Here is a 72,089-nt window from a genome sequence, read left to right on the forward strand (position 1 = left end):
AGACAGCATAGGAGTAGGCCATGCAATGGATTAGAGAAACAGAAAAGGCAACAGATCACAGGAGGATGCGGCTAGAGAGGGTGTGTTGTTATAAGATGGGAGCTAATAGATCAGGTCTGTGGTCTCATGAAAACGATTTCATGGAAAGGGAGAGATCAATAATGTAAAACAGAGTGATGAGTGCAAGAATGAAACATACAGAAGGCAACATAGGAAGGGATCCAGATCACCAATAAAAGAGTTAGTCTTTGAAAGGCTCATGGACACTTTACATTTCTATACTATAAGGGAAGACAAAAATGGTCAAAAACAAGGCTGCTGAGTTGGTATGTTTAGCAATAGGTAGGTGAAAGAAAGAACAGCTACGCTTTCCCCTGAGATAACGCATAAATGACTAAATCTGGATTTCAATGCAGTGATGGAGAAGCACTGTAGTGAAGGGTTGCATTCTTTCTCTGGGCAGTGTGTTGGAGGTAGATGGTTGACAGAGTATCAGGTTTGAAATACTTACAGTAGGAAGTACACAGGAGAGCTATGGAGAATGTATAGGAATATTGGGTAACCATGGCTTTGGCACACATGGTTATAAGACATGAATTTTTATTGACACATTTCTGTACAGCTGTATGATTTTGCTTTGTTTTGTTTCATTTGCAGCAGTTTCCAAAAACCTAGGGCAAGAACAGAAACACGGGACAGTTAGAATGCTTTGTGGTTGGAGTTGTTTTAAGATAATTTGGGATAAAGACCATCCATAAAAGTTGTAGGTCACAAAAAGTTTTTAAAAGGTGGTTGAAATCATGAGTCACAGATCAAGTACAAAGAGATAAAAAATGAAAAGATATATAAGGACTAATTAATTGAGAAAAAACTTAAAGGTCAAGAGACTAAAGTCTTAATGAAGCCAGAAACTATATAAAGTGAGAAAAAGGGAATAACACAGTATGAGAAGACTGAGGATCAGAAATGTAACAATTAAGTTTAAGATTTTAGAGATAAGATCACATAAATGATCCTGTTTGATCAAGATTCAGTAGAGGAATAAAATAAAAGCTAAGACTAAATTTACATAGGTAATAATTTTATATAGCTGAAATAAAAAGCAAAATACAACTATATTTACTGTCTTGAACAAAGCTGGAATTTTTTAAAGTTAACAATTACTTTAATTCTCCTTTCTTTTCTTTTTTATGTTCCCTGTCTAAATTTATCACAAAAGTTCCCATTAAAAAAAACCCCAAAACTGAAAGTCCTTATTGTGGGCAACTACATCTCTCTGTACCTCAGTTGGATTTTCCTTCCCCCCCTGAATAAATTATTGGAGCACTTTGAAATCATCTACATGTCCAAGAATTGGAGAATATTCAGTTAAGGGCAAGTTCAAAAATGATACAACTCTTGGAAGGGTACACACTGGAAAAGCCTGTACCTTGAGAGTCTATGCTTGAGAATTTCTTGGAATTTCTAAACCATAGAATTTTGATCCTAGGGTAAAAAGGAATAATGTTAAGGAGACACACACACACACACACACACACACACACCTCCCCCCACACACACAGAAATATGGTAACTTCAGTCTTTTATTGAATATTGATGGGAGCGTATCTTTTGGATGGAATTGTCCATATCAGGAAAACAATGGTGGAAAGGATGTGTCTGAACAGTGAGTTCTATGGAAACCTAAAATCAATAGAGAAAATATTAGACAAAAATTATAATAAGATTACAAGTACTGGGAATATAAGGAAAATAAGGAACTCAGAATTAACAGAAATTCAAGATTTTAAATATTTGTGCTTGAGAATTTAAAAATGAGAGAAAATTAACCAAAATCTGAAATAGGTTGACCTGATATAAACTTAGCTGAACTTCCTCAAAAATAAACCATTAGAGGGACATCCCACGACTGGTGAAAAGAGGCAGCCGGATATTTTACTTAGAATATTTATTTCCCCCGGAAGCTCAATAGAGATGCCATCTTGAGGCTCACAGAGCAAAGTAGTCTAGTCGGTTCCCCTTAGATTATCAAGCTTTGAATTGTCAAGGGCAGTTTTAATCCAAGAAATGTCTACAGCAAATTTTGCAGATGAAACAAATGTTAGAAAAGAGAGTAACTTGCTTTAGAAGCAGTGTTCATGGATGCTAATCAACTCCGTAGCAAGAGGCAGCCCTGGTGTCACAGAAATGAAAGCTCTAGATAAAAATAGATAAGGGAGGCTGTCACTAGACAGAGCTCGCCATCAACACGGTAATGAGGTGGCCATAAACATGGTCAAAGGGGAAAGGACATTAAGAGATTCTGAGCATGGTAGACAGAGAACAAAAGCCCCAGCCATAAGACCTCTGACTGGAGCTGCCTGTACTATAAATTTGGAAATCTTGCAGAAGACAGCAATGTTGCAAATGGCACTTTGAGAAAAGATACAGTGTGAAAATATATGTCACTTGTCTCTACCCCTACCAGGAGAATTTCACTACTGAAAAAATATGACTTCTTGGTGAGGACTTGAGTTTCAGTTTAGTGGACTGTGGTCACCTGGCACTGACTGACTTCGTAGCAAGTTAAACACCAGTGATGTCTTCACACACGGCCTTTTCTCAAACTGAGTCTCTGTTTAGGTTTTTTATAATAGGGAAGGCAGACTTTGGGGGATAGATGTAGGGGTTGGGGCAGAAATAACCACTTCAAATTTTCACGTCTGGCTTGTTTTCTAAATTGGGTGTCTATGTTGTGCATGTATACTGTGATAACCTTTAATCTACTACTTGAATCTTAAAAAATGAGCAGCAGGAGACCTTTTAAATCCTGGGGTCTTTAAAGAACCCTTCCCATGTTTGTGGAAGACACACAGCCACTGAAAGAACCACATCCATCAATCTTACTCTAGCTGAGACAGAACAGGGAAGGTGTGTGTGTGGTGGGGGGTGGGCAATTTGGACCTTTAACTCCATCACTCATTTATTTATTTATTTTTAGTTTGTCTGAAGGAGACTGGCAGCATTACTATTTAGTTTACACTGCGAATGAACCTTCAACTCTTTGTATAGCACATTCCATCACTCTTTAAAATAATCAGGGCAATAACTAGAATTTGATGTTTGATACCTTTTCTTTTATACAACTTTGGATGTGAATTGCCAGGGAGTTTAATTCTCGGACAATGTTTCCATAGAACTGTATTATGAGGGAAGGTTTCTATTCCAATGTGTGGCATCTCTAGGTGGATAATTTGCATTATTGCAATGTTTTTTGTGATGTTATTTGATCTTTTTACACAACCTCTTAATGGACATGTTGGTCATTGTGTCTGGACGTGACTTGTAATGGAAAATGCAACACTGAATAAACTTTTGGCTTGCACCCTCTGTTCAATGTCCAAGCCATCTGCTACGAAAAAGATACACAGTTTTCCTGGGGTGCCTGGTGGATATAAAAAGAACCAGTTGGTGATACACTTCTATTTAGAGATGCCTACTAGCATCCCATTCCTGGTCCCTTTTTGCTCGATTACATCCTTTGACCAAGGCAGCAAGTTCAATCTGATTTGGAAGAATACACTGGATCTGGCTCACCAGTGCCTTCCCCTCTTTCCTCTTCTCAGTGAGTTTCCCTAAGGAAGTACAGAGTTTGCCACATTTTGTTTCTAATTCCAGAAATGTTTTTAGATAAAGTTCAGTCCTTATAAAGTGGCTAAACCTATCTTTTCCAGCAGTACCAGTGATGAGGTAAGTCGTTCTAACTCAGCCTGGCACTTAACTTTACAATCGAGCCTTGCCTACCAGCATACCACATTCTTCAGCATCAGCGCTGTCGGTGATAAAGTTGTTTTGTCCTCTCTGCGGTGCTATTTTCCATCAACTTTTCCATTGGCTCAGAACTCCAGTGAGGCCTGATCAAATCTCAAAAGCTCTTATCTTTAAAAACGCCAAGCCATTTTCTTTGCGTACATATTTTTAAATTGTTTTTAATTACAGTTCTCATTCAGTATTATTCAATATTAGTTACAGATGTACAAAAAAGTGGTTAGAAAGGCTATTGTGTTTTTTTGTCTACTGCTCTTGGATTCTTGAAAATTTTTTTATGGCTTTCAACCTCTGTTTCAATGATGTAATACATTTTTATTCAAATGTGAGTACGTTTTTTTTGAGACTTCCTTTTGATTCTGAGCATTTTCTATTTCTCTTCTGATTTTTTTTTCATTTTATTTGTTTTAGCCATTGCCTCTCATGGCAAAGATTTTCCTGAAATGCATGATAATTCTTAGTTCTCTGCTTATATTGAGGGACAAGCCTCTGAACACTGATTGGAAAAAAGGGTGCTGCTTTAATGCCGCTCTTCAGTATGTGGTGACTGGGTAGCTAATCAAGTCTTTGGATGGTGAGTCTCGGATGTCTGCATCATTTCTCTTGGGCCAATCATTTTCTGCAAATGTCAATACTCTAAACTCTTCCTTTGGGTTTATAAACCTGAACACTAGATATCAGGAGCTTAAAAGGGATAGAATACACGTATCACCATATTCGGAATCATGAGTGTTGCCTACACTCTGCCCTATGCAGGCCTATTGTTCCCAGGGTTCGATTTACCATAAGCTTCTAGGGTCTGTTCTTTCAGAAATGAATCTTCACTTCAATCCTTCCTCGGTGTAGGAAATATATAACAGCATGGCTCGGTGTGAGGAGGGAAGAATCCAACTCTTCTTTACTCAGACTTTCAATCACTTCTGCTTTATTGCCTTGTTCTCGTTCTACTTGTCTTGTCCTCAGCATCTCTGATGGACCCAGGGCCGAGTCTTGAAGTTCTGAAGTGAAAATCTGTTTGCTTCTTGTTGGCTTCCCTCACTCGAGAGATTAACCTTTGCTTTTCTCAACTGTGTTAAGTGAATCCTAGGCAGCTGACCTCTCTTTCCTAAATGGACACTTGTAAGTCTGTTATGGCATTCTCTCCCATTCTCTTTGTCCTTTTAAATCACTTTTTTATTTTTTTAACTTTCTAGAAGAGAAAATGGAGAAAATAACATTTGTTCAAACTCCCATGTTTAACTGAACATTTCCTTTGCTTACTAACAAATACTTCTAATAATAATTGTGATGGTGATCAAATGAAATAAGGTAACTTATAGCTTCTATTTATACATTTACTCATATGTTAGAAAGTTTCCCTGGGCAAAAGAAAGTTATATAAATTCTTTCATTGTTGTCATCTCCCAGATAGGAAAATAAATCTTAACAGGAAATTTTCCTAATGGGTGAAATCCTTTATAATACATAGCTCTGCACAAAGATTTCAGAACCTTTTCTGCATTCCTCTCAGACTCTTTTGTCTACTCATTGTTACTTTATTATGATAATTATCTGAAAGTATTGCAAGCTCTTGTTCAATTTTACATTTTTCAATGTCTAAGACAAGAACAATCTTTTCTGGTCCACCAACACAATCTCAGTGTCTAGCAAACACTTACTATACACATATTATACAGTATTTATTTGTTGAATAAATAGCCTATGTCTCTTCCATCTATTTACTGATTCATATAGCTCATTGAACCTTTTCAAAAAATTCTGCTTAATTAAAAATGTGATTGAGAAGGTTAAGCCAATGTACAATTTATAAACTGAATATTAAATTAGTTAATCAGAAGATGCTATTTCAACTGAGGTTTGCTGAAGTTCTTATGACAAGGCAGCACTGAGTAACTCTATAGACAGTTTAGATAAATGACAGTATTTGTATTTCATTTACATTTTCTGTACTGTGCTAGATGCTGTGCTCATCTGTGCCCTCTGGAAAGAGAAACAAAAGCTATAAGAACAGGGAACTGAGGGGCATCAAGCAATAATTCCTGACATTGGACATTTGCTTAGATGCATATAGATTGCAGCATCCAGTGGGCTCCTGAAATTCATCATCACAGTGTTTTTGAGTGATGCAGAAAGCACAGTCCTATGTCCACAGAAATTTAGATAGGTTCTAAATGTAGCACCATGGGTCATATGTGTTGCGCGTGGGTCTCCGGCCAGCAGTGACCACGGAACGCTGTGGAAGGCTCGCCAAAAAACACGCGAGAAACAAACAAACATGCACAGAGACAAACTAGTTTCTGTGGGGAAGTAGGGACGAAATGGCCACCCCCCTAGTGGGGAGGGCCCCGATTTACCGTCCATACCTGCTTTTATTGGGCTCATTTTGCATAATAATTCAGGTAAAGTACAGTACTTATCAGGGGGAAGTAAGGAACTATAGAAAACAAGGAACTCTGCTGGTCTATTTTGAGTCGGGGTCAAAGAGCTGTAAGACTTTGAGGAACCAACTTCCTCCTTGGACCCCTCTCATTCAACTGAGAGCATTCTAAACAAAGAAGGTTTCACAGTAATTTACATGTTCTTTCTTAGGCCTGATCACCCGGGGAATCTGCCCTTTTCAGCACAGAGCTGTACCACCCTGTCATTGTTTCAGGCTTAGGTGGAGCAAGGGAACTAAGGCAATAAGGAGATTTTCTCCCAGACGATGAGAACTCAGGCTATGTCAAAGCCGAGGAGCGAGGGTCCATCACCCCCTTTTGCTGCAGCCCCCCCAAATCCTTCTTTTGGGGGGCCTCCCAAAGTGATCGTGCCTGCCTTAGGTCGTTCCCCTCGTGGGGAATCTTACCCGTCTTTGGCTAACTGACCAAGCTTTTTGGGGTTCAGCTAGGAATAAAGCAGCAGAAGCAGCATTCCTGCCAGGGAGATAAGCTTTTGTCTCCTTGCTGGCTTACGGTTCCAAGGGTGTTCCCTTAGCCTTAGCCTAGGTGGGGGTTTCAGGTTCTGATACCAGTCAGGGTGGTTCCCAACACATATGCTCTTACATTTTTACTCTTAACATACAGTATGGTTTTTGAATACTTATTGGATATATATATATTTTTAAATTAACAGCACCACTTTTAGTTATGTTAAAACCAGCTGGATGTTTTAAGAATGACTTAGAACTGAGAGAAAACAGTCACAAAAAGACAACCTATTGTATGACTACATTTCTATGAAATGTCCAGAATAGGCAAATCCATTGCAGCGAGCAAATTAGTGGCTGCCCACAGGAGAGGGGGATGAGAACAGAGGGGAGGCAGAAGGACCGCTAGCTGATGTGGGTGGGTTTCTTTTCTGGGTGACACAAATGTTTTCAAATTAGATTGCCGTGATAGTTGTACAGCTCTGTAAATAGGCTAATATTCATCAGATTGTAACTATTATGTTGTGAACTTCATAGTATGTGAATTATATCTCAATAAAGATGTCTAAAGAAAGAGTGACTCACAGCTTAAATTTCTAATTATATTACTATACATCTATGTTTCCATTAAAGTAAAGAGTAATTGCTGCTGTGTGGCGTGTTGTTCCTTTAGTCATTGATCTGATGCTACTATTAATTAAAATGAATCCAGCAATGTATGATACTGTCAAGCATGTAATTGCTACTTCTCAGTCTATAATTGTTCTTAAAGTAAGAATAGATCATTTCTTTTATTTATTTAAATAAAGTTTATTAAAAATCCATTTACTAATTTATTTAGCTTATAAATTTTGGGGGTATACTGTTAGAGCTATTAAATATATTTTATTTAAGTTATTTTAAAAATTTACTTACATAAAAGTTATTAAATATACCTTTACTTAAATTATTTACAATTACTATTACTCATGTGAAATAACTAATTAAGACCTTATTTGCATTATTTTTCAATTTAATATCTAGTTACTAAATTTTATTCTTTCCTGCATATCAGGAAAATGATAAAGTATGAGTACGCTACCTACTATGTACCACACATAACAAGGACTGTCCAGATAAAAGTCCAACCATTGTTAATTTAATGAGAACAGTTTGTGCAACACCAGTGTAACCTGGCAGCCAAGGAGGGTCAACTGAATGAACATGGGTGAATAATGACAACTTCACTGTACTAGTCTGTGAGGGAGGTAGACACCACTGAATGAGCACATGTACTGGGTGGCTGTCAATCAATCAAAATGACTGAGTAAGTAGAGCAACGAATCTGCATCAGATTTTGTGTTGAGCTTGAACATTTCCCTATGGAAACTATTTGGAAGATTCAGAAGACCTCTGCTATGGCTACTGGTGATTGCCAGCTTCTTCACAACAACACACCCACTGAGGTATCACATCTTGCACAGAGATTTTTGGCGAAACATCAAATCACCCAGGTGACTCAGTCCCCCCTACAGTCCAGATTTGGTGTCCTGTGGCATCTGGCTTTTCCCCAAACTAAAATCATCTTTGAAAGAGAAGAGATTTCAGACCATCTATGAAATTCAGGAAAATATGACAGTGCAGCTGATGGTGATTGGGAGAACTGTGTGAGGTCCCAAGGTGCCTGCTTTGAATGGGACTGAGGCATCATTGTCCTGTGTACAATCTTTCTTGTATCTTGTATCTTCTTCAATAAATGTCTCTATCTTTCATATTATGTGGCTGGATATTTTCTGGACAAGCCTCATATTTTACATTATCTTGCTTCATTAAAATGTTGACTCCTTAAAGCAAAACTTTGCTTATTTATTTTTTACTTTTAATCATTTTTATTTTCAATTATAGTTGGCATACATTATTTTAGTAGTTTCTGCCTAATTATTATTTTCCCACACATAGAGCAGAGCATCACAAAACAAACTAAATGTATTTAAATTTTACTGGCTGACAATTTTATTCTTTTATGACAAATTTTACTAAGCACTGCAATTATTTTACTAGAGCGACTGAAAGAATGCCTATATTGTGTTTGAATTTTCTAAGGTATCTTCAGGTTTAAGTCACATTTAGGATGAACTCATCTTCAAGGTTTATTGCTGAGGCATCAACATCTTACTAAAATTAAATAGTGTTTGAAATGTTTTATAGGGGTTAAAAGAAATTATCAGATGCAAAAATTAACATTTATGTTCAGAAATACTTGAGTAAAACCCACAGGTTTACTTATCCCCACTCCTCCAGCCCCCACTCCAGGCAAACAAAGATCACTCACACCTCTGTCTCTGGCACGTCCATCATTCATATTCCATCAGGATACTGGAAAAGAGGAGAGGATAAAACAAAGTTAAGATAATTATCTAGTGCAACAAGGGAGAAGAGATGATAAACTGTCCACGTTAGCACATTTTTTGGTACTGATGTAAAATCTGCTAATCGTACTGCTTGATGCTGGGGACTCATGGGGGAAGGGTCTGACTTTGCTGCGAAGCAGTATTGCATAGTCTTAGGCAGAGCATAAACATGTTTTCCTATTCAGGAGCTTGTTGACTACAAAGTCCAAGTACAGTTCTGTGTTTTGTCAGCCTTTGGGATGCTTGATAAAGCAAACACTGGAGACGCCAAATGTTAAAAGGCCTCGCTACTCACAAAGGACAGCAAAGGTGGTAGCAGCCCTGACAAAGATGGTCGTAGTGAATGAGGTTTTCACAGCCAAGGAGAAGCCCATTCACAGCTGAATGTTATATTTTACTTGTCAGTGCCTCCACAGTCATTAGCCAATATTACTTTCCTTTTCCTTTTTCTCTTTTAAGTTTTTGTTTGGCTGCATACCATTCATGGTTGTATTATAATTTTCATAATTAACATTTTTCATTACATGTGGTGAGTGAGAAGGCATGCGTAATTTTTTAAAACATTGCCATACATAGGTTCTGCCAAACTTTCTTAGCTCTGCCACTCACTGAATTTCTGGAGACTTACAGATGCAGTAAAATAGCAGAGTTTTTCTTTCTCATTCATGTTAATGTTTTTCTCTGTTTTATTCCCACCCCTAATATTGTGATATTGATGAAATAATCAGATATCTATGTTTCACTTCAACAATTTCATTTTAATACCTTTATTAAAACTTACCTACAGTTTATCATATTAAATATTTACAAAATCCTCTAGTGATTTTCATGTTTTCCTTTCATTATTTTGTCAGCGCACCATAAGACACAGGTTGCATTTGAACTACCAGGACCACAATGCCTGAAGTATAAACAGATGCATAAAATCAAATACAGATCTTTACACAAACTACATTTTATGAACTTACCAATAATTTTACAGTTTTATTTTTATTGTTAAAACATTTTGTATCAACAAATAGTTATCTTGTAACACCAATAGACATGGGTATTTTAAAGTATGGCTTTTCCACTTGAGGTGGGGCATGGTGGTGGTCTTAAATACTACCCAGAGGACTCTCTTGTTTTGTCTTCCCTTTTCTGAAGACATTTTCTGGGGAAAAAAGAATGGAAAATGTTGTTTGGTGGGCAATTCTCCATAGTATATTCATATGTCTGTGACAGCCTTTGTTCAAGACTACATTTTCAATGATGTTTGTACATCAAAAAAAAAAAAAAACTTAGACAATATAAAACTTTGTTTTCAAAGCAAGTAAATTAGAAGAGCAGAAAGTAGAATTATTCCCTGACAGGGTAATAAAGATAATGCCTGATGCTGGACCAAAGCTTAGGTAGGTGTGTTTGAAGTCCCATTTATAAAACTGGGAGTTTACTAAGCTTAAGGTTCCTCAGTTATGCATGAACCCCCTTAGTACAGCACCTACCTGTGCCCATCTCTGAACACCCCCCCCATGGAATTTGTCACCCATACTGTCACAGTGTCATGATTAATAAAGTTGTTTGTCTCTGAGCCAGGAATCTCGTATCTTAGGAACATCTCTCATAACATTGCGGTAGCCTAACTTGCTAGCTTGCAAGTATGGTAAATTCATAGACGCTTCCTGAGAATTTTGGAGATTATTGGGAGGTGGTTGCTGAGAAAGGCCTGGCTTGTTTAAAGAGAAAAATAATAAGCCTTATGTGGCCAGGCTGGGGTTTGTAAGAATACTCCCCACAGTCCAGTAGCAAATGGTCTCAAGCTGTGGGCAGGGAGTGGTGGATGATAAGAACAACCATCTCAGTGCTAGATTTTAATAATGCTAAGAAGTGGAATATAAGATGATAACACACCACCCAGAGAGTCTTTTGTTTGTTCTCTACTTCTTGGGAAGAAAGAGAGTAAGTCAAGGAGTTCCAAAGTCGGTACACAGGGCTCTGGGTAAACTAAAAATTGTGGCTGCCTGAGTCATCTGTCTGCTTGACAAGAAAGTAAATGGGACTGACTTACTGATAGAAACCTCCCTTTCTATGTTTCCTGATCTCTTGTCTCCCTCTACTCCTAACTCAGCTCCTTCAAGACAAGAAAGGCTGAATATTCTGGGGAATACTTTGGGGAAAGGAGGTATTCAAACTTTACAGTTCTGTTACATACAGATGCCCAAGTCTCCTTCTACCACAACTGGTATTAAAAGGAAATATCTGGATTCAAATGATACGATTCAGCAAGTTTCACAGTGGGAAAGGAAGATAACATAGTCTTGTATTCAGGGCCCTTTTTGCCATTTAGTTGCACTCTTTTTGTTGCTGCTACACCAGCAAGTGTGGCAGAAATAGATGGGTTTCTTGAATGTCCTCGTCTGACCAGGGCCAATCAATCTGATCAAGGAAGAGCTGTAAGTAGAGAGAAACTAGTCATTTTCTTGACATTTGAATCTAGTGGGTGGCTCAGTATTTATCATGACGATCTTTACCATCTAATGTCCAATTCTTGCGTTATACAGATGCTGATGCCCTGCTGGTTAGTAAGTCAGAAGCAAGAGTATTAATTGTCTTAACTGCAATGATATCATAAGTTTCATCAGAAAGCTTAGCTTATAAATACCAATCCTTTGATAAGTACCGAAAAATATTGAGACTATGTGGGTAGATTCATGATTATCCATGTAATCATCAAAGAAAAGCTGTTGTATCTTCAGAACCCTACCACTAAAAAGGGTACCTAGTACCTGTTGTGCATTTGGGTATGGAGACAAAAAAAGTCTCTGTGACTTATTTTGTTGATTTGAACCTCTAAGAAAGAGAACCAGCCTCCACCCAGAGGTGCTTTTTGGAATTTTGAACTTGGGATCTCCCTGACTCAGCTCTCAGGAACATCTCTCCTGAAAAATATCTATTAGCTTGCTATTAGGCTCTTACTGAAAATGAGTGTCTGAACCATAGAGGCCTTGTGACTCTTGGCCAGGTGTCTCCATTTTGTGGCAGGCCTGCTGTGACTCAGTGACTAACAAGGTATTAATACGAGCCCCTATATGGACATGGTGTATTCAAGAACACAGCTGCCTTGCCTCAGTGATCTCTCATGAAAAACTGGCAGCTATCTTTTGGTTATATGGGGACTTCATGCCTTCCACCTCCTGAAGCAAAGTTCACTCATTTGGGGGCCCTGGCTCGTGGAGATTGCCCTAAATGCCTGGGCCTAGTTCATGGATGGTTCTGCTAAGCAGCAACTGGTTGTCTACTAGGGTGCTGCAGCTCTTCAGACTCAGTTGCAGCTCTGCAAAACTGAAATCAAATGAAGTCCCTGGTCTAGAAGATGGAACTGGATGACTCTTGTTCTTTTACCCATGACCTAGAGGTTAGTTCTGTCATGTAGAGAACTGGAAACTTCTAGACTAAGAATCACCCCTCCTTGGGGTCATCAACTGTGGAAACAGACTACAGTTACTACTGAGCCATCTGGATCACACATGCAGAGTCCCATAAAGAAGGGCCCATTTACTGATAAGATCCACTGAAATCAAAGTGTTGATTGAGACTGACTTTGATATTAATGATAATTCATATTGCATAGGGTTATTTGAGGACCATATAAGATTATATGCATAAAAATTTTGAACAGGTCTTACAGCATGATTAGTCTGTTGTGAATGTTAACTATTATTAATGTTATCATTAGATTTCTTATCATTGGGGGAAGGATTTAAGCTATGAATTATTTCCTCTGTTCAAAAATGTAACCTGATGTGCAGGTGGTAACTCATCAAAACAGTGGGTATAGCTTTGTTTCTGTCAGCGTCTGCTATTCTTATAGGAAGCAAAATTATGGGCTTCTCCTTTTTGCTTTTCTTCCATCAAGAATTATTTGTACTGTACTTATCTCAAATTTCTCCAAATTTGAGGCCGGGAACTCTCTTACTTTTTTCAAGCACACTTGTAGATTTCTTCTCTATGAAATTATCCTCCTCCAAATTTCAGAAAGATTCTGAAGGAAGATTGTTCCTTTTAACATATACATTTAAACTATTACACAAAATGGTGTATTTTAATTTCTCTACAAATTTTATATCTGTGGTATTATAAAGTGTGAAAACTGTAGGTGTTGCAAAAAATGGTAATATACACAGAAATGTTTGATTATATTATTTTAACAGAAAATTATAGACTTATCTGTATGGATATGGCTGTACAAAGCAAGAGCTATCAGAGGAGCTGTCTCCTAGGATAACCAAATTCTTATTGAGATAAAAAGTTGCTGCCCTGGCTGGTGTAGCTCAGTGGATTGAACACAGGCCTGCAAACCAAAGGGTCATTGGTTTGATTCCCAGTCAGGGCACGTGCCTGTGTTGCAGACCAGGTCTCCAAAGGGGGTGTCCAATAGGCAACCACACACTGATGTTTCTCTCCTTCTCTCCTTCCCTTCCTGTCTCTAAAAAGTTGCTGACGACATCTTCGAAAAGCATCTGTGGTTTTAACTTGCTTAAGACACAAACCCTCAAACATTCTCTGGGATAAGAAAGTCTTCCTGGAAATAAAAACTCATCCATGTTCTTGATAGAAAAAGAAACAATGGGCTTCATGAAGCAAACCAGAATGTTAAACTGCATCTCATGGGAAGCCAAAAGTTTCATCACCCAGTAGGAAATACAGAGTGTAATACACAGGAAGATTATAATCACACTAATAATGTTAGTTATTATTGCAACTCTATTAATACCTGAGTCATGGAACAAAGAACTCTATAATTTTAAAACAAAAGCCTTTTGTTTCAAAACATAATTGAATGCATTTTAACTTTGAAAGCACATTCTACTCATTTATTTACTGGGAATTAAAAAATCATTAGATTCACTAGTGTCTGTATTGCATAAGTCTATAAAAAACATGTTTCCAAAGTAAAAATTTAAAAATAAAACTTCTCTATATCCACTATAACATGCATTAGATTTTTAGGACTTAGTTACTGCTAATTACAAGTTTGTATCATTAAGCAAACAGTCAAATGCAATTCAATTTTAAAAATGAAATAATCGTTGTTCTTCACAGGACAACACGGCATAATGGAAATTAGATCTATCCTTCTACCTGAAATAAATGCAATGCCAGAAAAAAATATACATAATACTTAATGGTTTTCAAGACATTGCACATCTGGTAATGAAGTTTGATGATCCTTAAGGGGAAAAATGAAAGGAGTCTTGCAGTTAGCCCAAATTGCTGTCTGGAGAGAGTTTCTAGGCCACAGCATGAGGACAGGTCACCCAAGTGGAGCTCGGAGATTTTCTGAATTGAGGAAGCAGAGCTGGAACTCAGGAAAGAATAAGGAGGTTGGAATTTACTGTGCAGAATCCAGACAGTTAAATCAAGGGACAGCTCCAAAAAACTGCAAAGGGCCCACCACTGATTCACAGATAGGAAATACACGTTAGGAAAACAACCTAGTCTGGAGAAAGAACGACCTGGAAGAATTAGAAAGAACAGTGCCAAGAACCCGCACAGCGTGGAAAATCACGTAATTCATGCGGCAACAGGTAGAGTACCAAAAAGCGTGCTATTCTCAGAAGAATCAAAATGTTCCCAAGAAACTTAATTTTACAGTGAATAAAGCTCAAGAATATATTTAAGAATAAAATATCTATCACTAAATAAAATAAAAATCAGTGTCTATAGTTCAGTGAAAAATTATCAGACATTCAACAGGCAAGAAATATTATTCATAATGAGAAAAAATTAAAGACTTGGAACAAACTAAAAAATGTTATGATGTTAAGAATACTGGCAACAATCTAATAACAATTACTATAACTATATAATTTATTATTCAGATAGTAGAAGATACTTCCTATTAATTAGATGCATGGTAGATATAAAAATGGTAAATTAAAATCCTACATATAAAAATTACAAGGTTTAAGATTTTAAAAACCTAGACTAGCTAAGATTACCAGCAGATTAGATAGTGAATAATAAAAGATGAAAGAATTTGATGAAATATCACCAGGAATTATCTAAAATAATGAGATAGAAAAAAGTCTTAAAAATGAACAATGTGACAGTGAATTGTGGGGTAATATCTAAGTAGTCTAATACACAAATAACTGGTCTCCCTGAAGGATAGAAAAGAAAGACACAAAAAAATGCAACAAACAGTTGCCATTTTTTTCTAAATTTGATAAAAATTATAAAGTCCTGTAAATAAAAGGTTTAGTTAAATTTAAGCTAAAGAAACATGAGATGAAGTGCAGTTACAAAATTTTTAAAATGTTAAGAACCATGATAAACAGAGAAGCTGAAAACAGAAAAAAACATATGACTTACAGGAAATAGCGGCCAGAATAATCGTAAATTTTTCATGGGAACAATGAAGGCCAGAAAGTAGTTGCACAACATCTTGTAACTATTCATAGAAAAGATTAGTCACCCCTGAATTCTATGCCCAAGGAATATATTTTAAATTAAGGGAGCAAAATACTTTTTGAAAATTACATTAAAACTTCATGAATTTGTGATTAAAATACATGAACTAATGTTAAAATGTATAGAAGTTGATTCCAGTTAGTAATGTGGAATTAGACAAAGTAATAACACTGGAAATCAAGAATGTGGTTAAGTGAAAAAAAAAATAGATTTATTCACCATTTAAATCTCTCAGAAAGATAATCAAGAGTTTAAAGCAAAAAATAAAATACCTTGTAAGCATCACACACAGAGAGAAGGACAGTGTGGAGCAGCATTCGCACTGGGAGGGAAAAACTTCCATGCACTGTTGTGTGGCATCCATGTTACATACAAAGCAGTATGTCGCTCAAAAGCAGAACGTGATACATTAAAGAGGTTCACTTTAGTACTAAAGCAACCATCAAATTAAAAGGGGTAAGAGTTAAAAAGCTAACAAAGGATATAAAATGAAATCCTATAAAATATTCAGCTAATCCCAAAGGAGGCAGAAAAACTGAGAAGGGAACAAAGAACAATTGGGACAATTATCAAGTTACAGTAATTAGTTCAACCTCACATGTGCCGATAATCACGTAAGAAGGGGAAGGTTCAAGTCAAGGAACAAGTGTATAAAAGACCATGGACAAGGACAACGAGGGCGGCTGAGGATTAAATGTGGGGTGGGGTGGGTAGGGGAGAGCAATGGGAGAGAATGGGGACAACTATAATTGAACAACAACACAAAAAATTAAAACATAAAGTATTTGGTCCAAACTACCTTATTTATAAGTTTTCCAAGAAGCCTTACAGACTTACCTGCTCTCTACTTTTCGTCTTTTAGTTTGCACTTGTGTCTGCTTTCTGCTATGTGACTCAATGTTTCTTTCATTTGTGACTTGTTTCTTTTATTTCTTTGCTTATATTCCTATGAAAATGGTCCCAATTTCTAATTTATCCAAGTCTATCTTTTTTATGTTTTACCTATCAACAAATTAAAACTAAATACTCAAATATATATGTATGTATGTGTGTGGTCTGTACAGGAAGTTTCCAGCATGTGATATGAAAAATAGAAGCATTTATTGAAGAGAAAAAATACAAGAAACAACGCACATAGGACAATGGCACCTCAGTCCCCTTCAAAGTAGGCACCTTGGGGCCTCACACAGTTCTCCATCATGTCTTCCACTGTTCAAAATATGGTCTTGCTTTTGCTGTGATTTTGCCATGCCTTCTCCTGGCATGGAGAACCAAGTAACTTCCATTAGAATGCCTGGACTTTTGTTTCCAAATCATAGCTGTAGAACCACAGTTCATCTCCGCTTATGACCTTCTTGAGAAAACCTGGTTCGTTGGTAGTGGTTTGAATCAAGTCATTAACAACTGCAGCACAATGTTCCTTCTGCTCTGGTAATAGAAGCCACAGAATGAATTTTGCTATGACGTATTTCATGCCAAGAGTCTATGTCAACATCCCAGGCACATAGTTTTTGGTATCCTCAGATCAGCTTCTTGTTTTTACACCATCAGTCTCTGATCTTTGTTGATTGCAGCCCGTACATGTTCAACATTCTCAGGTGTTCTGCTTGTTGAAGGCCTTCCAGAACACCAGAACATGGATCACTTTCAACAGATTCTTGACCATCTTTGTGCCGCATTTTTATGTGTGTTGCAATCATTGCATCATCCCTGAAAACCTTCTGAATCATCTGAATAGTTTCCATGGAGGAATGTTCAAGCTGAACACAAAATTGGATGCAGATTTGTTGTTCTGCTCTCCCAGACATTTTGAATATGACAACCACACAGTACACATGTTCACTCAATGATGTCTTCTGCCCCCACTGACTAGTACAGTGAAGTCGTCATTGTTCACACGTTCACATTCCAGTAAACTCTCCTTGGCTGCCAGGTTACAGCAATGTTGCACAAATCATTCTCATTAAATTAATAATGGCTGTACTTTATCTGGACAGATCATATATTTAAATTTTTTTGAAATGTTGTGAGCCTCTGGGGAAGGAGAGAACAGTTATGTGAATCTCTCAAGTTTATAGTTGGTGCTAGGATGAACAAGTTGATTAAAACAATTCTAAAATTTTAGTAATATAAGAACTTGACCTGATAATACAAATGAATAAAATTTAGAAAGTGAAATATACATGAAATATTAGCTTAAATAAAGATTTTTCATCGAGGTGTGAGAACAATAAGTTGGAGGAATACGGCAAGTGGGAGAATGAATCATATGAGATGTAAAGTCTTGGCTACAGAAAAATCTCCAAAGAAGAAGAGTACATAAATTGATAGAGTCAAACAGTATCAAAATGAAAATGAAATATATATTTACAGATTGTATATCAAATAGGATCATCCAATTTCATTCAAATCTGTCATTACTCTCAAATGAAGATTTATTTTCCATTTCACTTAAGATGAATGCAGGAATCAGTTTAAATAGGAAGTCAATAAAGCATCATTCTTGACTGTCCAAATAACATGAGACTTATTTAGATATTATTCTTTCCTGTCAAGAAGTTCTTGGTATCTCACTTCAAATAGAAAATGGTTGTCTCTATTATGATTGCGGAGAGTTTTTTGTTCATTTCATTGTTTTCAGGGTCATGTAGGAAGCATTCTCATCTAAACCACAGGGCTTGAGTATTTCTTGGCTGGAACAAGGAATTTCCACAATCAAAAATTCCACTTAAAAACCAATACAGGCACACACCATGTGATCACATTATGTTCGACAGCTTACAATATAATATTAATATTCTCTTAAAAAAAACTGTGATCAAAAAACTTTTAACTCCAAAGGCACAGCAGAAGTATTCCAAATGTTTTGACTAACATAAAAATGCATGTTCAATAGATTTGTAATTAAAAAGGTAGACAAAAGGGGCCATGAATAAAGATGCCTTTTGACACGCTTTAATATTAGTTATTGCATACACGCTGTGTTATAGCAAGCATAAAAGGTTACATCTAGATTTAATATGATTTTAGAAGTCAAAGACACATGTTTCTCTATGCAGATTACAACAAGAATAAAATGCTAATTAGAAAAACAAATATGTTATTTATATAGCATGAGAAAGAGTAGAAGGGTTTTGACTTAATTATTAAACTTTGTTTTAATTTTATCCTAATTTTTATAATTTTACATGTTAAGAGATAGTAGTTTCAAGTGACGATAATAGTTTGAAATGGGATAGTCAGTACCTGGAAATGAATTTATAGCAGAGAATTAGATGTTTATAGTTTAGCTTATTACACCAAATATATGTTTCACATATTTTTTACTAGTGAGCAGTATTCTCCTTTGATAATAAAAAAACAATCTTTATGCAATTTTTCTAGTCCATTTACTCTGAGAGAGAAATTTCTTAGCCTGGCAATTTATAATTTATTTTATTATTTTTAAGGTTAAATGTATGAGTATTTACAGAGGTTGTGTGCTGTGTGTGGAGTTATTTAATTTAAGCCCATAAATTAGTGGCTTAATAATCAATATCTACCTAATGCACTGCTTAAATTGTACATATTTCATTAATTTTGCATTAGTTCAGCTCTGTTGGTGTTCCTCACCAGTATGGAACATGACATCGTCCTGGTTAATGAATGAATGATTTATTGCTAAGATAGTTTATGAAGAAAACACTTGATTTCCAATTTTCCAGGTTGTAAAAAGATGAAATAACATTGATATCACTTACTTATGAATCCATATATATTCCTTGATTCTCCTGTAATATGTTTGTAAAGCTATCATCCTCCCTACTCAGATTTCGTTTTCCCCCATTTTCTGTAAATTTAACCAACCCATTATGCTTTTGACCAACTAGTTCTTTGTGTCTTCAGGAAACTTCTCCAAAATTTTTCTCTTTTGTTGTCTATAAATTGAATTTCTACTTTTTCTCATCCACCTTAGCCAATAATTTTTGTCCAAATATGTGAGATTTGCCAGACTACATTCTGAACCTTTCCTAGCATCTTTCATTCTCAAAGCTGATAGTGCTGGAGGTTATGAGGGTGGCCTCTGCAAAAGAAAGTTCCTAAGTTTGAACCCTGTCCCCATCATTTCCTAATTGTGATCTTGCAAAGATTACTTAAATTCACTGTTTTTACTGAAAATGGTGAGAATAACAATATCTAATTTATAGGATTTGTAGATGGCATGAAAATAAAAACCAATATTAATTTGTTTGTAAATCAAGTCTAGTTTCAATAAACTTGGCTTTTTTTCATTCAAACTTCCATTTATACCTCAACCTTTTTCCATGCATTATTCTGCATTATTAATAATGCAGAAGGCTTATTGCCTTCTGCATTATTATGTTAATGAGATTGTTTTGATGAAATCCCTTATTCTGTATAAAGAACTGGAAAATTTGAATAATCTTCCTTCACTATCATTTAACATTGCATAGAAAAGGCTTATTGAAAGTTATCACCCTTAACATTATTCTATCCAGCAAAGCTTTCATTTAGAATGGAAGGGCAGATAAAGTGCTCCTCAGATAAGGTCAAGTTAAAGGAGTTTATCATCACCAAGCCCTCATTTTATGAAATGTTAAAGGGACTTATCAAAGAAAAAGAAGATTAAAAAAAAACATATAGTAAAATGACAGCAAACTCACAATTATTAACAACCACACCTAAAACAAAACCAAAAGAAACTAAGCAAACTAGAACAGTAGCAGAACCACAGAAATGGAGATCACATGGAGGGTTAGCAACAAGGGAGTGGGAGGAGGAGAGAAGAGGAAAAGGTACAGAGAATAAGTAGCATAGATGGTAGGTAGAAAATCGATAGGGGGAGGGCAAGAATAGTATGGGAAACGTGGAAGCTAAGGAACTTACGACACATGGACATGAACTAAAGGTGGGGAATGTGGGTGGGAGAGGGTGTGCAGGGTGGAGGGGAATGATGGAGGGTAATGGTGTTACCGAACAACAAGGGGGAGCCTGGGACGATATACTATTACCCGAAAGGAATCCCCCAGGTTTGTTATGTCCACCTCCAGAGGAAAGAGGTCTCTCAATGCCAGAGATTCGTGAAAAGGAAAGGAAATGTTTATTTAATGCTGTACAAACTTAAAGTAGTGACCTAATGTCTTCATCAAAATCCCAAAGTCCTTTAAAATACTCACAAACACACACAGTCCTTCCTTCCCCCTTTGCCCAGTCTGGGGTACCATATCTCAGGAAAAGAAATAGAAGTCCATGGCTCAGGCAGCCCCCAGTTCTTCCCAGTAATCTGTCTCAGCTGGTAGGCCTCCCTCGGTTCCTGGTACCCTCAGCTGTGTTGCCGGCATCTCTGTTAAAGCTGGGTGGTGGTTCCCCCTCCTAAAGCTGCGGGGGTCCCCACTCTGGCAAAGCCACGTGATTCTCTCTGTACTGCCCCAGTCGTGTGGTCCTCTCTGCACAAGGGCTGCAGAGTCCCCACTCTGGCAAAGCCATGTGGTTCTCCCTCCTCAGTGGCTGCAAGGAGAGGGGGTCACTACTCTGCCAAAGCCGAGTGGCGATTCTCTGCTAAAGCCACATGGTGATTCTCTCCCACAGGGCTGAGGGAGTTCCCACTCCGCTAAACACTGACTGGTTCTCTACACTACCCCAGCCACGTGGTTCTCTCTGCACAATGGCTGCGGGAGTCTCCACTCTGCCAAAACCACATGGTTCTCCCTCCACTGGCTGCCACAGCTCGGTTTAAATCCCGGAGCCAGTTCTCCTCTGCAGCCCCATTTCTGACTCCTCCTACAATTGGCTACACTTGCCAGCACTCCCATATCCTTCCAGCTTTATTGGGCTGCCATCGTGAGTCTGGGTAGGTGTGGCCCCATGTCATGGAGCCAATCTTCTCCAAGCTCCCATGAAGGCACTGTAACTCAGGGGAACTGCCCCCCAGTTAAGCCTTGGTGGGGAAGTTACTTCCATTCCCCTGGCTCAGAGCATGGCCACAGATATTTAACATATCTATGTAACCAGTTAAAGGTTATAGATATGCTAAATGACCACACCAGAGGTTAGCTGCAAAGCTGTTGCTATCCAAAACAGCTCTCAATGGCCCTGCTCCGTATGTCCCTTCCCCCAGCCCACACCTGTGTGGGGGAGGGGTGAGGGCATCTTAATATTTCCTGGACACCCTGAGTTCTGGACCCCATTCCAAATCCCTATTTGGGGCCCCCCTCTTGGCTGCACCTTGTAACAATGGTAATAGCATAAGCTGTAATAGCATAATCAATACAATATATTTAAAAAATAAAAATAAAAATTTTCTCAATCAAAACAAAAAAAGAAACATAAATGCTAGGTACAAAATAGATGGGGGAGGTTAATAGCATAGGAAGTGAAGAAGCCAAAGAATTTAAATCTATGACCTATGGACATGAACTAAGGGGGGGATGTGGGTGGGAGTGGGGGTGCAGGGCAAAGGGGAATAAAGGGGGGAATGGGACAACTGTAATAGCATAATCAATAAATTAATTAAAAGATAAAGTTATCACCCTTTGTCATTGCAATTCTATCCCCTGTCATATATTTTGTGGAAATAATCAGATAAGTGGGAACATTAAAAGGATGTGTTTATCAGAGAAATGTTTATGACCCACAAATTGCCAATCAAAACTTTTCATATTTTTACAATGATAAAAAGTAAAGTCCAATAATAGTAAAGTGATTAAATAAATTATCGTATAGGCATATGAGGGCCCCCCCCAAAAATGGAATTATTTTCTGGAGAGCCTGCCCCTTGCAGTACAGGCTCCCTCCTCCAGGTGAGTGTTCTAGGATCCCATCTGTATCAGTGTACCAGCTAGAGCTGTTCAGTGGCTGTTTTTGAATACTCCACAGGTTTGCCTATTTCACGATAGCTAATTGAAGAGCACGCCAACCCACACCACACCCAGCATTCAGCAGTTTCTGACCAAAAATGACATGACCCCCATTCTCCACCTTTTCTAGTCACCTGATTTTGCCCCAAGCAACTTTTTTTTGTTTGTTTCCCAGATTAAAAAAAAAAAAAAAAGTCCCCAAAGGCGAATGCTTTGCTGATGTGGAAGAGGTGAAACAAAAAATGTCAGAGGCACTAAAAGGCACAACAATAAACAAGTTCAAAAACTGTTTTGAGCAGTGGAAAAAATGTCTCAATAGCTGTAGTACATCAAATGGAGAGTACTTTGAAGGTGACTGAAGTTTAAACACAGGAGAACCAATACACATTTTTATAAATAAATTCTGGTTTTTGGCCCCCCCTTTGTTAGAAGAGAAATATAAAGAATAGCATTGTAGATGCGTATCTGTCAATGTAGAAATACATTTATGAGTTTTTCCTCACAGAAATTACATAGGCTTTGGGGCCAGATGGCTTGTGTTCAAATCCTGACTCACTCAATTCATACTTCTATGAACTTGGACAAATAATTAATACCCCTGATCCTTTTTCCCAATTTGATATGAAAATATTAGACCTTTTCTAACAGTTTTTATAAAAATTAAAAAGATCATCCACTTGACTTATTTATTTACAATTTAGCACATATAAAAGACTTTTTATGAAAAATGTTATTCTCTTTATCTTCCAGTGCTGCATACTTTTTAAAGACCCCTGTGCTTGATCCTCATCTTTTCAAAATGATCATCCTAAATTGAAAAAAAATCTTATGAGTGTATTATTTCTATCTCCAACATCATAATCTCATCCAAGCTTTAAAACCATGTTTCATCTGCCTATAATATATCGCTACTTGAATATCACAGAGCTCAGACTCAGAAATTCCACACAGCTCCTCATAATCTTTCCTCTCAAATTGATCTCTTCTGGAATCCTTCTATTCATTATTACATTTCTATCTAGAAAGATTTTTTAATGTTAAACTGTGATTTTGCTTTAATAAATGCATCTCCCTAACCTTTTATATCAATTTGATTGCCATCTTCTGCAGACTGGATTGCATTTCCCACGGAAGTCATGCTTGAGCCCTAAGCCCTAATGTGTCTGAATTCTCACTGACAAGGCCTTTGAGAGGCAATTAGGTTTATATGAAATCATGAGGGTGGGGCCTGTATGATGGAGTCAGTGGCTTTATACAAAGAGAAAGAAACATATTGCTATCTCTGTCATGTGAAGACCGTGAGAAGGCAGCAATCCAAGAAGAGGGCTCTCCCCAGGAACCTAAATGGCCAGCAGATTGATCTTGGATTTGCCAGTCTCCCACATGCCTGCTGTTTCAGCCACCCAGTCTATGGTATTTTGTTATAGCAGCTTGAGCAGAATAGGATACCATGCAACCCACTTACAGCAGATTAATTCAGCATCTCTGCATGGTAATCTACTATCACCACAATCTATCTCCTCACTGTTTGCTCTATCATCTGAATCATCCCATTACAGTATCTGCCAAATCTTACTTCCAGAAAATAATTTGATCACATGATTCCTCTGAAAAATCTGAAGACAAATTTCTGTTAGCTTCTTGTTATCTACATTAAAAACTAACCTCCTTACTTTAATATTAAGTGTGGAAGTAGCTTTAGCAGTGCCTAGGAGATCATTAAAACATTATGGCTATTGTGCTGGTTAGTTACCCCTTCTTTACTCAGTAAAAACAATGTAGCAGACATTGTTGGTTCCCCAACACAATTCTCTTTGATGGCCCATGTGCTCAGTCCCCAGCAGCTGTACACCTGTGCCTTCGATGGTGACTATCCCTTGGCTAAGTAGGAGCCTTCTGTCTACTCTGCAGCCTGAAGACCCATCTCCCTTAGAGAAATGACCTCTACCAAGGACCCATTAACACTAGGGCAGGAAATGTCCCATTTCCTCAGTGTGGATTAACTCTGTGCTTCAGTCTTCCCCTTTGGGTGAGAGTGAAGATAGTCTCCAGTTGATAACCAGCTTATCTTTATTCCCTAGCTGTACCTTGCTTCCTTTACTCCTCTTTACCTGATACTATCCCCCTAAACATCACTTGGTCAAGAATTCATGTCTTAGGCTTTGAGTCCTGGCTGGCTCTGTATTGTATCAGCGGTTCAGGAAGGTGGCTGTGCTGATTGTGGCTGAACTCTCCCGCATTTGGGGTGGAGTGTTTGTCAGCTGCCCCCAGGTGGCCCCACTCTCCCAAGTGTGGTCTCTCATCTTTCTAATAGCCTAACCTAGACATAGTCTCAGTAGATCATGAAGAGACAAGAGAAAGCAGAAATCCAAAAGGCCTCTTGAAGTCTTTTAACTCACTCTCCATCACCTCTGACACAACTAGTTAGAGAAAGCAAGTTACAGGTCAGTCTCTACTTTATCTCTGATCATAAAGCAGGTGAGTTTTGATGTCTAGAACTTTTATGTCTTCATTCAGCTTATTTTTTTCAAGAATGCTTCAATAAGAGTGAAAAAGTGACAAATGGAGGGGAATCTTATCTTCTTAGAGAAGAAATGAAGAGTTTGGTGAATTTTTGCATGCTTACCCTTCTTACTACATTGGGTAACTTTTTCTCAGAGAACAGAACTATTAATTAGGGCAGTGAGTTTATTTTTTTCCTTACCCAAACATTCAGTGCCCATTCTACTGAGCACTGTAGATTTAAATTCCAATTAATTTTCCCTTGCATATTACTTTCTCCATTTCTTTTGAATTCACATCTAGTTTACTTCTCTTTTTTTTTTTTAGAAAGATGCCTCATTCATTTTAGTGTCAAACTTTTCAAAGCTATATTACAAATCCCACTCCCATCAGTCCAGGCTCCATTACAGGTATATTTTGAAGTAGGTCCTTTTAAGTTCAATATCATATTAACTGACAATGTAGAGGCAGGAGTAATTAGAGCATGAAATACATACTGCAGGTCACCTTACATCTCCAGTGTAAATCACAATTCAAAACACTAACTCAGGCACATTTTGACAAGGAGCCCTCAGCTAATTTTCTTATCTTTGGAGCAACTTTTCTTTAGTTTATTAGTAGAAGTAAATATTGGAAATGTATAAACAGTAAAAGCCCATTTGGGCATACATATGCCTTTTTTGTCTTTAATGTGGAAATTTGCTCTCTGATCTACACAATACTTTATGGAAAACTCTCTTTGATGTAGGTTCTTTGGTTATATTCTGAATACAGGCAAGGAAGAATCATGCTCACTTAATTTTTATATCTGAAATAGAATTTGGAAAACCCTGAGGCTAAAGTCAAGTTAGTTTTTTTATGTCTACAATTTTTCTTACTAAATAGGAGAGCTCTTTCTCTGATACTTCTTTTAGAGGGAAATAATGATCACCCAAAACTCATGTAAATGACTGACACAGTAATAGCTCTGCCCCAAATCCCAAATTCTTATGCTTATATGTAAAAAATGAAAAGAATATACAAACGTATTCCACAGAATGATGTAAAGTTTATGGAACAATACTTTTGAAAATTCTTAGTTCTAGCAGATAAAAAACTCAATTTGCTTTTACTCCAAATATTAATGGAAATATAATTTATAGAAGACTGAATTTGCCAATTAAGAGTTGGATCACATAGCCACTGCATACATTATTATGATAGAAAAAGAGATCTTCTTTCTGAGTACAGATGTGTATTTTAATTTTTATTTGTGATTTAGTAAAAACAACATAGGTTTCAGAGTTAAACAAATTGAGATTTTATTTCTTAGATGAACTATTTATCGGCGGGGTGCTTTCACAAGTTATTTAACCTACTTGATGTTCCATTTCTCCTGAAAATGTTGACATTCATACCCACTTGAGATATCATCGTGGGGCATAGAAGAATCTATATAACACATATAGCTTAATCTTTGACATAAAATGTGCACTGTATTGCTGTTATTACTGTGGTTATTATTTTACTAATATTATGAAGAAAGCAGCTCAATATAACATCTCTTAATATTAATTTGATACATACCTCTTATAGCTTATCTAAAAAGCTATAAGAAAATAGTTTATAACTTCTTCCATGTTTAAGGAAATCAATGACAGCACTGTTAAGAGAAAAAAGATTTCTCTCCAGCAAAGAGTTAGTTACATATTCCAAAAATCTTTGCCTCTTAAGCAACAATCATTTATTAAATGTCAAAGTAGTATTGGTTTGATTTTCTAAACTGAAATGAACTTTGCCCAGTTAAACAAATTGGTACTAATGTTTATTAAACTCTATCCTAAAAATTTTAGTTAATTCGAGTGACTAACACAATCAAAATAAAGAGAAAATGCAGGTCAGTGTATGTTGATGAATTAAATGTGGCATTTTTTTGATCCTTTTAAACCAGTTTGAGAAAAACAAAATCCAGAATTCACTCTAACACTGCCCCTTATGCAAAATGGAAGTTTCCAAGATTTATGATAGTCTTTAAAAGTAAAATTGGAAAACACTTTATAATAAAAATATTTTATTGGGAAAATAATTTTTAAAAAGTAATAATATATTATGCTTATATACTGCTTTACACAATGCACCTCTCTTCTATGTAAATAACCAGGACAGCATTATTGCAAGGTCATTGTAATTGTACTTTGCCAATAAAAACATATATTAATTAGAATATTAATTTCTGGAAGAACAGAATAAACCCAGTTACTATGATTTTATTGCCTGTATATATTTTCATAAAATTTTATAATTATAATACAAGTGTCATAGGAAAAAGTAGTTTTTTATAAAAAGTATAAGGACAGAAATATTACTCGAGAAATAAAATGTATAAAAGCAACTTGGTCAATCATAATCCATGATATATTTCCCATTTTTACTATATGAGGACATATTCAAGACTTTTACAAGACATTTTTATCATTACTTCAAAATGTTGTTTACTTCTTGAGATTTGAATTATATCCCCTGAAATATATAAAACTCATAATATTTTACAAATTTGAAAGTGATTGGAAGATGCTACCTATAGCAATTTTAATATCTAGGCAGACATACTAACTTATTGGTCTTTATTAAGTAAACTTTTTCTTTATGAATCATCTTCAAATGTCTTGAAAATGTCCATAATTAAAGTAGACTTTTGAGGGGCATTCAGATGATCCATAGCTAATAAAGCTATCTATTAGGAAAGACATGATCTGAACCTGGAAAATAAACAGGAGGATGCTATTTGGGTCTTCCTTCAATGTCATGTTGCACTATTAATAAGGCCATCCAAGAATCACTTGATAATCTAGAAGGGCAGGTATTTTCACGCTAACTGATGGGTGCTCAGACATTGGAGAATTATGGGCTTACATGTAGCTGTTTGCCCATTAGAAAAGATATCACCAAACTCATGATTTTATTGCCTTTTAAGATATGAACCAGTGTTATAGCTAACTCGTGATTTTATTGCCTTTTAAGATATGAACCAGTGTTATAGCTAATCTAGTAATCTTATTCTAATATTGTACTTAAATGTCTTTCCAAATAGACTATACAAACACATATTCCTCAAATGTTTTTGGAATTAGCCTTCCCATATCACTGGCCACTTCGTTAGTTAATGAGTTGAATAAAATCTATGACATATATTCATTCTCGATTTATTTGAGAATCATATTTTCAAATTTTAAAAAAATCAAATAGCAATAACAAAAATTAAATAATTACAATAACTTTTATTAAAATTGATTATTAAAATTTAAAAATTAGGTTATTTCATCCTTTTAAACTTAAAGCACTGATGTGAAGTAGAAACTAGTCTCATTGCTTTTAGTTTCTTTTGTTTAAGCCAACATTGCCTTTAAGATAAGCTGAAGTGTCATTTTTGGTTACTATTACTTACTATATGAAGCATTTCCTAATGTCACTAGTCATCATTCTTATTGTATGTGTCTGTTTACGAAATACCCACTTTACTATTTCTTACAGTTCAGAACAAAAGAAACCCGAAGATCTCTGATTAGAGGAACCTGACTGCCTCCGGGACATGAAGAGGAAGCGTGGCCGTGAATGTCAAGTGCTGCCGGCTACAGCTCTTTGGAGCGGTTATTTCCTGCCCTGTCAGGTAAATTTAACAAGGAGGAAAAGTTATAGCCTAACCTGAGGTTCTCCTTGTAAAGGACGTTCACTTGTAAGGCCATTTGACTGCACTTAGTTCATTGAAGAGCCATTCTTTGACTCCATGACAAGATGGACAGAATGAAACGATGCATTCAGAAGGCACAACACCGTCAGACACATGGGGCAACTCCTCTTTAATTATTCAGGCAAATCCCACCAGTAAAGTCTTTATATTTCTTGAATCCAGGAAAAAAAACAAACAAACAGTGATCTAGAGAAGGAAAAACAAATACTTATGTATTAACATTTAATTGAAAAAAATAGAATTTATTTACAAGTTTACAAATTATATAATGCATCTGCTAATAATATGATATTGTAATATAGCATTTTACTGGTGCAGAAAGACCATCAATAATTTATAACAAAAACGCAGCCTCCAACCTGTGCACAGGTATTTCCATTCTTTACAATCCTGACCTTGAAGCAGATAGTGAGTTTAAATGCAGCTTTGCAATTACTAAGTAATGTAGTAACTATAGGAAGGGAATACAGTTGCATCGATAATTTCCTTAGGATCCTTTTATAAGAAAGAGATTAGGACCTGGGAAGGTGCAATTACACTTACAAATGCTGACCAACAGAAAGGTGGGAACCATAGAGCAGTGGTTCATTTGGACATTTAGGTGTTTATTTTTATATGAACTAATTCCAGAAATGAGGAACATTTCAAACGGATATAGACTTTACAAATAAGTTATATGTAAACAAGGACATTAAATCTTCATAAAAATAAAAACAGAGAGAAAAAGAATAAGAAGTAGTATGAGGCTTCAGTACTCACGCCAGTGTGTGTCTATATATCATAAGCTCTAACATAAACTGAAAACTGCCATGAATTACATGGTGCGGAACATGCTCGGGGCAAAGCAAATCAACTGCTGAAGAGCAAGATGGTTATTTCTGGAACTGAAATTCTAGGGAAATCTCTTCAATTGGCCCAATCTCAGAGGTCCACAGAGAGGAGCTGATGCAGTTAAAAACAGCCTGAACAGGATTCATCCAGTAAAAATAAATTTTCTCTCTTGTAGCCCATATTCCCTCAAAATGAAACTCAATATCCTCTATCCTGCCCTTGTCTCTAGCTCTAAGCTCAGTTCCTTTACATGTAAATGATCATAATAATAACAACTACATTGAAATACTATAGAGAGTCTTAAAGGAGGTAACATATGTAAAACTCTTGGTAGCAGAGCTGACAAATACTAAGCATTGAAATTACTACATATTGTTTTATTAGAGGTTATATCAGATAGAAAACAAAGAAAATTTTTCTAATTTTGATAGTCCATCAACCTTTTTTGTTTTTATTTTTAGAATCTAACTCATTTGTTACAATTTTTCTACACCTGTTCTTTGTAGTATTTTTCAATAGCAATTAATTGGAGCATAAACTTGCTGGATCTTTAACAATACCTTTCCAAACACCTGTCATAATCACAGCTGTTATGTAGTAATAATGAAAATGATGAAGAAAAACACTAAGGATTAAATAACTTATTTTTTTTCAATTTTTTGCAAATTCTTAACATTTATTAGAGTTAAGTGAAAAATGACGAATGTTGAAAATGGTGTCGGATGCATCAGCTGCTTGAGATGATCTATTTTCTTTAAAATACCCTCAAACATATTATATACTATATTTAAATAGTGAAGTTATATGAACCTTCTCTCTATTGCATAAAGAGTTTCCACTGTTCAAATAGAATTAGTTATGCAATGGATAACAGATTTTTATTGATAAACATGAACTTACTAGCTCTTAGGTCATAAGGCTGATGAGTAATAGCAGCCCAAAGAAAAAAGAATTCAAAGATTCTGACAAAGGGGATGGACATAAGAGAGAGTAAGTATGTCTTCACAATCATTATAAAAGAAGAAAGAACACCTACTTACATGTATCTTCAAAACTTGAATATATAAAGTCATATAATGTACACACACAAATGATATTTTCAAGATGGAATACAAAATATGTACAAAATTTCTTGAAACTAATTTAAGCACAGGACACTTTTTTCCAAATATAAACTAAGTCTTCTGAACATTTTAAAAACTGTTAGAAATGCTACTTAAAGTGAAAAAATGCCAGTGGAAGGAAGAATGAGGTAAATGTTTTTTGGACATTTATGTATATCCTTGCAATTACAAAAAAAAATTATGTATATCCTTGTAATTACAAAGGGCTAAGGGTTTTTTTAACCAGCTATTAAAGCAAATTTATTGATTGCATTACTCAATAAATATTTGACATATATATTATTTTAAACTCTTCCTCTAATTCTACTAGTCATTTTCAATGCATCTGGACACTACTGTGGTTTATACAAATAGAGGTATAATGTCCAAATCTAGGTCCAGACAGCATTTTGCTAATATAGAATGTCTCTATCTATTTTATTGATTTACAATCTTAGTTTACTTTACCTTAATATTTTTATTTCACATGCCATTATTCTGAATATGCTTTTTTGTTTCTTTACTGATTGTTTATTTTTAACTTTCAAAAAATCACTCTGTTTTGAGAGTGTTTTTTCTAACTATAACATATCTGTTAGATCTTAATCCACCATGACAGTCTTTTTCTTCTAGTGAATCAAACCACTTTCTTTGCTCATCTATAAGAAGCAATTCCTCATCTGTTAAAGAAAAAAAGTTTTGTCTTGAGATTTCAGCAAATTGCATCACATCTAGCTTCATTTCTAATTCTGGTTCTCTTGCTGTTTCCCCGATATCTGCAGTTCTTTCTCCACTAAAGTCTTAAATATTTCAAACTGCTATTAATGTGGATCTTTTATGTCCTCCCATGAATCATAAATGTTCTTCATGGCATATAGAGAGCTGAATCCTTTCCAGAAGGTTTTCAGTTTACTTTGCCTAGAACCATCACAGGAATGACTATCTATGGCATTTATAATAAAATATATTTCTTAAATAATAAGACTTGAAAGTTGAAATTGTCCATATTTAGTAACCACAGTATAAACAGATGTGCTATCCTTCAGGCTTACATTTAGCATAATTCCTAAGAGCTCTAGGATTTTCAGAATGGTAAATGAGCACTGGCTTCAGTCACCAGTTGCCCTGGCTAGTCGGGCTCAGTGGATTGAGTGCGGGCCTGAGAATCAAAGGATCTTTGGTTCAGTTTCCCAGTCAGGGCCACATGCCTGGGTTGTGGGCCAGGTCCCTCTATAGGGGGCATGTGAGAGACAACCACACACTGATGTTTCTCTATCTCTCTTTCTCTCTCTCTTCCCCTCTCTAAAATAAATTTTTAAAAAATCTTAAAAAAATAAAGTCATCAGCTGTTTTAGCTCATAGCAAGAGAGTCAGTATGACCTTTGGACCTTTGAAACCAGATATTGGCTCCTCTTTAGCTATTAAAGTACTAAACGACATCTTCTGTCATTATAAGGCTGTTTCATCTACATTGAGACATCTATTGTTTAGTGTAGCCACTTTAATTAATTATCTTAGCTGGATCTGCGGGATAACCTGCTGCAGTTTCCACATTAGCACCAGCAGCTTCACCTTGCTCCTTTATGCTAAGGAGATGATTTATTTCCTTATACCTTATGAACCAACCCCCACTAGCTTTCTCACCTCTCTCAACCTTCACAAAACTAAAAAAAAATCAGTGCTTTACTCTAGACTAGACATTAGCTTAAAGAAATATAGTGACTGGCTTGTTCTTCTATCCAGACCACTAAAATTTTCTCCATATCAGGATAGGTTGTTTACTTTCTTATCAATCTTCTATTCACTGCAGTAGGACTTTTAATTTTTCAGGAACTTTCCCTTTGCATTTACAACTTGTCACAAGAGACCTCACTTTCCATCTACCTGGCTTCAACATTCCTTTCGCACTAAGCTTAAACATTTCTAGCTTTTGAATTAAAGTGAGAGATTGTGACTTTTCTTTCACTTGAAACTTTAGTGGCCATTGCAGGGTTATTAACTGCCTTAATTTCAACATTATTGTGTTTCCAGGAATAGGGAGGCTTGAAAAGAAGGAGAGAGGTGAGAAAATGTCCAGCCGGTGGAACACTCAGAATACACACATGTATTGTTTAAATTCATTGTCTTATATGGGCAATGGGTTGTGGTGCCCCAAAACAATTACAATAGTAACATCAACTATCACTGATCACACAGATCATCATAACAAATTAATAACAATGACAAAGCTTGGAATATTTCAAGAATTGCCAAAATGTGACACTGAGACGCAAAGTGAGCAAATGCTGTTGGGAAAATGGCATGATGACTGCTCAACACAGGGTTGCCAAAAGCCTTCCATTTTTGCAAAGCACAGGATCTGCAAAGTGGGACAACGTGAAGCCCAATAAATACGTCACTCTAGCACCTAGATTAGACCAGGGCTTCCTTCACGCAGCTATGCAAACTCTCTGAGTTTCCTAATAGTGTTACTTTCCCAATTCGCGTTAATTTGGAATTTTTTTTACCATAATTTCTGTCCCATTTGTGTTACCATTCTTCTCACTTTATCAGGTGATTTTACTCTTATTTTTTACAAGATAATTGTTTCTTCACTGTTTATGCTGCCACATAATCTCATTCTTTATTTTCTTTCTCTAAAGAATAATGACATTTAGATTATTTTAAAACTCTCCTTTTTTCCTCCTTTTCACACAGAGCTTATAAAAAGTTTGAACTTCTGTTATGTTTTATACTTGCCTTTATCTTTTGCTGAGGTACTATAGTTATTATTAGAATGATCCTTCTATGAATCTTATGTAGTACTCAAACAAACACCAGAAGATATACATGCATTCATTAAAAGTGCATTATGTAATATATATTGTACATGTTATAGATATATAAAGTCAAAAGTTCAGAAATAAATAACAAAAATAAACCAATTAATTACCAAAGTAGTAACTCCTAAAAGAGTATATATGCCACACCAAAAACACAGTTGCAAACCAGGGGCACTCAAACCAAAACATAGAATGAAGACCAGTAGTATATTGTATAAAGTAGCTTATAAAGCAAGAAAGCAGTCACTATTTTATTTAGTCTTCGCTGTGGATTGGTTACAATGTTAGAAGTTTCTTAAAACATAGGGAATTGGACAGTGGTTACCTCATATCAAATGTAGAACAGTTTAAGTTCTACTGTTGATTTTCAGGGGCATAAACAAGAAATGACACAGGTCAAGTTAGTCTTGTCAAATCAGCTAAATTAAGGTTTACTGTGTGACTGAACTGATTTTGTTTACTTGGGGAATTTTCAAAGTAGGTCTTCATTTTTTTTATTTTCACAGTTATATACACACATATATAATAAATTACAAATATATATTATATATAAATGTATTTATTTACATAAAAACATGATGTGTCTTTATCAATATATTTATATCAAGGTTCATAATTGCTAATATCCTAGTGTGTCATTTTCTCTTCATTGTCACATTTTGAGATCTCGTTTTAGGTTAATTTTTTGTTTGGTAGTAGTTCTTTTATTTCCAAATATTTCCTAAAGTGTGATACTTGAGACTACACTTTTGAATTCTTGCATATTTTCAAATATCTTCCTATATCTGAGGTGCAAAATGACATTGTGAGTAAATTTGACAAAAACTCAGCTAAAATTATTTGTGTTGGTAGTTGATATGTGGTATTCTTGCCAATGGAAAACATGTTCTGTCACGGGATCACAAGGAAAGCATTCTGGGAGACCCAAGTATGGGCAACTGAGGCTTTGGGGTAAGAGTCATTGTTGAAGCAAATTAAAGGACTTCCTCTGGTGCAAAGAGAAGGCTGCCACCAGTTTCCCAGTGGGTCATCTTCTACTGTTTCACAATGGAAAAAATCCAACCTTGTCTTCATCAAGCCCAGAATAAGGTCAATGTCCAGATATCCTGTGCGATGCCAAAGTCTAGTCCATATCAAAGCTTAGTACAGGACCTAGCTGTGCTTAGCTTGGACCCTGGTTAAAGTCCACCTGGCTATGGCCCACATGGCTGCTACAGCCACAACAAATGAATGGGGGAGCACATGTTAGAGGTGGGCAGAACCTCTTTGTTAGGCTGATTATATCTCTGACTTGGAAAGGATCAGGTGCCCTTTCAAACAAACCAGTCAACTTCCCAGTCTTTCATGAACTTCTGCTGGTTCCTCCCCCTTGGTAACTGGTCCATTTCTTAGATCTTCTGGGGTTCTGTGTCCCTTATCCAATCCAATTCTTTTCCCAGGTTTATACTGACAGACCCCTATGCTCGCCATCTTGGCTTCTATTACACATGAGCTTTCTTGTTCTATCCTCCCCCCAGTAATCTGCAGGGGAACAGGCTGGTGGTTCCCCATGGAGTGTGCAAAGCTGTAACATCCAAGTTAACCAAGCAGACTCGGTATGTGAGTCAACTCCCTCGTCTGTTAGGCTCTACAATGTCTGATTTCCTTTGCTCCCTTCCTTCGTTAATATTTAGCTACCTACACTAATAGTATTGTGTTTAACTGCTGATAATACAAATATGTCAGATTAGTCTCCTCTGCTGGTAACTTATCCTTACATATGGAGAATTGTTAAATCATTTTCTCTCTTTTAGAAATCATGCATTTCATCAAGACCAGTATTATTTCTATCTGTACAGGCTCAGTGAGCACTCTGGAGATAAAGACACAGTCCCTCATTGCGCTCAAAGGACTTTCTTCAATCAATTGTTTCGTTATCTGATCTTCCATCTGTTCCATTTCCTCTCTTTGAAACTCCTATTTGTTTCCTGCTAATTTTCCTGAACCTGTTAAGCCACTAATTTCAGTCTCAAGTGTTCTCATTTAATGCAATTTCTGAATAGATTTTACTAAGTGCTTAAAACAAATCAGGTGTCCATCTGTCTCTTCCAGCAGTTCCTTTTCTCTTGCTAGGTTTCAAATTTTCTGTCATATTTTTCATCGCCTTACTCTGCCAATGGATTGAGACTTAGATTTTAATGTTTGAATATCTTTCAAAACCAGAATCCTCAGCATCTCAGAAGCAAATGAAACTCCTTCTCTGGGGGTGGGGGACTGGGGCTGTGAATTAAATGCAGATTGTCACTACTCTGCTGAGATAAATGAAAGCATTCTTTCTGTTCTCTCAGATTTGTTTACTTACTGCCTTTCCAGTATTGAAGAATCAGTTCACCTATTGATTCTGATTCAGGTTCATTGAAGCTAAGGCTATTTAGCCCACAAACTTGGGGAAAATTCAACCTTCAGCCTTGACTTCCAACACCCTTCTTTGCGGATTGCATAGGTCTCTGGACAATATGAGCAAAAATGGATGAGTTGGTGTCAGATGCTCCTGTGTAGAGATAAGAGAGATAAATACGGATGATGAAATTGAGTGGGTAAATTTGAAAACAGAGATGATGTCTTAATGAATATTGAATAAATGTGAGAACTGATCTATATATAATATAGAGCTACAAAACAATTACAGAAATTTTTTCATGACCAGATATTCTTTGTCCTAAATGACTCTCTCAGCTATGGTGGAAATGGATCTCAGGGGGGATATGAGTGAAAACAATAGAGACTTGGGGGGTTGTTTCATTTCTTAAGAAAGGTTATGATATTGAAATTATGTCATTTTAATAATAATTGGAATAGATAACTTGGTTTTATGAATCAATCTGGGCTTGTAAATATTTCTAGTTGACAGGTAGATAAGCCCACCTAAGACTGGAAAGAGATAGCTGGGTTGGAAATACAGATTTTGTTCTATCAGGTCATAGGTATTAGATAAAGCTATGAAAATGAAGGTTCATAGCTTCATTTTGGGGGGAAATTATACAAAGAAAAGTTTAAGTAATCTACGTTAGAAGTCATGATACGTAAGCCTCAAGGGTGGATTGAACAAAATGATTATCATGAAAAAAATAGCTTTAAGAAGATAAAAAGGTATTTAATATCATCAGAAATTGTTGTAGCCATTACTACTATTTACTAATATCCACTTTCCTCTTTCACTGGGCACAGGAGAGAATTGGACTCCCCGGTTCCTATGGGTCAGCTATGATCAACGGACATGGTTTAATTAGTGAAATGTGAATAATAGAAATATCTGTTCCTTCAAGTTAAAACAAGTAATTGCCTAACTCCTCTCATCCCCAGCTTTGGTATGTTCATCACAGGAGTTTTTGTTGAGATGATGCCTGATAAAGCCAGGGTTACTGTCAGCATGTGTAGCCGAATGCATGCTGTTCTTTCAATGGAATTTTTAATACTACAGCAAATCTTAGTCCATGAAAAGAATTGTTAGCATTCATTAGGAAATCCATAGTAATGTTAACAGGACAGTTTTGGTGAACTGGTGAGATCAGTCAGGCTTCACTGCATCTAGTGACTTAGCAGGTGTTATATGGGGGACATGATACGTGTCATTTGCTACTGCATGGACTTTAGAAGGACAAGAGAGAAACTAGAGAGTGTGTCCAGGGAACGGTAGTGTCAAAACACAGTGTAGTTTGGCAAGGGTAACTAATGGAAGAGACTTCAGGAATGTATACACCTTAAAATCCATAAAAATGATTTGAAAACTAACTGACAGAAAGAGCCCAAGAGAACAAAGATATGCATGGAAGAGAAAGACTGAAGGAGATATTTTTACATAAAATAAATATACAATTATATGAGTGCCTATAACTGGTATAATAGAATATTTTATTTCCTGTAGACATGGGGCTGATATAAAAAAAAAGTAGACCAATTTTTGGTTTTGCAAGTAAAAGATTTATAATGTAGATGAAATGCAGAACCTCTCTGGGCTCTTAAGTGAAAGTGAGAATAATGATTTAAAAAATGTAGAACCCTGAAAATTGGAAGGAGGAATTTGTATGAATTATGATAGATATGATTATTTATATCCCCACTTGAAATCCTCTTCAACTATGCTTTTAACATGAAAAGCCCCTCAATGTTCTGAGTGATTTTTAGCATTCTTTTTCTTTAAAGCTCTTAATAACCTCTTTTGAGGCAGATGCCTTTCAAGGAGTGGCTGATTGTTTTTTTAGGTTCACAAGTATCATCTTTCATGTCTTCCTGACCTAGATAAATGATCAGCATGCCCTCAGAAGAATCAAGATAAATTATGACCTAAGAGGACATAGAATGAAAACCAAATGATCGGCCAGATTTGTGTCCATTTATACTCACTAAAGCCTGGGATCCATTTGGGAAGGAATCATACATATGTTATTTTAGGAAAAATTCACAATTTTTTTGGATGAGCTTAAATTACTAAAATGGATGGTAGTTTGAGTATTGGTAAGTATCTGTAAGAATTTATTTTGTGGATAACCAAAATCTGTCTCATTTTTGACCTAAATTAAATGAAGTTGAGATATTGGAACTTAACTGCCACATAATACAGGGGGGAAGTGAAAATGCTTAGGGAGAGAAGCTAGCTGCTGAGGATTCTTCATGGGTTATTTTATTATTATATTTCTTCATGGATGATGGACAAGTATTCACTTAATCCAAACTCATTCAGATCCCAAGAGGGGTCCTTGAGTAACTTTCTCCTCTCTCTGGATCTTCATTTTCTCGGACACCTGGCCATGTGTAGTGTATATATGCTCAATACCATGACAAAAGGCTCTGGATTCGGTAGATGCTCTAATCACCAGCATCAGAGGTGACATGAAATGGCATGCTTTTCAGTCCATCCTCCCAGGGGTTCCAGCTTTCTTGTCTTCTTCTCTCCCTGCCTGCCTGCGGACTTTTGCTTCCAACACGAGAAGCAGGGCCACCCTTGCAAAGACTCGTTAGTCTATGTATGAGCGTAAGACATTTTCTCTAATAAATATCCTTCTGATTCTGCTCCTCTGATTGAACCCTGACTGGAATGAAGGGAAATCCAGTCATTTTTTTTTTTCCCTTCATATGTACAATAAGAACACAAACAAATCTAAGGGGGGCAAAAAACTTGAGGTGAGCCACCAAGTTGGGGGATCAAAGGCCGGTAACCTAATTGCCTGATTTGAACCAATACACAGACTCTCAGGCTCCTGGAATAAAATAAAATGAGTTCTCTTAAATTAGATTCTAGTAACAAAACTGCAAATATGTAATAGAAATGGTCTTCCCAGTTTTCCCCAAAGGGACCTGTGAACATTTTCAAGATGACTTGCTTTGGACAAAGAGGTATGTCTAGATTTTTAAAGTATTACTTAATGCACAGCTCTGAACTGACATGAATTTTTTATAATCTGAAAGGCCACTACACTCCTCTTCTTGGAGTGGGGGTTCAAAGTTCAGTGGAAAAATAAACATTGACCTGAATCTACCTCTTTGTGGACGTGGTAAACCTGCAAAAGAATTCTGTAATCTCCCCAAATTCCAGATGTGTAGTGAAATGTGCATGCTTCATTGTTGGCAAAATCTGCACACCATTTTTTCAGTCCAGGGAGAGAGACTGTTGTGGTAGAAAGGAAAAGTGGAGGTCTCTGATCCCATTATATCCAGAAAGGGAAAAAAAATGCATCATCTGTGATGTAATCCTAAAGAATTATGCTACCATCAAAGACTTGAGAGATACAAGAATAAAGACTTCTTGTAAACTATTCCTATTTTACATGTCACTTTGGCTATGAGAAATATTTGTGCTGGAGAATGAAAGGGAATTATTGTAAACTCAATTAGAAATTGCCTCCAATTGTAAGCAATTGGATCCAATAACATGGAGAGCAGTAGCTATTAATTTAAAGCTATTATGTTGCAAATGGATTTCATCTATGTATTAATTAAAGGATCAGCAGAAAGTTTGCTTTCATGTGGCATAGAAGGCAACATATCATCACCCTTTTACCTCAGAAATACGTCAGCTCTGTTCTGTGTCATAATAGAGCATATAGAGCCTTGATTATTTCAGCATCAACTCTGAATATTGTATCATCTTACCTTATTGAATGATACCATAGAAATTGGATCTGATGATCAAGATATTGCTGACATCTAGAAGTATTTGTAAGCTATATCCACCAAGTGGTGGGAGATGAATTTCATGAAAATTCAGAATGGACAAATATTATTCATGAAGTCAATAAGAAAGATTGCCCTTCAGTAGGGCCCAACCAGCTGAGTGATCAATTTCCAACTCGAAAGCCCAATGCTAAATTCTTGACAATAGTGTCATTTCCCAAGAGGACCATCCAGATACCTGATGGCAATTGAATTATATTGACTCCCTCCCATCACGCAAGGGAAAGGGATAGAAAAAAGACCTTATTTTTACTGAAATGGTGACTCAGTTATAGACGTGTTCGCCTGCCTAAAATTCTTTTAGCACCGCTTTCACTAGACTTATAGATTACTTTGATCAACATCATACTATTCACACAACACTCCTCCTGAGCAAGGACATTATTTTACAGCCAAAGAAGCCAGAGAATAGACGACTGTTATGACATTTATTAGTCTCGCCATGTACCCTGTCCCTGGACATGTACCCTGGAAGCAGCTATGCTAATAAAATTGGATGGCCTACTGAAGACTTAGTTATAATGCTGGTGGGATGGAAATAATTTGTCATGCTAAAATGACCATTCTATAGCTGAAAGATTACACAGAAATGTTGGAATAAATGTAAAAGGTTTATATTATATTATTGGTCTCAATAATTTCCTATATTTTGAAAAAGTAGAGATTGGTGTAATGTGTTTAGAAGCAACAGAATTACGCCAAGTGTTCCAGAAAGATCAAGTGGTGTAACGTTTACAATAAATTCTTAAAACCCACTTAGTTGTAACTAGAGTGCCCCTTAACAACTACCTGAGAGCCTTCTTGTGGGTATTAAGTACAGTGTTTGACATGTTGGGCTTTTGACCATTAAACCATTTTCATGCATTGTATATAAGTATATATGTGCATACATAAATGTATATTTATATATAATTGTGTTTATAATAGTCCAAGTTAATAGAATTGCTTAGTAATTTTGAACAAATGTCATGCCTTGAAATGTTTTAAATATTATTTTGAATTTAATATAATTTAAAAGAACTTGATGATTGAAAAAATGATTAATAAATAATAATATCCATGGTTCTAGTAAATAATGAGAAATTAACTTTTCTAATTTTTATGGTTTACTGAAATCTCACAGTAATCCTCTATTTTTGTAAAGCAGGTGAAAATACGAGTGGAATAATTATGGTGGTCAAAGGAACAGCTGCTAAACATTCCAAAGTGAGCATTATAAACCCAAAAATATATCATATTTTACAAAGTTAATACTGGTATGGGATTTTTACATTCTTAAGAAAAACTGCTACAAAATTACAAAATATTACACAAATGTATTCATAATGAAGCTGGAATAAGAATAACTAAGACAATCAAAAGCAGCTGGTATAAATGTTATAAATCATACATTATTGAATTTTAATTATGACTGCCTTTGAAAAGACTCAGTAAATACTAGTTAACCTTTCAAAAACAAACCAACCTTATTAGTGTGGATGAGACAATCATGAGTTATATTTGTTCTTTGTCTACAGACTAATCTCAATAAAGTTCGTATTTTTTGAAAAAACCTTCTCTGCCAAAATGTTCTTCACCCAATGAATTTTACTTTTAGTTCTAGAACACTAATAGTTAAAAGTATAGAATTAACATACAGACATATTCTTTCATTTTTCACACAATTTAGATGCCTCTAAGGAGGCTGGCTATAATTTAGGATTACAGGCTTTTAAAGAGAAATAATCTGTTACCTTCAGGGTGAGAATTTTACTGGGAAACTTTTTACTTTTTGTTTATTTTATAAATACATAATCTTTGTTATATTTTTCCATTACCATTTCCATTACCCTTTAAATTTAAGAAATTAGTACAATAAAATTCTCACCAAGCAGGGAACAGAGTTATTTCTTGATACATAAACAATGGAATACCACTCAGCTGTAAGAAAAGATGAAATACTGCCAATTGTGACAACATGGATGGACCTTGAGAATATCAAGCTAAGTAAAATAACTCTGACAAAAAGTTAAGAACCATATTATTTCACTCATATGTGGGATATAAAAATAAAAGCAACAAGTGAACTGAATAAAACAAACAAACAAGAACTCGTAGACACAAACAATAGTACGGTGATTACCAGAGGGAAGGAAGGTGGCGGATAGTAAAGGATAAAGGAAGCCAAATATATGGTGAGAGAAGAAGATTTGACTTTGGGAGGTGGACACACAGTGTGATATACAGATGATGTATCATAGAAATGTATATAATCTCATTAACCAATGCCACCCCAATAAATCTAATAAAAAATAAATTAATGTCCAATGAATTGAAATTCTATAGTGGTAAGACATTGTAAGTAATATCCCCAATATTAATAAATATTAACCTTTATTTTTCCTATACTTGCCTTTGCATTCCAAAGAGTCAATGTTTATGTATACAAAACAGAATGAAACATTGTACTCATATTGCCAAATACGGCCTCACAACCCCAGGCAAGAATAACATAACTGAGCACAACCAGTAGCATTTTTCTGGCTGGTATGGCTCAGTAGACTGAGCACTGGCCTGTGAACCAAAGGGTCACCAGTCCAATTCCCAGTGAGGGCACATGCCTGGGTTGCAAACCAGGTCTTCAGTATGGGGCAAGTGAGAGGCAACCACACATTGATGTATCTCCCAGTCTCTCCTTCCCTTCCCCCTCTCTAAAAAAAAATAAATAAAATCTTTTTAAAAAAGAATGTTATAATGTGTATAGATAATGTTGTTAATGCTGATAATCTTAGGTTGTTCTCTGTATCCTTGACTTTTAAGGTTAAAATACATAAAAATCTGCAAATATTGTTACTTGAAGTTCCTAATTGGTCTAAACTAACATTATAATCTCATAATTGTTAACTTCGTAATTGATTCTTGATTGCTCATATGTGCACTACCTTCATTGCTAATCATCATAATGTTGAAGCAATATTAATAAATTACATGTTGTTACAGTTAAAACCCTTGTAATTCCATGAACAGTGCCTATTTTTATTTAAAAAAAACAATTGTAGGACAGGTAAGGTTTTGTCATACTGTTTCATCCTATCAATGGTTAAGACAAGCCTAAATTGTACTTTTTTGCCTGTTCCACTGGCAGTTATGGAAAATCAATGGGTATGAATCTAACAAACCAAACCAGTTGGTGCAATCCTGGCTAGCCCTGGAATGCAGATGTCTTTATCACTTTCATCACACCACAGTCACCGGGGCCTAAGAAACAGGCTACTACAACATCGGCCACACAGATCTCATTGGCTGAGGAAATACGCAATAGTTAATGCTAAGTTTAGAAGCTCAAAAATTTAGGATTCAGAGAAATAAAACTTCAGGTTAAATGATGATTTTCATATACCATAGGGAATTTAATACATTAAAAAAAATAGCACAGCATATATGGAACTGGAGAGCATTATGCTAAGTGAAATAAGCCAGACAGTGAAAGACAAATGCCGTAGGGTCTCACCTGTGAGTGGAACCTAAACAACAAACCAAATAAGTGAGCCAAATATAACCAGAGATGTGACGCAGACACCAGCCCATAGTGTCCGCAGCATTATGGATGAGATGAGATACATTCACACAGACTACTGGGTCCTGTGGAGGGAAAGGGACGACACGGCTACTCACTCAAGAAGAGAGTGCCCTGACCTTTGCCTTGACAAGTTTTTACTGGCTTTCAATTTGCACAGGAATACAGGTAAAGCTCATCAATCATTGTCAGGCAGTAAGGATCAAACAATAGATAGTGTACAAAGAACTAGGAGGGCTTATTCTGAGTGAGGGTCTGGTGGCTAAAGGGCTAAGAAGCTTTGGGAAAGAAACTCATTTCCTGCTCCGGCCTTTATCATCTAATTAAGAGCATTCTTAGCAAAGCAGGTTTCACAGGAGTTTACATATTCTTTCTTAGGCCTGATTCCCTGGGGAACCCACCCTTTCCACACAGGGCTGCACTGCCCTCTGTCATTGTTTCAGGCTTAAGTCAGGCAGGGGAAGTAAGGCAGCCAAGAGATTAGGAGACTTCTCCCAGACAGAATGTGGACTCAGGCTATGTCAAAGCCAAGGGGCAAGGGTCCATCACCGCTTTTTGCTGTAGCCCCCCAAGTCCTTCCCTGGGGCCTCCATAAGATTGTGCCTATCTTAAGTCATTCCCCCCTTGGGGAATCTTGCCCATCATTGGCTAACTGATCAAGCATTGGGGGCCAGTTATGGATGAAGTAAAAGGAGCAGAAGCAGCACCTCTGCCAGGGAGACAACCTTTGTATCCTTAGTGGCTTATGGTCCGAAGGTCACTCACTCAGCTTTAGCCTTGGGGGGGGGGTGTTACAGCTTCTGAAACTAGGCAGGGTGGCTCCCAACAGACATAGAAACACAGAACAAACTGACACCCCTAACCAGAGGTGGGGAAAGGAAGTAAAGAGGCAAAGAAGGGGAAGGGTCATCAAGGAATATATAATGGGGGAAATGGGAACAACTGTAACTGAACAACAATGAAAAGGGGTAATAAAATAACACTGTCAACAAATAATCATGAATAAATTTAATATTGGATTTAAAAAAAAAAGAAAATGTTCCTCATCTGGATGATGTATTATAGACTTGTATACTTGAAACATATAATTTTACTAACCACCGTCACCCCAAATTCAATAGAATTGTTTTAAAAATAACCCTCCCAAAAAAGAAAATAAGCTTCGTCCAAATAGCCAGAGGCAGAATATAAAAAACAGTTAGGTACAACAAAGCAGATGTTCTAAACCCCCAACATAAAACCTGTCATTTTTAATCTTGCAAAAATGACACAGATCTGTTTATTGTTCTGATAGCAGCTTGGCTCTTTCAGAAATTGATAAAGAACCTAATTCAACTCCAATTGAAATATTTGTCAGATACCGTCTTAACTTCTGAAGAGACAAAGAAAAATAAATGTAGCTCTAACCTTAAGAAACTTACAGAATGAGACAAAAATATCAAATAACTGGAAAAATAAAAGTATCTACCAGCAAATTACATACCATGTTTAAACTCAGTGATTTTCCCACTTTTACTAGTGGTAGAATTTCACTAAATTTTATCTACCTACCTCGGAATAATTTTTAAAACAATTTCATCTCAATGACACTTTATTCTAAAAGTGTATGGACTTTGTATCTCAAAAGCATCAATTAGAAAATGGTAATAACACAAATTGTTGCTGTCAGAGAAACAAACGTTGTTGCAACCAAGTTCACTCCATTTTAAAAGCTGATGGAGTGGCAGGGCATTTTAAAGAAATGTAGTGATTGGCAGCTTGACTTCAACCTTTGCTTGCCCTCACTCTTTTAGGACAACCTCAACATCGTGGGCAAATAACCATTATTTTCCCCGTTGACTCTCTGATCTTATGATGGAGTCAATCACAAGTGATTGAATAAGTAGCAATGTCGATATTAAATTAAAGTACATTTTGTATGATGGTAAAAAGAAACCCAAGAGATGCATTTTCTTTGCTTTGCAGAAGTAGGCCATTATAAAAGACTTATCCATTAATATATAAAATAGTTCAACTTCGGACTTCATTCATTATAAAACATATGTGCCAATATTTAATTAATAAATCAAATTTTACTATTTTTAGCCAAATAAACTTATAGTTTCATTGCTGAAATAATTCATTTATTCCAAAACATCAAGTATAGTAAAAATAAGTAATTTGATTGTTATCATTATTTCTCCATTGCCATTTTGGGTATTAATAAATGTTTTTAAATCTGTAATAAATACTGGTTAATACTTTTGCTACTACCACTAGTACAATATAATTATTCCCTGAATATGACCTTTAGTTTATTACAATAAAAAATGTAGTTCTCAATAAAATTAAAAATAGAAAACTTCTATAATGTACTTTTTAAATTTAATACAACATAATCATTAGATCCTATGAAATAAGAAATTGAATTTAAATAATTCATTTTACTAACACATTTCAGATATCTAAAGAAGCTGTTACATTAAAACAAAATCTAACTTTAACTTTTTATATATACTTTTATTGTTCATAAAATTTTCAATTAATTTTATTGCAACTGCATTAATAAATTTCAAATTATTTCTAGCTGTAAGTGTTCAAATAATTTTGACTAAAAAATCCATTTATCCAAGGTCTGTCAAAGTTTGAAATGATTAAATCTTACAAACCCACCAAAATAAAGTAAAAAAAAAATGAGGAACTTTAACTGTTGATGCCCAGAAGTTTTACTAACCAGAACTCATAGATATTAGCATTTTTGTGAATGAAAAACATTTTGTCTTTGTACTTAAGAACATACTTTTACCATAGGACTTTCACTTCACTTTTGACCTTCTAGCATAGTAAAAATTGAGCATATGTATACTATAAACATTGGTGACGATTTGTTTTAAGTTTTTTTCTTAAATATATATTTTAAAGATTTTTATTCATTTATTTTTAGAGAGGGAAGGGAGAGAGATAGAGAGAAATATCAATGTGTGGTTGCCGGGGGTCATGGCCTGCAACCCAGGCATATACCCTGACTGGTAATCGAACCTGCATTGGTGACCATTTTGATAAAGATTATTTTCTTCATTTCCTATTCTGGGGTTAGTACTCCATAAGAATCAACACATCTCCAAATGCAGCACATATATAGGCACATGTGAAGGAATGATAGTTCTCACTCATTAGAACTTAAATAGTTGAGGCAATTATACTGGGACTTTTTAATTAGTATACCCATAGCTCCTTATTATGGAGGAATAATCACTGAACAAGGAGTAAAAGACCCGAACTCCCATCTGAACTCTATTATTTAATGACTTATGTAATTGTGAGATCAATTCTTAACAGGACTTCGTACAAAATATGAGCTCACGAAATACCTGCTGAATGAAAATATGAATGTAAGTAATGGGGGAAATATTACAAAAATAGAATGGATGGTGTATTTGTTTTCTATGCTACAAAACAAATTACCACAATTAGCACATATTTATTGCCTCTCAGTTTCTTTGTATTATAACACATAGAAATGTGAAGTGGGCAATCTATGTGTTGGCTGGGGCTGCGGCCCCTTCAGAGGCTAGACAGAGAAGAATCCATTTGCAAGGTCACTTACATTGTTGGCATAACTCATTTACTTGTAGCAGGTACTGAGTTTCATTTTACCTAGAATGGTAAAGTCACGCTGGACCCAGAGTTCTCTACAAAACCACTTCTCCAAAAGATAAGTAACACAGTCATTGGCAAGTCCTGAGGGAAAGTAAGTGTGATCCAAGAATATAAGACCCATGTTAATAGTCATACAAAATAAAAGCAACTGGCTGACCTCTATAACATAGAAGATTCAGGAAGTATAAAGTGGGTATTGTGAGAGAAATGTTCCTGACAATTAAATTCATCAATCTAAAGCATAATATGAAGAACTCAAGGATGATTGGAGTAATTTATTAGTGATGAACATTAAATTCATTTAATAATAGACATAAGAATAAAACCCTAGAGGGAATGTAGCTGGTTAACATGGTGTTATGATTATTGAAAAAATAATAACAGTGTAAGGCAACAGATTTCCAGGTCAACAGAATGTTGAAGATATATAAAATTGCTAAGCTCTCCACATCTTTCATTTCAGGGTGTCACTAACGTCTTTTACATTTGAATATATACATGTATATGTAATTTTAGTATCTTTTAAAATTAATTTATATATCTTTGAAATCACTATAAAATCATTATTAAACAACAAAGTGGAAAAAAACATAGAAGAAGCAATTTATTGAAGAAAATTTGAAAAAATATTATGATAAAAAGCCATACTTATAAAAATGTGTAAGAACACACACACACATATTTAAAGAGCTCTACATTTAAACATTATTTCTATATTCTGGAATCATCAACTTTTGATCTGTTTTAGTTTCCTATTTTTCTAAAATCACTGAAAAATGATTTAAGGTAAAATAGGTTAACTAAAATATGAACAGTTATAATAGAAAAGTTAAAAAAAAATAAGCATAAAATAAAATGTTAAGTGAAAATCAACCCAAACATAAAAAGTTAATTATTTTTTCTGCCTTAAGAGTTATAGAAATATTATGTGGCTGTATACTTTATACTACCTTATAAGTGTCTATAACTCATGTACATTCAAGACCGATAAAAATCCTTTACCACGGTATTAGTCCTTACACGATGAAAGTGAAGGGCATTGTATAGTACTGGTACGAGCAAGGGCGTTTTCTCGTTAACATGGACCAATGTGCCACACAAACAGCTCCTTCCGAGGAGAGCTGCTTAGCAGCTACGGGAAGCCTCAGCGGATATGCACCACATCTGTGATTCAATTCAAGCTCCGTAGTATTAGAGTGAAATCTGCTCTGTTAACATTCTCATTGTCCTTGATAAGCTAAAATACACAGGGCAGTGCTCACTTTGGGGAAAGGATTAACTGATTCGAGCTACAAAATTCAATTTAGTAAGGTAAAGGTCATTTGTAAGCCATATTTGACTATTTGATTGAAAAACCTAAGTCAGGTACCAACTAATCAAGAATAATCAAGAGAGAGGTTTTATTGTTTTTTTCTTTAGAATAATACGTGCTTTTGATGAACTATGCCATACATTATTTTTTTCTAATTTTACTACGGATTTTTTAAAGGTGCTCCCCTAAACTTGTGTTTATTCACTACACTAGTGGGTATGACATTATATCTGTCTTGGATATTTATTCTTCACTCTGATTTTTTTAACCAAGCCACATCTACAAATAAAGCAAAAGATGTTTCATAACTCTTACCAACTAAAAATGTCTTGTAAGCTCATATATACCAAGAATAATTTAATTTTCTTTCATTTTCTAAATCTTTCCCTCCTGCTAGTATCACAATGTTCAAGGCATTTATGTGCCAACTATTCCCCAGAACACCTGGTCGATCCTTTACTGCCAGATGGACCTGCTGATGCAGAACAAAACAGGGAGTAGTTGTAATAAATATGTCCGTGGGGGATATTGTTGGTAATGTTATTGGTTGAGTCTGCCTTGACTGGAAATTGTAGCAATCCATAGCCTCCATTTATCTGTCCACAACCAGCAAATTATTCAGAGGGGTCGGAAGACAGGGTGATGCAGTGAGAGAGCACTGCTCTGTCAGTAGGTAGACTATACAATCGCTGGCTGCTACTGTATTTCTTTGCCGGCTCACTTTTCTATCTCTAACATGAAAGATTCACAAACTAAAGAATTAACTTGTTTCTCATACCTTATTCAGCTACATACTTCCAAGTCATAATGTGAACACCAAATTTTGGTATTAGAAAAATAACAGGTTTCTAATTGCATATAATTGTAAGTAAAAATGTATTTTTAAACATCATCTGCATTTTCAAAAATTGTGAAAAACTACTTCATTCTCACAAAGTTATATTATCTTAATAAAGTGTGTCAAATAGCTACAGGTGGATTTTTTGCAATTTATTTTATTACTTTTCTATGTCAACTATGTTATTACTTGTCATGCACCATGACATGAGCTAAAACTTTATTAAGCCCAACTAACCAGGGCTGGTAAACATAGGGTTAAGGAAAAAAAAAAAAAAAAAAAGAGCACCTGTGCAATGGATGGGGAAGAGGAGAAACATAGATGGCGTGATGTAAACGTAACTGGAAGGTTTCTGACAAATACAACTTGAGCAGGCTTTCACTGGGCACGGCAGAAAGGAGTAGCATGAGAATTTAATGGAAGAGTATTTCAAATGATAACAAGTGGCTGTAGACTATAGTTAAATTACAAGAGCTTTTTTCAAATATCTGAAAGTTAATAGCAGAAAGAGGAAATGCCACATAGGAGACAAAAAGTCAAGTGCACAGAGGAACAAGCAAATTCCAAGAGCAGAGCTAGTGACTTATCAGTGGGTATTAGTGGACTTTCAAATTCAGCTCCAATATCTAAAGAGCTCAGAAGTCATTATTCCCATGATCACAATGAGAAATAGTTGTACAAACTGAAAATCAGTGATTCTTGTACCTATCAGAGAACCGATTTTGCTGGGCAAATTGTTACCTCAAAACCAGGAAAGAGAAGCTCATACAGAGAATTAGAGCTGACACATGCTCACCAGGAGAGCCATAAACTGATGGGAACATTTAAGTAGTAATATTAACACATTTCTGGAAACTGTGTGGACTGGTTCGAGAATGTTAAATTACTGGGGACTTCAGTCTTAAAAGAGAGGGCATGCATACATTTATGAGTGTTTTCTTGAAGCACTTACAGTAAAGATATGAGGAAGATCTAGTGGTTCTGACAGGGATAGGGGATGAGAAATAGTTCTGAAATATACCCAGAGCCTCCTTCGTAATAAAGACTTATTCTTCAGGCAAAACACCTAACTGAAGACTAGCTTCCCTTTCCTCTAGGATACTCTGGACTTTCTGTCTCACCTATAGGGGAAAGAAGTGCTAAGAAACATTGTAAAAACCACAATACAGAGATATAACCCATTAAAAAAATGAGATGCAGTGATATTATTATTGTAGAATGTTTCCTCCGCTCCACAACTTACCTCAGCACCAATAGGAATCCAGCGGATTACAGCCAAAACAGTTGAAAGACGAAGATGCTCTTTGAGTAGTTCTTATATTAGCCCCAGATCAATAGGAGACACAAAAATAAGGTCACCAGAAGAATTTAAGTCCATGGTACTTATAGCTACATTAGATACAAACCAGCCTCCAACAAGACTAACATAAAACCTCACATTAAGGTTTATCTGCCACATTTTCTGTTACTCAATACATCATGTCCAGCTTTCAACAATATTAGACATATGAAATAAAACTTAAAAAGTCTAAAAAAACAAGCTGCAGAACCACAATCACGTATGATACTCACGTTGGAATTATCAGGCAGGGAATTTAAAATGACTATTATCCATATGTGAAATGCTCTTATGCGAAACTAGACAACATGCAAGGAGAGGTAGCTAATGCAAGCAGAGAGATGCAAATTATAGCCTCTACCTTCTAAACATTGCATGCAATGAATAAGCCTTTAACTTCTTACAAATTGTTCAGATATTGAAAAAATCTTCATAATTAATTTGATACATATTTTATTCTTTTTTGCATGTTATGAACATTAGACAGAAGTTCAGCATTAAGGAATGTTTTATCATTTTTTTATTCATGTTTGAATACAATTGTCTCCATTTCCCCACCACCACTTTCCCCTGCCCCACCCACCCTCTTTTTTTATAACTGTTCTAAATGTTAAGAAATATAACTTTCGTAGCTTGAAGCTTATTTTAGAGAGAGTTTATAAAAAGTTCCACAAATCATTTTCTTAGTTTCAACCAAACCTTGAAGGCTTGAATTTAATTGAAAATCTTAAAGTTTCATTTCAGGCTTCAGAGATCAGATCTTCTGAGAAAAGAAGGGTAATTTAAAGACAATTACCTTCTTTGGAACGTAATATAAAATCATCCTTATTTTCAAATTAAGGATTTCCATATTAAGATCACTTCTAGATTAGTGGCTGGTAAATAGTACATTGCTGACATAAATACCTGTGGGTCCCTTTAAAGCAGCTGTAAGTTAATCAGTTCCCGACCACATGCTGGCTCCCTAATGAAGAATGATACGTTGCCTAAATTTAAAGACCTTCAACAATCTGATTCTTTATATTGATTCTAACTATAGATAACATTTCTTTCTATGTCATAGTTATGGTGATGTGCTAAGCCTGGTACTTGTCAGAAGGCTGACATTCAAGTCTTGGTCCTTTTAATTTATTGACTGTTTTAACTTGTAATTAGTTCTTTAACAGTGTGGCCTCATTATCTCTTAATTTGGTAAGGGTAATAATTGTACTACCTATTTGTAAAAATTTTTAGCCCTTTTTCTCTTCATATTGCAGTTTAATGATAAACTGGAATTATCTATATCATAACAGTTAAGTATACAGTGCTACACAATATTTCATAATTGGCATTATTCTGATATACACATTAACTATACAATTCAAGGATGATCGATGATTGTAGGCTAATTCCTTTGCGTAATAGTTAATTTTATTTTCAACTTTTTTGGGTCACAACATCCAGATATGGGGTCAAATATTATTCTAGATGTGTTCTGAAAGAATGTTTTAGGGTGAAATTTACATTTAGATCATTGGACTTCTGAGTAAAGCAAATTTAAAGCAAATTGTCCTCTTTACTGTATGTGGACTTCTTTAATCAGTGTATGTGTATATATATATATATATATATATATATATATATATATATATACTGAGAAAGAGAGTCTGGCACAAATAACACCACTTTTTATTACAAAATCTTTTATTACAAAATCATAAGCATGTAATTCTGTAACATAACAATGTCACACTCAAGTGCACCATATGACATTTTAGGTCAAATGTTCAATGTGAGACTATAAATTATTACCCCCACATTAATACCCTACCAAGCACACTCTAGCAGGCCCTGTATAGATGCTCTATTTGTTCTGTTTCTTTGGATAGTCTAACATACACAGAAAAATCTCATATTAAAATTTATAGATATTGCATTTATATTATTAAAGTTTTATCATTCAAAAATAATATTTCTTTTACAAGTTAGGTTTGTTTTTCATCTTTATTTCCTTATTTATCATATAGGGTCAGCTATATTCACTTTCTCAAATCTGCATCATTCTTGGTTTATGGCTCTAAGTCAAAATAAGCATTTCATCTTCATCCTAGGACACAGTTCCACCTCTCCTCTCAAGTTTTAACAAGATCAGTCATGCAAAGCAGCACTATTTCTACTCTTCTGAATAATTTAAAGTATTTCTGTACAGAAAAGGAGTCATTCTACTTCTTTGAAAAGATAACCTACCTATCAGATGCAGAGTTCAAAACACTGGTCATCACAATGCTCACAGAAGTGGCTGAGTATGGCCACAAAACAGAGGAAAAAGTGAAGTCTATGAAAAGTGAAATAAAGGAAAATGCACAGAGAACCAACAGTGACAGGAAGGAAACCTGGACTTAAATCAATGGTATGGACCAGAAGGAAGAAATAAACATTCAGCCAGAACAGAATGAAGAAACAAGAATTAAAAAAATATGAGGAGAGGCTTAGGGACCTCTGGGACAACTTTAAAAGGTCCAACGTCTGAATCATAGGGGTGCCAGGAGAAGAGGAAGGCCAAGCAATTGAAAATTTGTTTCAGCTAAAAAATGGAGGAGAACTTTCCCAATCTGGCAGAGGAAATAGACTTTCAGAAAGTCCAGGAAGCTCAGAGACCAAAGAAGTTGGACCCAAGGAAGCACACACCAAGGCACATCTTAATTACATTACTCAAGATTGAAGAGCAGAAGAGAATCTTAAAAGCAGCAAGAGGAAAGGGGACAGTTACCTACAACAGTTAGCTAAGACTATTAGCTGATTTCTCAAAAGAAACTTTGCAAGAAAGAAGTACTCAAAGTCATGAAAGGCAAGGACTTACATCCAAGATTACTCTAGCCAGCAAAGCTGTCATTTAGAATGGAACTGTAGATAAAGTGCTTCCCAGATAAGGACAAGTTAAAGGAGTTCATCATCACCACACCCTTATTATATGAAATGTTAAAGGGACTTATCTAAGAAAGAGAAGGCGATAAAAAATGTGAACAGTAAAATGACACCAAACTCACAATCATCAACCTAACCTAAAAAAACAAAGACAAACTAAGCAAACAATTAGAACAGGAGCAGACTCACAGAAATGGAAATCACATGGAGGGTTATCAGCAGGGAGAGGGAGGGGGAAGAATGGGGGAAAAGGTACAGAAAGTAAGAAACATAAGTGGTAGGTACAAAAGAGACAGGGGGAGGTTAAGAATAGGATAAGAAATGGAGAAGCCTAAGAACTTATATGTGTGATCCATGGACATGAACTAAGGGAGGGGAATGGTGGTGGGTGGGGTTGTGCAAGGCAGAGGGGAATAAAGGGGAGAAAAAATGGGACAACTGTAATAGCATAATGAATATAATATATATTTTTTAAAATGACATCAATCATTAAAAACGTGGCTATGGTCACTCATTTGTAGCACTTCAGCAGGCCAAGTATTATTTGAAACCAACACTCAGTCAATCTGATCCCCAATCTGACTTCTGCAAGAATTATAATACTTGAGTCTAGTCACTTTTAAACATGCCCCTCATCCATTTAGTTTTGGGAGAGACATTCTTTCCATTTTCAAGTAATATTCACACTGTCTTATTACCTCAGCCCATTCGAGCAGTAAATTTTTCATCCCCTGGAGACGCCAAATTCTGAGTCCCCTCCATCCCTTTTTCCTCTGCTGCTTTAAACCCTGGATTCATTATAAATGAACTTGCCCAATCACTCTCTATCTTTTCCAAAAACTTTGTCTCCTGCTTTGTTTGATTAAAATGTGTTTCTCTCCTGAGAACACATTCTCCCATGGTCATCCACTGGGCAATAATTCCCATCAAAAGTATCTCCAGAGCCTCGACTGTATTTTGATGTCCCTTCCTTATGTCTTTTTCTGGATGTCTCGCTGTACACTCATGGTCTTGTGAGTTTCAGGCAATTTGGCTATAAGCTCCTTTGTTTTCTCTCAGCCAGTTAGTACTCTTCGTTCCATGACATCTTTCAGATAGAAATCAGAAGCATTTTTCTGTCATCGCTCCAAATGGCTGTGATAATTTAAGGATAGTTTCACATCCAAATTTTGACAGGTTTATCAAAAAATCTGTTCTCAAAACTCATAGAATACTCAAACTGCAATGTCAACCATACCTTGTATTTTGAAGATTTAAATTTAGAAAATGTAAACTTTTGTATCCCATACATTCCGATCCCATTTCTTAATGACTTCACTCCTGGTGTACTTATTAATATCACGGCAACTTCAGCCCTTTATCCCCTCCACAATCTATTGTGTCTGGGCTTCACTGAATCAATGCTACAGTCTATTTTCTCTGCTTCAAACTCTGGTTGGTCAAGCATTGTTAGAGAAAATTATAGTTCTGCTTGTGAAAACACAAATTTGTGGATTCATACTACTGCCAAAATCTTAAAACCATAAAGATTTTTTAAATTTATCTTTAAAATATTTCAACTTCTTAATCACATCTAGACTGTATTTCAAATATTTACCATTACTCACAATCCTTTGATTACCTTGTAGCTTATAGAGAAAAGAAAGTCCATAGGTATTATCTATCAAAACAAACAAAAAAAAAAACTCAGTTCCACTTAAATATATATTTCTTCCCCCTTACTATTAGAAGATAAAGTTTACTTCATGTTTAAGGCTAATTTATATCTCTAATACACCTATTTCACCTAATTACTTTTTGTCTGCATTGAAGTATATTCAAATCACTATATTCATAAGAAAACAAACAGCATTAAGTGTTCCTTTACCCCATTACTGTTCTGTCTTTTTTCATTCTTATCTGGCTCTCCACAATACTTCTCTACACTTCTCTGTCTCAGGTCTTCACTTCCCAGTAATGCTACAAACTCTCTATTCTAGAGCCAACTGCCATCACTTTACGAAAAACATTGTTAAGGCACCAGTGCTCAATTACTAGAAATCCAAGTTATATCATTAACTCACTATCTTAGACTTTTTATACACTGAATCTGTTCAACCTGTCCTCTGCCTTTCTTTAATTGAACAAGGGCATTTTAATCCAATGCCTCACTGAAATCACTGTGCCTGCCACAAACTCTGCTGCCCTCAGAAATTTTTTTCTACTAAGGCAGGGGTGTCAAACTCATTTTCACCAGGCAACACATCAGCCTCACAGTTGCCTTCAAAGGGTCAAAGGTAGTTTCAACTCCTTAACAGTTAAGGAGTAGTTACATTTTATACAGTACTAAAATTATTTCAGCCCTTGGAAGGCAACCACGAGGCTGATGTGGCCCCTGGTGAAAATGAATTTGACACCCCTGTACTAAGGAAGTCATACCCTTTACGAGTTATTACAGGAAAACTGTCATTTATGATACTTGTTAAAAATGAGATGATAGAAGAATATAATTTACTATGGAAGCCAGTAAAGACACCTAGAGGTTTTGTGTTCCATCCTGAAGAATGAGAGAGCATGGATTGAAATGCTCATCTCTGTTTATCTGAGCGCATGTATTCCTCATTCAAATTCTGACACTCTTTCTCTCAAATATCCTATTGCTCTTCTTATCTGCTAATTGCTGGTCTCCCTCAAGTCTTAGTTTACCCGACGTCATTCTGTACATGTTTTCTAACTTTTATCCTATTATGACTTTACCCACCACTATTTATAGCAACCCTTTTACCCTGTGCTGCTTATTCTCCCTCCAACTGGCTAACTTTTAAATACAAGGTCAAGATCTTCTTAACTCCCTTAGCTAGATTAACTAGATTAGATATTCAATGTTCCCACAAATCTTTTATATATAACATATATCTCTTCATCATTACCTACTGATTAATCTATTGTATTTCCCCTTCTCAACAGTTGAGTTCCTTAAAGACAAAAAATGTGTTTCCATGTTTTTCTAAATTTTGTAGTTTTAAAATTTTAAATGATATCTAAATAGTGGATACTGCAAAAATTTCCCTTAAATTAAATTAATTAATATATGAATGAGCAAATAATTAAAGGACTCTCTTTTATAAGACATGCTTGCTGTTAATTCACTGGGTAGTTTACATGAATAATGACACGATTAGTGGTCATCTAAGGTTTTTACTGTAGTTGAAGAATGTGATTTCCTAAAAGTATAGGTGACAGGATAGACTTTGAAATAAAATGCAGTGTATATAATTTGTGACAATTCTTGCTGCCTTGCAGCCTGAAACCACACAGACAAGGGGTCTCTGTCTTTATTGCCAATTTGCAGTGGTTTGGGAAGAGGTAATGGGGGGACCCTTGACAATGAATAAAGAAGCCAAGGTCTACTTAGGTCTCTAAAAATAGTCTCTGGCAGAAATAGATTTGAAAGTCAAAGTTTTTGATTTACAAAAGCTTGTTCAGATTGGTGGAGGCAACAACCAACATTTGGTAAACTCAGAAAATGGCATTATACCATAAAGCATAGAACAAGACTCAGCAGTCTAACAAGCTGGAAAAAGCTTTTTATAATTCTTTCCAGGCTTGGGGAGTAGCCCAGTGAGTGGGGAAATAATGGACTGAGAGTGTGGTCAATCACAGCCCTCTATTGCTGTGCTAATGACACATAGACCATTGGGTAATGTGGACATTCTAATGCGAAGTGAGATTATTCCCACTCCCTTGATTAAAACTCTGGGAACCGACTGTCTTGCAGAGTGTTTTCCACAGTAACCTGTGGAGTTTGAGCTAGAGGTGGAAAAAATGTGTGGCTTTTAGGTAGAAAAAGTAGAGACTTTTTATGGCCTTCAGGAATTACAGCCATTGCTTAGGAAAGAAGGCCAGGAGTGTGCTTAAATGATGGGGATGTTGACATGAATACTTCACTTATTAAAGCTCAGGTCATTATAACATTGACATAGATTTTAACAGGGACAGGGCAGTATATGCTTGGGTATGCCCAGAATGTGTAGTGAGAACAGAGACTAACCCCCAGAGAAGAAGTAGGTAATTTCATAACCATAAAGTCTGTCGAGAAGAGTGGTAGATGACATACTTCTTCATCATCACTCTGACATTATTTAAACTTCCTCTGCAGCTGTGGGGTAAAAGAGGGAAAGAAAGGAATCATTAAACTATAGCACATTAGCAAGAAGTTGCAACACTTAAATTCTGTTTATCCCTTTTTATTGCTTGCCTTCTTTTCTTCTGCTTCCCCTCCCTGCCTTCCTTTCCTTCCATCTTTCCTTTCTTTTGTTTCTTTCAATAAATATTATAATAAACTTTAGAAATCATAACATTGCGTTCTGTCATGGACACTATAAGAATCAGGATGGACCCCATCATGCAAAATTTGGCTCAGATGTCAAGACTGATGACAAAACTTGCACACACACACACACCCCAGAAGTGTACCAAAAAATTGTTAATCATAAAATAAGGTGTTTCAGGAAGAATACACATTTTCCAAGCTTATCTGAAAAATGCCTTGAGAGAGCAAGAAAAACAGACTGGCTTGGGGTTTTTATAGTGACTGTTGGGGGACAGCTGGGGGGACATCTCTGTGGGGTTCATGCATTTGCACATTTTGAATCCCCCACCAGCACCACATGCTTGTCAGCTTGCCCAGAAACGAGACACAAGAGAGTACAAGAGAGCCGTGAGGTTTTGCAGATGTCAGCCATCAAACATGCAAAAATTCAGGCAGACTTTTTACTGCCTCCGTGTTTGAAATACTTCACATTCTGTAACATAACTGCAGTCTGTAACAAAATAGCATTAACGCTTTATTTCATCCAATATTCAATCTATGCTCAATCTATACCCAATTCGCTTATTGTTTTACAACATCTACAAACTGCATTTTTGTGTCTCTTTATCTTATTTTATTCTTGAATAAAATCTCTACCCTTGATATCCAAGTCATAGATTTATTGCTGATGTCAAATGCCCTGAAGAATGCCCATTTTCTTCCAAAGTCTCTAATTGTTTTGTCATTCAACTGATTCCTTTAGTTCCATTAATTCTGTAAACTTTTAGTTACATGTAGATGCTTCATTAGTTAGGCTTCAGCCTCATAGCTAGAATATTACACAACACTTTGTACATGACAATATATTTTGAATTTCACCAAATCATAAGAATGTATTATCTGCTTGTTTCACTTCAGGTGATGCTAAGATTAACAGATGGGTTCAAGCAGGAAGAGTCTCATCTCTCCATCACAAATTGAACTTTAGATTCTACAAACTTCATGTAATCTGTGGAGTGCAATTGGTATAATGTTAATATCTCTATTCCCACACTGTTAGACCCAAAGTGTTCTTGAGAAGATTTCCAGTCTTCTTGATGTTACCAAAAGAATGTTAAAGACTTATCTCAGCTATTACTTAAACAACCCATGACTTTGGATACAGTTTATTTCTCCTTGTGGTAAATTCTTCACTTAGCTTTCAGAACATCATTCTTGCTCAATTTTTCATTCCCTTCTCAGGACTCTGTAGCTATTTCGCTCCAATTCTCCTTAATCCCTAAACATTGGAGTATACTAAAAGTTAGCTCTGCAGTTTTTGCTGCTGTTGTTTTAGTGATGCAGTGTTTTACTAAAGCAGTGATGCTCAGTTGGAGGCAACTGTGCTCCCAAGGGACATTTGGAAATATCTGGTGACATTTTAGGTTGCCACAATTAGCAGTTGCTACTGACATACTGTAGGGACAGACCAAGGATGCTAGCAAACGCCTAGCAACGCACAGGTCAGCCTTCTAAACCCACAAATTATCCAGCCTGCCATGTCAATACTGCCAAGCTGAGAAAATCCTGATCTGGAATCACTCCCTTGGCCATCTCATTTAATCCCGTGGCTTTAAATATTATTTAAAAACTGTTGACTCAAAAAATTAAATTTTCGTGGATCTACTGCCTACTTTCTCTCTCAATTTAGATGACTAATAAGTATTCCAAGCTTACTATGCACAAAATAAATTCCTCACTGCCTCTAAATACATCCCACCTAAGCCTCAATTTTAGTAAAAGGCCATACGTTTTAAAGCCAAAAAAAGATTTGTTTTTTATTCTCTTCCATTCCAATCCATGTGTGTTTTATCCTCATTCCCTCTTAACTCTATCCTCGGAATATGCACAACACCAAACTTGTTCTCATCGACTTCTCAGGTCCAAGCCATTGACATCTCTTGTAGAGATTAGGATAGTAATTATCACTAGGGTTCTGTGCTTCATTTAAATTTCAGTGTCCTATGTAAAGATCTCCAACTCACGTGGTGGATTTGAACTCTTCTTAGCTTCAAATATATACTGTCATATGTTTATGTATCTCATTTACAACATAACACAGACACGACATCTTTTAGATTCATTCCTGATGGAGGTTTTATATTAATTTATCTGGATAGAATAGAGTTCTCAGGATATAATAAGTGGTTAATGAGTTAGTATTTTCTTAATAGAGAACATGAAGGTGTACCCTGCAGTTTAAAAAATCTATAACATAAAATTAAAGTTGAAAGTCAAAATAAGACATTTCTTTTCCTAAAATAATGCATCAAAACTTAAAAAAAATATTAAGTTTCTACAGGGAGCGAAATTATGGCATGTTGAATTCAGTAATATATTTACATTTAGGAAGTCTATGTTTTCCAAGACATTGTTTTAATTTATTTTAACAGTCTGTTATCAGAAACAAAATATTTCAGAGACTTTGGATATTTGAGGAACACTAAACAACATAAAAATTATAAAGGTTTATTTGTGCTTACCAGTTAAAGTTGATCATGTGTAAATTTAATTAAAAATGGGGAAATGTGTTTTCTTAATGCTGCAGGGTAATTGGAAAAGATAAAAAGAAAGTTTGATAATGAAATATGTCCCCTTTTCTTACCCAGACACCACTGCAAAATACTATAAATCATATTTTAATAAGTTTTATTCATTTTAATAGAAAATGTGGCCTCAGTGCTTCTTTATTTCCTAAAATACTAATGGGATTCTACTTTCTATTGAAAGTATTACAGTCTGATATCAGTAATTATTTCTTTTACTAGTATAATAGCTTCTCTAATTAATGATTAGTTTCTTGCCAAACTCAGTTCATGCTTTTTTGAAAATACAGCTTGAATTTCCTGTGATCATTCATTTAAATAGCACCCCATTTGACATCTGTGCCTCCAGCAAACTGTTCAGATTTCAGTTTTATTTACACAAACACATTTACATTTTATAGATTTAATTAAAGAAACAACTTTTAAAAGACTGATTATAGGTGAAAAGCAGTTAAGAGTAAAATAATATTTAAAAATATCATGTTGAAATATTTCTATTTAAAATAAATACATATTTCATTAAAATGCAATAAGCTGTGGTTATTTACCACTGTTTTATTATTTAAAAGATTATATTTCTTCAGTGAGTACAAAAATGCTAAGAATATTAATTTATTTTTCATGTATTTTATTCCTCCTGAGGTACATGATTTAACAACTATAAGAAATTCATTTTTACTTCTTTTATCTGGAAAAGCATCAGATAAAAAATATATTACTCATGGTCTTAAACTAAATTTTATTACATGAGCCATTTGCTTGCTATTGTTGTTGTTGTAACAAAATACCACCAACTAGGCACCTTAAAAAAATAGAAATCCACTATTTCATAGCCAGGAATCCAGGAGTTGAAAACAGAGTGTATATAGTGATGGTTCCTACTGGAGGCTCCAAGGGCCAGTCTGTTCTGTTCTTCTCCTCTAGCTTCTAGAGAGTGCTTTCCAATAATTTCTGGCATTCCATGGCCTATTGGTCCCTCTAGTCTCTGCCTTTTTTTTTCACTTGTCCTCCTTTTCTGTGCATCTGTGTGCTTCCAAAGCTTCCTGCCTCTTCAATGTCACCAATGGGTTGGATTTAGAGCCCATTCCAATCCAGTATGACCTCATCTTAATTAATCACAATTGTCAAAAAAGGTCACATTCTGAGGTTCTGATTGGGCATGAATTTTTGGAGACCCTATTAAATATGTGCAGACACTATTTAACCCAGTATCGTTCATCCTCTGCGCCATCCCAAAATTCATGTCTGCACCACATGCAAGATGCATTCAGTCCATCACTCAATATTTTAACCCATTCCAGCATTAATTCTAAGTCTAAAATCTTACCGGCCCTTGGAACCACCACCCTTCCCTTCCCCTGAAGAAGAGCACCTGTCCACCCCCAGGTAGCTCTGTCATTTCATTTGCTGCCTGTAGGACCTCGGAAGGCCTACAGCCTCCTTTCATTTCATTCTCTCTCTGCTGCCTTCAGTCCACGTTGGCAGTTTCTCGTTTTGTTTGTGTTTTGAAGTAAGATATTACATTTAAAATTTCCAAATCGTCAAGTTCTAATTCCTTTTTGCTTGACAGTTTCTTTCTCAATTGATTTCTTGCCTCTAGCATTTTACCATAAGCAACAAGAAGAAAACAAGTCATTTTTTGACACTTTGTTGGAAAATCTCCTCCACTAAACATCTAAAGCCAATGCTTCCAAGTTCTCTTTTCCACCAAGTACAAGAAAACAATTTAGCTACTTTTCTGCTACTTTTTAACAAGACAAATTTCCCTTCAATATCTATCTAATGATGTGCTTCTCATTCCCACACAACAGGTCAACAGAAGCATTTTTAACATTTATATGTCTACCAACATTCTGCCCCTGATGATAAACGTACTTTGAAGACTTGAAGCTTTCCCTGTAACTCTCCTCACTTTTTTTCCTGCTGATCAGCCCTGATCCAGGAGCCACTGAAGAGTGCACCCTGAGTGATCTCATTAAAGCAAAAGGTAGTCATGTCACCCAAGAAATTTAAGTGTTTCAGGAGCCCTGTGTCAGGAATCAGGGTCAAAACCAAATGCCAAAACAAAAGATGCTCTTAGTGCTCTTGTCACTTAGCAGATCGCGAGGGTTTCAGTGACTGGGAACTTTGTACTGGGAACTGGGGGCAGAGACAGATATATATTTTTTGTCACCTCACATCACATTTAAAAATACCTTTTTATTGTAGAATAGTTTCATATTCAAATATATCTTTGGGAAAATGCATTTTACATGTTATATCGAGGCAAATAAAAGGTATAAAGTTAAAGCTAACTATACAACTATACAAGGTATATTTACTATTTTGTCTAAAATGAATGTTAAAACACCACATTCGTCATCTAAATTACAACTTTTTAAAAAGATTTTATTTATTCATTTTTAGAGAGGGAAGGGAGGGAGAGAGAGAGAGAGAGAGAGAGAAACATCAATGTGCTGTTGCTGGCCTGCAACCCAGGCATGTACCCTGGCTGGGAATCGAACCTGCGACACTTTGGTTCGCAGCCTGCACGCTCAATTCCACTGAGCTATGCCAGCCAGGGCTACAACTTTTCATATATATTTTTAAATTGGTTTATCTACTAGTTAAAATAAATACACCTTAATAACTTCATAGAGTATATTTGTCCTTAACATTTCTGTCATTAGTGGTCTCAATTTCTGCTGTGCTAAAATAATCTTCCCCTCAGTTTAGTGTTTCAGCTAGCTCTAAAGTGTTTCAATTATTCCAATTATGAAATAGATTTATGAGAACCTTAAATTCTATGACAAACACCGAAAGATGGAAAAGTTATTTTACTCACTCTGCATAGATATTCTAACTATTTTCTATATATGTTTTATGGAAGGAGGGTAGAATAATATTTCCTAAATCTGTTCAAAATTCTAAAGGGTTCAGTTTAAAATTGAGTTAGTCAACTAGGAAAACATTTAATAATAGGAAGTTATTTCCTAACTTTAACCTCTCATTTCACAGATTTAAGTACACTCATTATTTTATTTAATATACATTGATTTGCAGATATGATACAAAAAAAATAGTTTATTATGCCTAAGTTTATGTATGCAATCAAAGAATATAGATTGTTTGAATCATTTTCCAAAGTGCAAATAAGCACACAGTAAATGGATTTTCTTTTGACCTTGTTACTTTTCTAATTACTGCACCTGAATTGGTCATTCAGGAAGTAAATGATAATAATTTTGTAGGGCATATGCCTCCATGCATTATACAAACGGCTTACTGCTTGGCTGGTGAAATAGATGTTGTTGCATTTCAAATCATATAACTGGAAAATAAACCTAAACATAATAAATAAACATAAGGAATCTGTAAATTTCTGCATAAATAACAAAGGAGTCTCCTTATTATTTTTGTTCCTTGTGAGTGGCTCTGATAGTATTGTAATGCTTATATCAATATTTTGTGGTTAGTAACTCCCATATATTTATTTTGTCTCCTCATCAGAGCAACAAAAACATTCCTGAACAAGAAGCATTTATTATATCCCATCCAATGTCCTCCAGATGGTGTTAACTTTCACTATAGATATGGAAAGAGTCTCTTGTGTTAAAGGAGAAGGCATAAGTCATGGTGGTGGTCTGGATAGTCTCTAAAAATGAAAGAAAGGAGGGGAGGGGAGGGGAGGGGAGGGGAGGGGAGGGGAGGGGAGGGGAGGGGAGGGGAGGGGAGGGGAGGGGAGGGGAGGGGAGGGGAGAGGAGAGGAGAGGAGAGGAGAGGAGAGGAGAGGAGGAGAGGAGAGGAGAGGAGAGGAGAGGAGAGGAGAGGAGAGGAGAGGAGAGGAAAAAAAGAAATCATAAGATGTCTGATTCCGCTTATAAGTCCACTCCACTTACGGTCAGTTTTTTTTCCAAGTTATCTTACTCCCCTACCTCAGATTCCGCATTAGAATATGGGAGGAATGTAGCCTGACACAAAATATTCATCAGATGTTAGCTTCTAAATTTAAACATTAAGAAGAGTTATACATATATAAAAGAGTATCCTATCACCCTTAAGCATTTTGTTTAAAGACATCTTCCCATTGTTTTCCTCCCTGTCAATAACATCCTCAGGGCTTGCTGAGCTCCTATTGTAAACCAGCACCTCACTAAGAGCTATTTCAGAGAACTCCCTGTAACCGCTTTAAATAAAACCCATGTATTGTCCAGTGGTACTGTTTCCATCCAGGCCCCCTCCCCCATTCCCAAGCTGCTCATTCGAACATCCCCCAGGGAGTGGGGGTTTCCTTGGGAAAGGTAGGAGGAGGTCAGTGGCTCATGTCAGTCCTTCTTCCCTCCGCTACTATAGCTGGTCCTTCTTCAACTACTTACATGTAAATCGCTCCATAGAAAGTCATGCTCTAAGCTCTCAGACAATCTATTCCCTTTCCATTCACATTGATTACTGAACCCATATCGATCACCCCAAATGATTTGATCACTTTGGAAACATTTGACTTATTCTTACTCCAATTATCACCCTAAGTCACTGTAGTAGTCAACTCTACCTGGTTACTATCAGATAACAGTAAAAGATAATAAAGTGGAGAAAAAGGGGTATTATTCAGGATGTAAACTAGAAGAATAAAATGATAATTAGAAAAGAAGACATTTATGTCGCAGGTTCGATTCCCAGTCAGGGTACATGCCTGGGTTGCAGGCCATGACCCCCAGCAACCCCACATAGATGTCTCTCTCTCTCTCTCTCTTTCTCCCTCCCTTCCCTCTCTCAAAATAAATAAATATTTTTTTAAAAAGAAGACATTTAATGTCGGAAATTGACAAACAGGTAGTGAAATGGGTGTGAACCCAACAGATGTCAGGAGGCATCCAAGTTTTTGTGGCCATAAAGCCAAGGTAGAGAAGGTAGAACAATCACAGCTTGAGGGCTAAGTTTATTCAACATGCCAGTTTCCTATTATCAGTGTAGTAAATTACCAAACACTTTGGGACTTTAAACAATGCATATTTATTCTTTTTACAGTTCTGGAGAGAAAAGCCTGAAATCAATTTCATTAGGTTATGAAAGTGTCATACTCCCTTTAGAGGCTTTCAGTCCAATTTCGTTTCCTTGCCTTTCCAGCTTCCAGAACTGCACTCCTTGTGTTCTGTGGGTGGCAACTTATACCTCCATTTTTAAAGCATTGGCTAGATTTTTGCTTCACTTATCACCCATTTTTTCTGTAGTAAAATCTCCCTCTGTCTCCTATTTACAAGAACAGGCATGATTACATTTATGGCCCACCCAAATATTCCAAGACTATCTCTCCATTTCAAGATTAATTTAATCGTATGCACAGAGTCCCTTTTGCTATAAGGGTGACATTCACAGAATCTGAGGATTAGGGCCTGTGCCTGCTATTTCTTGTATTGTGCAATGTATACAATTCACACACTGTATGTGGTAGCCTTGGGGCCACAGTATAAAGTGTGTGTGTTTATGATAATTCTATAAAATCTTTAAAAAATCTAAAAATATATAAAAATATATAAAATAGGTTTTTCTAAAAAACATGAATGGTAACTTGGCTGGTGTAGCTCTGTGGACTGAGTAGGGGCTGTGAACCAAAAGGTCACTAGTTCGATTCCCAGTCAGGGCACATGCCTGGGTCGCAGGCCAGGCTCCAGTGGAGGCCATGTGAGAGGCAATCACACATGGATGTTTCTCTCCCTTTCTTTCTCCCTTCCCCTTTCTGTAATAAATTAAACCCTTAAAAATACATGAATGGCAATTCATTCCAAGGTATTGATCAGAGAAATAATATGGCATTTATAATAAGATAATTACTCAGACACCTCTTTTGAGAATAGCCTGTAGGGTGAGAGCATAAAAAGACCAGTAGGAACACTAATGCAGTAATCCAAGAGTGAGATCATGGTGATTTCAACTAACAGAAGGCATGAGTCCTGATCGTGTTATAGGTAGATGTGCTGAAGGTAGAGCCAGGAGGATTTGCTGATAAACTGCATGGACAGTGCGGAAATAGCAGCAGAGTAGAGATGACTTCAAGGTTTCTGCACTGGTAGTTGAAAGAAATACTTTTTCATTTATGGAGATGGAGAAAGCACAAAGGAAGCAGACTTTAGAGAACTTGCCAGGGGTTTAAATAATAGATTTATGGAATTGAAGAGGTCAGGGAGTAATATTTAAGGCATTGGGAGGGTGACTACATCAGAGGCCAAATTTACCTAGAATCATGGCATGAGTAGTATCAGACTCTGTAAGTTATGAGACAAAATAGTCAATAATTGAGAGGGTTTCCTGAGCAGTTACATAAAAAGAAAAGTGGGGTGGGGACAAACTGAGATGAAGGTAGATGTGTGAATCTGGAAGGACATATTTTTTAATTGTTTAAGTGAGATACCTAAAAAAAAGGAAATGAATACCTCCCAGCCTTGATCTCAACAGGATATGGAAATTAAAAGCAGCTTTAGTGAAAGAGCAACAGGAAAAATTATATTAGTAAATAATAATCCAGTTTCAATGAAAATGGAAAATGATGAGCTGCTGCCCATTATGGATTTTTCCAGTTTGGGGAAGAGTAGAGAAATGGGAAGGTGTATTCAGGAGTGATGGTTAACAAATTAGCAAGAGAATAATAGCACAGAAAGCCTACATGATGGGAACAAATAACCTTGTGCTGAGAATGAATAACAGTCAAATGTAAATTGTGTTCAATTTAATTCTGACGTCTCCTTTAGCAGGACAGTTATTCCAAATCAGACGAATTCAGTGTGGCTTGGTAGAAAAGACTGGTGGATTAGTACAGGCATTCCCACTCCCTAAATTTCACATTCCGCAAATTCTGAGAACTGCCGTATTTGTAGCAGTAGGCAACTATTATGAGAATTAAAGAATAAGACATTTAGTTATTTATATGTAAATATTTATATGAGCTTTTATTACCAATGACAGAGATATAATTTGGAGCTGGTTAACATGAATTGTTGAATAACACTGTCACTTTCTCCCAAAAAAACACTTTCCATATGTCGGTGCTTGTTTTGGCGTTTGTTTTTTCTTCTGTTCATAGATATGGCACTGTCTGAGGCTGAAGCTGAAAATGGGACTTCAATTTCAGATTTTCATTATGCTCACTTTGATACATTTTAATATTTTTCTGGTAGAAATACTTCAGAACATTTTTTTGTTTTTTAATTCATCTTATTCTAATATCATGTGATATATATCTGTTGATTTTCTAGCATCCAGCACACACGAGAACCAATATCGGAGACTTTCAGGGGTTCAAAGATGTTATTTTATTGGCCAAGTTTAACCTGCGCAGGGGCGAACTCTCAAAGTGTCCAGCAACACAGTGCCCACAAGGAGCTGCAAACGAGAGCCGCTGTGAGCGCGTACAACTACTTTCTTATATAGGGGCAGGCAAGCAAGCATTATACAGAAGCAGACGTGGCAGTTAGCAATTCGCTTACAGAGACCGCGAGTGGGAATTTCAAACCAAGCATTTTTGCATAAGGCAGGAAGGCAGGCTGTTTGTTCATTAACCTAGTAATCTCCTGGCTCTAGCTAGCTAGTTTTCTAGTTTCTCATTAAAAACTACAAAGCACTGCTTATCTAGCCTACCCAGGGGAGAGCGTCTGCTAGACACGGGATGTTTGCTTAACTGCCCTGTGTCTCCCTTATCATTTCCTTTTAGCTACAATGTGGTTCTTGTCTATTAGAGGAAATTTAGTTCTTAATTTTCTTATTCCCAACAATTTCATACCAAGAAAGAATACTAGTATGACAATGTTAATGTTTATCTTGATTAGGTTGGAATTACCTTTGGCTTTCTTAGCTTTTTTGATGGTTTTTACAACAAAGAAGGTTTTAGAAAATAAGTTTAAATTTTTGACGTGGCTTTTATCATCCTCCCTCAACCACTCCTTATTTTTTACCTTAAATTAAAGATGCAAGTAAAGCTCAGGCAGATACATATGGATACTATCTACTTTCCTATGTAAATGTTCTGATGCATGGTCACATGACTTATTTTGGCCAGTGGGACAATAGCACATGTCATGCAATCAAACACTAGACAAGAGCTTACGCATTGGGGTCTACTCTTCCTTACTTGCTTCTCTTTGGAACCCTTAGGTCATGATGTGAAAAAATCACATCCACTGTACAATAACCACAGGGTGCCAAAGTGAGCCATCCATGCTGAGGTCCTTCAAGCAAACCAGCCTGCCAGCTACTACTGTGTAAGGGCAGGCATTCAGATGATGGAGGGGTCAGCTGACCTGCCAGCTGACCATAGACACATGAGAAATGTGGCCTAAACCATTACTGACTCATACCACAAAATTGTCAGATAAACAAAATGACTGCTCTTTGAAGCCACTAAATTTTGGCTAATACATTTTACAGAAGAATGCAGCTGATAAATAATATAGTATAAAGCATTGGTTAAATGGATATATTGTGTAAGTATAATTAACTGCTATTTGTCTTTCTACATCTTCAATATTTTAGAAGAAAATATATGGAAAATGTCATTTAATTTATAATAAGACCCTTCTAAGAGATATTTTAATGTACAGATTTAATGCCACTTCCCATAAATAAAACAAAAGCCTTCCAATACTATTATTTCTTTAATGGATGAGAACATATGCCTTTGTTGTAGTAGCAGAAGTGTTTATAACAACAGGACAGAACCTTATGCCATCTTGTTTTTATTGCATTTGTTATAATGACATGTTGAAGTAAAAATAAAACAATGGTTTGGAAACTGTTCAACTTTTTCATTTTAATCATGTGTAGAAGATATTTATAACATTATAAGAAAAATGCACACATACTGGAAAATAATAAGTCATGCAATTAAAAAAAAATAATGACCTCACCATTTTTTCTCTTAAATAACAACGAAAAACAGGAACAACTTCCAGTCAATTAAATAAGAGTAATACATTATTTTTATTTCTCAGTGTTCTTATACTTTTTCATTATGTGCAGCACCCCACAGTTTGAGAATTCACATATAGAATCCATAACTCATTGAATTTGGGACAAGACACTACTTTACTATATGGTTTGGAGCCATATCAAAGCAAATAGATGCATCCTGACAAGCTACTATTTTTCTATTTAAACCGGAACTTTTTTGCTCAATAAATAATTATAAAAGTCTAAATATACCCATGAGCAAATGCAGAAGAATACCAGAGCCTGTGCACAGAGCGATCTGAAAGTTCGCATTTCAGAGGTGAAGTTTGGGAATTGTCCGTCCCTGGAAAAAGATTGTTCTGTGTATTTTGTTGATCTTGGAAATGTTTTGTGGAGCTAGTCAATCACTGGCCAAAACTTCACATTCTCACTACTGTTTCTTTAATTAATTATTAAAAATAATCCAGCAACCACATCGCAGATAACATTCTCTTTTAATATAACACCTGATTATTCCTATGACTATAATGTTGGAATGGCTTCCCACAGATACAGGATAAGGGTAAGTACTACGATGTGGTGAACTATGATTCAGATCCTCACCTGTTTCACACGTTGTTTTGGACCTCATTTCCCTTCCTCTAGAGGCAGATTTTAAGACTTTATTTTGTTGCATTTTTATATTCATTCTTGCTCTCTTAGCAATGAAGCCTCTAACATAACACAAAAAAAAATGAAAAGATTTTAATTGAAACTACAGTTGATACTAAGAACTAGGATGATCTCAAACTAAATTTTTTTTTAAATGGCAGTCAATACATGTCAAAATTATGGGGTAGGGGATACATTTTTTCATATTTCCCTTCATGTGAATAAAGAAATATTTTCATTTTCCCAACTAGACGTTCAAAATAATTTCACAATTATAAAGATATGATTATATCTTTATTTACTGTATAAATAATAAAGTATCACAGAAAAAACACTAGAGTATTTATGGTTACTTAACAAATACAAAAAATGAATTAAAAAGAAGCACATTCTGTCAAAGTCTAAAGAAAAATTTCACCTTTTTATTGTTTATTTCTGGATGTTTATCAAAAGTTTCAACTCAAGCCTTAAAGACTATTAGTATTTCTGTGTTTTATCATTTAATAGATAACTAGCTGTCTTTTCTATTAATAAATTGTCTGAATGGATCATGTGACAATAACCTTGTTGACTGTTTTCTATTCAACCGAATTGTCGGTGCTGTTGAGGCTTGAGCTAGCAAAGTGTGTGGAGGAGCACAGCGACCTCTTTCTCTCCTCAATCCCTAACCAAGGGCCTTGTATGAAAAGGACTCTCAGTCCTGTTGGTTGTTGCTAGTGTGGTGAATCACACCTGCATTTCCATGATGTCAATAAGTACAAAATTTGATTAATCTCATATAAATGACTCCCCCCCCAAAAAAAACTGTTGTATTAAGGCCTAAACAAGTACAGTAAACTTGACTTTGAGTTTTGTAGCCACCAAAAACTTTTAAGCACCCTTTTTACATTTGTAAAATGAACCACCTGAGTCCATGCTTTCCTAAGCAGAGGGCAAAAAACGACTTTTTGGCCTTCCTTAGGAATATGACGTTAGCAGGTTGATGAGTGGGCTTTTCAGTCAGAATTTAAGAGTGGCATTTATCCTGATAAAGATGGGATCAGAAGCATCGGCCTTTCCAGGCAGCCGTGGCAGAGACAGAGGGGGCTCCTTTGATCCCAAGCACGAGTGTGTCTTTACAGTAGCTACAGCAAAGATGTCTTTGTGGTTACAAGGGAGTGCTGTTCCCAGGTCTGCATGCTGTAGGCCTAATGCCCATGTCCTGGTGGAAATAAGGGGTGCTGCATAATATCCTTCAATATATTCCTTTTTTTGGTTAACACACTAGGTCAGGTCTTGTTTCTTGCAACTAAGAACCTGCTAGAGCAGACAGAATTGGAGTTATCTATTAAATGCCTCGCATTGTGTCTGACAAAATGTAAAATTCAGAGACTGACTTTGTTTTCCAAGTTTCGAAGCCACAAAGAAGTGAATTCAGGATTAGAGCCCATGTCTTTCAAATGCTAATCTTGGGTATTGTGAACCACCTGTCCCCCACCACACACACACACACACACAAACATACAATTTAAAAATTACAGATGCTTTTAAATAGTTAAATATCTGGTTATCTTACTTAATACCCCAAATAAAAATTTATAACTATGTGGTTTTGTTTATTTTCTCTTATCAACATAGTTAAAATTAATCAAGAATTAAGTTTTCCTGCTCTGGCTGGCGTAGCTCAGTGGATTGAGCATGGGCTGCGGGCTGCGAACCAAAGTGTCGCAGGTTCGATTCCCAGTCAGGGCACATGCCTGGGTTGCAGGCCACGGCCCCCAGCAACCACACATTGATGTCTCTCTCTCTCTCTCTCTCTCTCCCCCCTCACTTCCCTCTCTAAAAACTAAATAAATAAAATCTTTAAAAAAAGAATTAAATTTTCCTTTGTGATATTAAATCAACAGAGAAAGAAACCCATATCTTAGTAATTATGCCAATAAAACCTCCTTAGATTTTTAATCATAAGCTGCAGAAAGAACTGAGCTAGGTTTACCCAACTGTCAATTCAATAGACAGACACAGGGTGGGAAAGTGGGGAGAGGGCACCGTGTACTTTCCATTACTCCCTGGGCCTTTTAACAACTGTTATGGTAAAAGGAGCCAAAAATGTTTCTTTTGGGTCTGCAGTTACTACGCTTTTAAGCTATTATTTCTTTAAAGAGAGATGATAAACTACAGCAAATTATTTATAGGCTGAGATCTCTCTTCTCTGTAATATGTGACTTGTTTCTCTGACCTGAAGGTCAGCTGCCTTGGGTCTTTTTAAAGCTGTGGATGAATGAATTTTTGAACTAAGAATCATATTATGGTAAGTGTCTTTCTCTTTGAATACTTTTCATTCAGCTCTCGGCTCTCTGATTCAGGAAATATTAGATTAGAAACACTTTAGAAATTCTCAAAGGTTAGAGCTGAATATGGGAAGAAAAATGATCTTAAAGATAGCTAAAGACCACGCCACATATCAAA

At 35.9% G+C, this 72,089-nt stretch overlaps 1 long non-coding RNA gene across 1 annotated transcript; it reads left to right on the forward strand.

Moving 5' to 3' along the window:
- Positions 1-16,798: 16,798 nt before the first annotated feature.
- On the forward strand, positions 16,799-30,917 carry LOC118498684. Its single transcript, XR_004901153.1, has 3 exons — positions 16,799-16,948; positions 19,030-19,034; positions 30,907-30,917. It is a non-coding gene; the product is annotated as an uncharacterized LOC118498684 (long non-coding RNA).
- The last annotated feature ends 41,172 nt before the right edge of the window (positions 30,918-72,089 follow it).

Source organism: Phyllostomus discolor, chromosome 2 (assembly GCF_004126475.2).
Source record: "Phyllostomus discolor isolate MPI-MPIP mPhyDis1 chromosome 2, mPhyDis1.pri.v3, whole genome shotgun sequence".
NCBI lineage: Eukaryota > Metazoa > Chordata > Mammalia > Chiroptera > Phyllostomidae > Phyllostomus > Phyllostomus discolor.